The 69745-nt window shown below is 55.5% G+C and overlaps 2 protein-coding genes across 3 annotated transcripts; one reads left to right on the plus strand and one right to left on the minus strand.

The window, feature by feature from the left end:
* Positions 1 to 15801: 15801 nt before the first annotated feature.
* On the plus strand, positions 15802 to 24562 carry LOC140901961 (snake venom vascular endothelial growth factor toxin ICPP). The gene is made up of 7 exons (XM_073321467.2): positions 15802 to 16012; positions 19362 to 19392; positions 19790 to 19986; positions 21620 to 21699; positions 22668 to 22697; positions 23320 to 23385; positions 23861 to 24562. The coding sequence occupies exons 1-7, from the start codon at positions 15950 to 15952 to the stop codon at positions 23895 to 23897; spliced, it is 504 nt and encodes a 167-aa protein (XP_073177568.1). The 5' UTR covers positions 15802 to 15949; the 3' UTR covers positions 23898 to 24562.
* A 3079-nt stretch (positions 24563 to 27641) lies between these two features.
* On the minus strand, positions 27642 to 49189 carry LOC140902303 (uncharacterized). 2 transcript variants are annotated; one of them, XM_073322249.2, is made up of 5 exons: positions 49085 to 49189; positions 33328 to 34307; positions 31305 to 31431; positions 29104 to 29217; positions 27642 to 28491 (listed from the first exon to the last, which is right to left on the minus strand). In XM_073322249.2, exons 1-5 carry the CDS (start codon positions 49116 to 49118, stop codon positions 28181 to 28183), a joined length of 1566 nt encoding a protein of 521 aa, XP_073178350.1. In that variant the 5' UTR covers positions 49119 to 49189; the 3' UTR covers positions 27642 to 28180. The 2 variants fall into 2 exon arrangements, with proteins under 2 accessions (XP_073178350.1, XP_073178349.1); XM_073322248.2 differs by having other exon boundaries at positions 27642 to 28527; positions 49085 to 49185.
* Between the last annotated feature and the right edge of the window lie 20556 nt (positions 49190 to 69745).

Consider the following 69745-nt stretch of genomic DNA (forward strand, 5'->3'; position numbering starts at 1 on the left):
GCCCGCTCCTGGCATGGGAGAGACTGAAGTCCTGCTGTACCCTGAGCCCAGCACTCTCCTGCAAGCCCTGCTTCCCACCCAGGCCAGGCAAGGGATTGGCCCTGGACCTCCCTCCCACTGGGTGAATCACCCCAACCCCTGGGTCACATGGCACCATCCCCTCTTCCTCCTCCTCCAGCTGCATGGGGCAGGTTCAGACGTGCCCTGAGCCCACTCGGGCCCCCAGGTGAGGCCGGCAGGGCAACATCTAGGGGGTTGAAGCCCCCAGGGGTGCGTCAGGCTGCTAGAACTTACCCAGCCGAGCCTCTGTTCCCCCTCTGCAATTTAGGCACCGTGGGGACGTTAATGGTGGAAAGTTCGGGGCCAGGGGGACTCCTCCAGCGCTCAGCGGCACCCGAGCAGGGGTTCTGTGGGTGCCCAGCGGCGCTTCGGTGTTGGACGTAGGCTTCTAAAGTGTGAGCTGTGGCCACAAGGGAGCCCAGGGGAGGTAGGAGCCCTGCACGGAGACAGTGTGTGTCCATCCCGGCTGCACTGAACCGGCACCAATTCAGCCCCCAGGCAGGTGTCCCTCTGCCTCACCCTTCACCGTGGGCGTGATCTCACTGCCCCAGAACACACGAGCCGCGGGCCCTTCCCTGACCTGCCCAGCCTGCCTGAAAGGGGCTGCTGGTCCCCGCCGGCTCAGCCGCCTCCCCCCCCGAGGGTGTCTGCAGCTACCAGGTGCCCGGCTGCCCTTTGGGTTTGCCCCAGCACGCTCCAGGAGACGCAGGTGTCTGTGCCGGGAGCAGCGTGGGCGGGTTTAGAACAGGGAACAGTTGGGAAAACAGCCAGTGGCGGGCTGGATTCTCCGTCGCTGGCAGATTGCAAATGAGGACGGGATGTTTTTCTAACGCATCGGCCCAGGACACAAACCGACTTGGGGACGGCCCATCCCAGGGCGGCAGGGCTCCGGCTCTGGAGGCCAAGTGGCCGAGCAGGGATCCGGGGGCAGGGGGCCAGAGCGCAGCGGGACACTCACTAGGGCAGGGGTCCTCTACCTTTTTTCCTTCTGCAGCCCCCACAACACGCTATAAAAACTCCACGGCCCACCAGTGCTGCACCAACTGGTTTCTGCATAGAAAAGCCAGGGCCGGTGTTAGGGGGTAGCAAGATGGGCAACTGCCCTGGGTCCCACGCGACAGGGATCCCCACAAAGCGAAGTTGCTCAGGCTTCGGCTTCAGCCCCAGGTGGCAGGGCTGGGAGCCCTGGACTTCAGCCCCACACCGCGAGCCTTCAGCTTTCTGCCCTGGGCCCCAGCGAGTCTAACATTGGCCTTGCTTGGCGCCCCCCCGAAACCTGCTCGCGGCCCCCTAGGGGGCCCTGGACCCTTGGTTGAGAACCACTGCACTAGGGGACCCAGTTAAAGGACCCCTGATTCCTGCCCTACGCTGGTGGGGTCATTCATGGCCTGACCATGGGCTCCTAGAGGGGATCTTTCCAAAGGGCTGGGGCCTGTCCAGCCACTGTATGGCAGGTGAGAAATCCCAGCGGTTGTTTATAGCCGCCCAGCTGGCCTCACGCTGGTGACACACCGGGGCCAGGAGCATGAGTGCTGGCACCGGGGCTGGGGGGTGATTCCAGCCAGGCAGCGTGTCCTAGTGGATAGAGACCTGACCTGGGAGGCAGGAGAGCTGGGTGCTGTTCCTGGCTCTGCCGCTGGCCTGTGGGGTGACCTTCGACAAGGCAGGCCCCTGCTCTCTGCCTCAGTTTCCCCACTGTACAATGGAGATCATGATACTGGCCTACTTTGTAAAGTGCTTTGAGATCAACATCTGGAACGCGCTACCAAAGAGCTATTACTAAAGCTCTGTGAACAGCTTGGGTCACCCCCGGTTTAACACCAGAGCACGGCGGAGAAAGGGAGACGTGGTTAATACAGGTACAACGCCCTCTACCCCCAGCCCTGTCAGTGCATGTCCCTGGGGCCCCTGCCTGGCGTTCCTAAAGGAAACACACACAGAAATCCACCCCCAGGCCATGGTTTTCCCTCAGACAGATGCAAAAATAGCCCCGATCCCCATTCTGAAGGCCCTGGAGGAAGGGAGAAGACAGGCCGGCTCCGAGTGGGTGATCCCCAAGGTGCTGAGCCCCTGCAGCACCCGCTGCATCCCCAATGCCGAGTTTCCTCACCCAAGCAAAATACAGCCAGGGAGCTGAGGAGAGAGAGGATGGGCTGGAGGCAGGGCACCGGGCCGAGGCCCCGGACACCTGGGCCCTGCTGGTGGGCCCTGGCCAAGTCTCCGGTCCTCAATTCCTGGCTGTCCCAGAGGGAAGATCATAGAAATATCCGGCTGGAAGCATCCTCTAGAGGCCACCTTGTTCCTCTGCCCGCTGAGCTGCCTAGCCCAGCCCTGGCTGATGCCAGCCTGCCTGGGGTGCTGGGCAAGTCCCAGGCCTGACCGTCCTGGAGGCAGGGGCTGGGCTGGGGGCTGCACTTGGGACATTGGCCACTAGAGGGCGCTGCTGTCTCCTGTATGGCTTGAGTGTGTGGGGTGCGGGGGGGGGGCACGTTGGGGACAGAGCGATGGGGTGGGAGGACGGTGCTAGGGCTGGAAAGGGCCAGGGTGGGGCAGGGTTTGCTCCATTTCTGAGAGCAGAGGGCTAGAGCCAACACCAGACAGACCCCGACCCAAGACAGGGCGAGGGGCCCTGGCAGCTCAGGGCTGTGGGGTCCCCGCAGGAGGGGCCTTAGCTGGAGAGGGGACATCGCTTGTAAGAGACACGGGCTGGCTCCACCAGGCAGGACAGGATCGGGGGGGGGGGAAGAGATGCAGGATGATGACATGGCCCCATCTGTGCAACAACCCCCACCCCCACACAGGGGCAAACGTGGTGTGTGCCCCCCCGCAACACAGGCCCACAGGTGTATGTCCCCAGACACGGGGCATCAGGTGTTTCCCCCCCCGACACAGGCCGGCAGCTGTGCCCCCCCGGACACAGGCCCGCAGGTGTGCGCCCCCCCCCCCAGACACAAGCTTGCAGGTGTGTACCCCCAGACATAGACCCCGCAGGTGTGCACACACCCCCCCAGACAGAGGCCCACAACTGTGTGACCTCCCAGACCCAGCCCTTCTCCCCACCCCAGCTCACAGGGAGGCTGCAGCAGCCGGCACTGCTCCGCCCTGAACACTAGAGGGCAGCAGAGACCTGCAGGTCCCTGGGGAGGGGCAACCCCAAATCCCCGGCCCCCGCTGGGCCAAGACCGCCATGGTGCAGGGGCCCTGCTGGGCTGCTGCTGGGCCTGCCGGGATCCCAACCTGGGGGTGCTGGAGGGGGGCTCTGGGGATCCCGGTTTGGGGGGAGGAGGGGGTGCTGGAGGGGGGGTTCTGGGGATCCCAGCCTGCAGCGGTTCAAGGCAGTCTGGACAGACCCAGCTGGAGAAGCGCCCGACTGGCTGGGCGCTGGGCACAGGCCAGAGCTGATCCCACTCCCTGTGCCACCCTCCTCGTGCCGCCCCAGGGCTCTGCTCCGCAGGTCAGGAGCGCGGCACCCGAACTCGTCCCCCGCCCTGGGACCCGAATGAACCCTGGTGCATGGTCCTGCCGGAACCAGGCCACGCTAGGCCAGGGGGCCTGGCTGAGGGCGGTGCCAGGCTGGGAGCCTAGTTATGGGAGAGGCGGGGAGCAGCAGCCAGAGACCAGAGCAAAACAACAGGCTCCAGCCTCCACCCTGGCTCTGCCGGTGCCCCTCACTCCCAACCCGCAGCCCCCTCTCTGAGGCTTGGACTCCCCCATGCCCCGGCTCTGCCAGGGCCCCTCAGTCCTGACCTGCTGCCCCCCGCTAGCCCAGCCCCGGTGTCTCTCCTGAGCACAGTTGGACAAAATGCCAGTTTGTTCTGTGGTTTTGTGTTCTTTGCAAACAACCATCCATGACCGGAGTCTCACCCAGCTCTCCAGGGCAAAATGCTGCAGCACCCACCCGTTCTGCTCCCCCGGCCCCTCCCGCCTCCCACCCCCTGGGCCCCCATCGCCCTTCGGTCTGTGCCTGTGCTGGAGGGGAGCAGCCCAGGCTGTGGGTCCCTGGGGGGTTGCTAATGAAGGTCTCCCCCACACACACACACTGTTCTGCAGCTGGGGGGAGAGCAGCTGGGCTCCCCCCATTTCTGAGCCGCCTCAGCAAGGGGCGGGGGCAGACAAGGACAGAAAACAGCCCCCCCCCACTACTCCTGTGGCAGGAGCTGGCCTGCTGCTCCAGCCCATGCTGGGCTGGGCCAGTGCCAGGGCCCCACCGCTGCAGCTCGTGCCCAGTGAAGCCGACAGGAGGCTGTGGACAGGAGCCCTTGACATGCTCCCATTCACTGGCTCAGGGTGAAGAGCCCTTGGCTCCATGCTAGCACCCTTGCCAGAGCTCCTGCTGCCTTTGGTGGTGTCAGGCTCCCAGCACGTGCCCTGGCCCCGACAGGGGAAAGGGGCAGGGCTAGACTCAGTGTGTGGCCCCTTCACACAGTCACTGGCTCGCAGTGACACAGGGTCCGGATGAGAGGGTGGTACTTTACTCTAGCTCTGGCCACAGCTACAAGCCCCATCCTCAACACCTGGCCCTGGAGGAACACTGAGGACAGTCTGTCATTGTTAGGGTTCAGAGTGAACAACCCATAAGCACCCTCTGCTGCTGTGCCAGGTGCTCTCTGCAGGTGGCCTGGCCTTGGACCAGGAACTTTCAGTCCTGAGAAGCCGACTGCCGCTGGCTCCTGCTTCTCTGCCTGCCCCACTCCTGCCCTGCCCCCACTCCCTTTGCTCCTGTCATGCACCCAGCACATGCTAGCCAGGCCTGACACTAATGCCTGGTGCACGGGGAGGATAAGAGCCTACTACTGCTCCTGCTGGGTGGAGTCCCTCCTGCAGCTCCAGTGGCAGAGGCCTGGCTGGGGGCGAGGGGATCATTGTGAGTGGCATGGGGGGGGTGCGTGTGACATGAACGTGCTGGGTCCCCCCACCCACCCCTGTGCCAGGCCCAGCACCCAGCCTCTGAGGGGCACAGAGCCAGGCCTTCAGGAGCCCATGGGGGAGGGGCTGCGGGCTGGGATGGAACCTGGCAAGTGAAGGGTTAACACCCTTAGAGCTTAACTGGGCGAAAAGCACCTGAAACAGCCTTGGGTGAGCAGGGGGTCTGCTGGGTGGTGGTTCTGTTTCCCCACCTCCCAGTCGCAGGGCTTCTGTCCTGTCCCAGGGGGACCCAGGTGTCCGGGGTGTCCCCCGCCCCGTCCCAGTGTGCGAGGCCTGCTCCATGGGGACCCAGGTGTCCAGGGTGTTCCCCTGCAGTCCCAGCATGGGAAGCCTGTCCCAGGGGGACCCAGGTGTCCGGGGTGCCCCCCGACACACACACCCAGTCCCAGGCCTGCCTCAGGGGGCCTTGCAGGCTCCAGGCTGCCCTGGCTCCCAGCGGGTTGTTTACCCAGAAAGAAGCCAGGCTGGAGCCTGTGGTGTGGGCGCTTTCCTGTGTCCCAGGCAGCGGGCACAGTGCCCACAATGGGCAGGGAGACACAGACACAGCAGGGCTGTGGGGGCGGCTCAGGGCTCGGCTCCCCGGGAAGCAGGGGGTGCTGCCACCCCCAGCCCAGGAACCCATCTGGGGCTGTCAAAGCTGGCTGTCACGGGGGTGGGGTGTGGACTAGCAAAGCTGCCCACACCGAGCCATTGGCACGGAGCCGGGGTGCAGAGCTCCAGTCCCCAGGTGCCCGGGTATCACTATCAGGGGGCTTGGACTGCGCCGGGGGCCCCCTTCCCCACCCCAGATCCACACTAGCTCAGCGATTCCTAGGGCCCCACCCCATCCCCAAACTCCCGTCCCCATACACACCCCTCCATCCACCCATCCATCCCTGTATACACCCCTCTACCTATCCGTCCATCCATCCATCCCCACCCATGCCCCTCCCTCCCTCCCTCCATCCCTGTAGACATCCCTCTATCGATCCCTCCATCCCCATACACACCCCTCCATCCACCCATCCATCCCTGTACACACCCCTCCATCCATCCCTCCATCCCTGTACACACCCCTCCTTCCTTCCATACCCGTATCACTCCTCTATCCATTCATCCTTCCCCATACACACCCCTCCATCCATCCTGCCACACACCCCTCCATCCATCCCGCCACACACCCCTCCATCCATCCCTCCATCCATCTGTCCCTCCATCCATCCATCCATCCATCCCTGTACACATATATCTATCTATCTATCCCCATACACCTCCTTCTCCTCTCTCTCTCTCTCTCTCTCTCTCTCTCTTCCCCCCCTCTCCCCTGCCACTACCCTCTGCGTAGCCCTGGAGCAAACCGCAGCCTCCCTGGAGGGAACCACTTCCCCTGTAAACAGCTGGACTGAGGCCAGAGAGGAAGCGAGGGGGGCCCAGGTCTCTGGCTGCCCTTCCGCTCCCCGGGCAGGGGTGAGCCTGGTGTGGGGTCAGGCCAGGGGAAATGCCCCCCTCCCACCCCCCATGAGGAGGCCACTTTGAGGAGAGAAGCTGCTTCCCCTCTGGGCAAAGCAGCCAGTTGCCAGGGCGAGGGGCTGGGGGCGTGGGGGTGAAGGGCCAATCCCATCCCGCCCCATCCACTCCCCAGCCTGCCATTTAGATCAGCCCAGGGTTGGGTGTTGGCTCCCATCCGTTCACACAGGGGCAGGCCAGCTGCTCAGCCCAGCCCCAGCCGCCCCAGGGGGAGGCGCTGCTGAGGCCTGTGACATTGCGCTCCATATGATTCTATGAAAATATGCTAATGAGTTTGATTATAATGTAACTGGAATATGCTTCATGCAAAAGGTCCCTTGTAAGGTATCATTACAAAGCTTATAATCTACTGAGTGTGGTCATCCTGTTTGTATAAATGTATCACTCTTGTATCTGAAACTAGAAATATGAAATATACCTCTGAGGGCCTATTAAGAACAGGAGGACTTGCGGCACCTTAGAGACTAACCAATTTATTTGAGCATGAGCTTTCATGAGCTACAGCTCACTTCATCGGATGCATACTGTGGAAACTGCAGCAGACTTTATATACACACAGAGAATATGAAACAATACCCCCTCCCACCCCACTGTCCTGCTGGTAATAGCTTATCTAAAGTGATCATCAAGTTGGGCCATTTCCAGCAGGACAGTGGGGTGGGAGGGGGTATTGTTTCATATTCTCTGTGTGTATATAAAGTCTGCTGCAGTTTCCACGGTATGCATCCGATGAAGCGAGCTGTAGCTCACGAAAGCTCATGCTCAAATAAATTGGTTAGTCTCTAAGGTGCCACAAGTCCTCCTTTTCTTTTTACTAAGAAGATAGAGATATATACACGTACAGAGAAGGTGGAAGTTTCAATACAAACTGTAAGAGGCTAATTAGTTAAGATGAGCTATCAGCAGGAGCTATTGAATCTATTCACTAAGTTAAGTATCCTCACACCTTCTTGTCAATTGCCTAAATGGGCCATCTTGATTATCACTACAAAAGTTCTTTTCTCCTGCTGATAATAGCTCATCTTAACTAATTAGCCTCTTACAGTTTGTATGGAAACTTCCAACTTCTCTGTATGTATATATATATATATATATCTTCTTACTATATGTTCCATTCTATGCATCTGATGAAGTGGACTGTAGCCCACGAAAGCTTATGCTCTAATAAATGTGTTAATCTCTAAGGTGCTACAAGTCCTCCTGTTCTTTTTGCGGATACAGACTAACACGGCTGCTACTCTGAAACCTGAAGTCCTATTATAGGTATGCAAAGTGTGGGCCATTAATGGTGGTTTGGAATCCTGATGGCTCCCATCAACTAGGACAATTGGTTGTATATGGCTCTGTTTACTTTCAAGCCTTCTATGAGCCATGTCAGGAAGAATGGAGGGTTGGGGGTCTCCCAGGACATGTGACCATGTCACCTGGTACTGGAATCCATCTTAAACCTGGTGCTTTTCCATTTAGAAGGAGGGGTGGGGTCCCAGAGAAACAAAAGATTCCCGCCTTGTGTCAAAGCTATATAAGGGGATGGACCAGAAAAAAGGGGGCTGCAGTCATGAGAAATCTCCTAGCTACCACCTAAGCTGGAACAAGGGCTGTACCAGGGAAAGGATTGTGCCCAGACTAGGAAGGTGTCTAGTCTGTGAAAGAAGCTTATTGGAACATCTCTGAGGGTGAGATTTCATGTGTAATCAGTTTCTTAATGTATTAAGCTTAGACTTGCGTGTTTTTGTTTTATTTTGCTTGGCAACTTACTTTGTTCTGTCTGTTATTACTTGGAACCACTTAAATCCTACTTTTTATACTTAATAAAATCACTTTTGCTTATTAATTGACCCAGAGTAAATAATTAACACCTGGGGGAGCAAGCAGCTGTGCATATCTCTCTATCAGTGTTATAGATGTGGATAATTTATGAGTTTACCCTGTATAAGCTTTATACAGAGTAAAAGGGATTTATTTGGGGTTGGATCCCATTGGGAACTGGGTGCTGGAGACAGGAGTACCTGCTAAGTGGTTTTCAGTTAAGCCTGCAGCTTTGGGGGGTTTGGTTCAGACCTGGATCTGTGTTTGCAGCAGGAAAGCGTGTCTGGCTCAACCAGGCAGGGTTCTGGAGGCCCAAGCTGGCAGGGAAAACGGGCTCAGAGGTAGACTCAGCACATCAGGTGGCAGCTCCCAAGGGGGTTTCTGTGACCCAACCCGTCACAAGGCCGACTCTGCGTGACCCTGACCAAAGCTGGGGGACCCCCTGGCTCTGCACTTGCTGCATGGCCCGGCTGCTGGCCTCGTACTCGGGGCCCCTTGCCATCGTTGGCTCCTCGGTCCCAGCACGGCCCCCTGGGCTCCCTGGGGCCTGGACTGGGGGAGGGCTGGGCTGGACTCCCAGGCCCAGGGAGGGATCAGGACATCCAGGAATAACCCTGCGCCGTGTTTACACTGCGTGTGACCCCAACCCTTCGCATTAACGTCAGATCAGCCTTTGCCTCTGGCATTTCTCAGAGCCGTGCGGCCCCCCAGGGGAATAGCCCTGCTCTCCCCAGCCATTCCCACGCCGGCCCCGCTCCACAGGGGCCAGCCTGCAGGACGGGAGGGGAGCGGCCCTCTGTAAATGAGCCACAGCACCATCTCCTGCAAGGGGTGCCCCCCAGAGGCCAAGCTTGTGGGGCGGATTCACTCTGTGGAGGGTGTCCTCAAAGGATCCCAGGGGCCTCAGTCCATCCCTCCTTTCCCAGCAACCGAGCCTTCGACGCTCCCCCATCAGCTTCCCCCAGCGCATGGGTGATTCTCCCCCCAGCCCAACTGGGGGTATGCCACTCATCCCACCCCTCACCGTTGGGCTGGGCTGTGGGACAGATGCAGCTGGAGGCTGAGATCAGGGGCGGGGATGTCAGGCCTGGCACTGGACCCAGCTGGGCTGGATGAGTGGCCAGTGGCAGAGCAGAGGCTGCAGAAGCCCCAGGTTGTCCCTGCCGGGCATGTCCCCGTCTCCTGACCCGAGTTTGCTCCACCCGTGTGCCTCAGGGACAACAGGCCGTCCTGGAGCCAGCTGGGAAAGGAGCCGTTCCCTGGGGCGCTCTGCAGGCCCTGCGTAGCAGCGACATTGGGACCAGAGAGGGATGCAGGGCACATGCCCGGGGCTAGCAGATCCATGCAGCGAGGACCCGGGACTGATTGCCCTTGCCGCAGCACGTGTCCCGGCCAGCGAGGCCTGAGGCTGCAGGAGCGGATCCTCCGGCTGGCCAGCGACACAAGGCATCGCGCGTTGTGTGCAAAGGACACAGGGTGCTGCATTGCCCCAGCCGTCTCCCGCAGGGGCTGTGCCCAGCGCAGGCCAGGCCGGCTCCCAGCAGCACCCGCCCACCCACCTCTGCACACCTGGGTTCAGCTCCTGTCTCTGGCCGGACAAGGATGGTGTGAGCCTCAGGGACCCACCCCAGATCACCAGCCCCTGCGGGTGGGCGGCAGGGAATGGGCAGGTGGCACCAGAGAACCAGGACCAAGCCCTGGCAGGGCTGCTCACAATGGCAGGGGCAACCCCAGCCATCAGGTGGGGCTGGTGAGACCCCTCAATCCCTGCGCTGGGCACCACCCACATGGAGGCCAGCCCTGCAGAGTCCCTGGGGTCTGCAGACTCTGGGCCTGGCACCCACCAGACGCTCCCACAGGATGTCAGCGTGGCAGGGATCTCTCCGGGGTGTGTCCTCCAAGCAAGGCCGCTCTGAACTCAGCCCCAGGGGGTGCCCACTAGAGGCGCACAGGGGAACTGCTCCCCTGGAGCACCTCAGCCCTGGTGCCCCTCTGCCCTTCCCCCCCCGCCAGCCTCTGTGCCAGGGTGAATGCACGCTGGCCTCATGGCAGAGCTCAGTTCCATAGTCTGGGGTCTTTCGAGGGCGCCCCTGTGCTGCCCTGCTGTCGTGTCGTCCCGTGTCCCGCCCCCCCCCCCCCCCCCCCCGGCTGGGCTGCCTTTTGCTGCCAGCCCCAGCCTCCCTGTCCTGGGTGCATCCAGCCCTGAGCCCAGCCCCCCCTCTTCCCTGGTGTCTCAATCTCACAGAGCATGGACTGGCCTGGGATTCACCCAGAACAGCCTGCAGTCCCCTCCAGAGTATTGGGGAGGGGGGGAAGGGGGTACACTCGCCACTCCCCTACAGCTCTGCCAGCACCCTGCCATGTCTGCCCACCACAGCACACATTAAGCACTGTTATCTGAGCGCCTACAGCACCCCCCTCATGGGGAAACTGAGGCACCAAGACAGGAGGCCTACACCCACCATCCCTGGTCACACCCCAGGCCAATGGCTGTTGATTTCAGGTGCCTGTTCCTGGGGCCCAATGTGGGAGCTGCAGATGCTCGTGGCTCTGGCAGGCAGGTCTTGGGGTGGGGTGAGGTGAGGAGGGGGTCAATGGAGCTCCCCAAACCAGTGGCCATTTTGGTAAACCTTGGCCCATGGCAGTGCCAGAACCTTGAGAACCCAGGTGTCCTGGGTGGACCAGGGCTGCCTTGCCTAGTCCACAAACCCCTCCAGATCTCATCAAATGGGGCTGGGCCCTGAAGCCCTGGGAGCTCTGGCCGCACTGCCTGGTAACTAGCATCGCCCTTGGCCTGGGCAGTGACTGGCACAAGCACCTGGTGCCCGAGATTTTGGACTGTGTGGGGGGGATGTATCCCCTCAGTAACTGTCTCGCCTTCTTGCTCTGGCGATGCCAGTAGGCAGAGCAGGTGCAGTTCTGAAAGGCCAGGGCAGCGAATGGTGATGGACACAGGGGACTTGTGCCCTGCATGCCAGCTGTGATGGTATCAAGCAAGGGCATCCTGGGACGTGAGCCACGTGACTGGGTCGTGCCACCCTCCCAGCAAGAGCTAAGGGCCTCTCACTGCAAAGGGCCCCTACACAGAGTCAAACTGAGCCCAGTGGAAGGACAGCACTGAGCCCCTCAGGCCCTGGTCCTATTCCAGCATGGCACACTCCCCCGTCAACTCCCCACTGCATGTCATTTGGGTACAGGATTCCCCTTCCCTTCCTAGCCTGTTGTGCAATGCAATTGTGCAGCTGTTAAACATCCCTCTGCCCCACCCCAAAGGTGGCTGCATCTCAGCGCCGGGTGTGGGAATCCCTGTACAAACAGCTCCCACGTCTCACCCCAGAGGTGGCTGCCTCTCAGCGCTGGGTGAGAGATTCCTGTACAAACAGCTCCCACGTCTCACCCCAGAAGTGGCTGCATCTCAGCGCCAGGTGAGAGATCCCTTTATACGCAGCCCGTGCTTCCCACCCAAAGTTAGCTTGCTGGAACATGGGTCTCGTCAGACGAAGCTGATTTCAGTCTTTGAGGAGATGGTGTCTGGCTGATAAAGGTAACTGTAGGCGTGATAACAGACTTAGACTTTTGCCCAACGTTTGGCTTAGAGCCGCCCGGCAGCCTGATTGAACACTTCGCCCTCGCCAACACCAGCGCGGGGATTAAGGGCTGGGTAAGTGACCGTGGGGAATCGTCCCGGAACGGGCAGCTCTAGGACATGCTGCTGGGCTTGGTTCTGGGCGCGACGCCCTTCGACGTTCTCACCCATGATCTGGCAGTAAAGATGAAATCGCTGTGGCTACCATTTGATGGCCGGATTGTCCATCAGCGCGAGCTGGGGCGTGAGGGGAGCTGGGCCCGTCCAAACTGAGCAGGCCCCACCTCCAGCCAGGGAAGGACCCCAGAGAGCCGGGCTCTGGACAGGATCGAGGGGTCAGTGTGGACAAGCCACACCCGAGCTCCCAGGGTGACACTGGGTTCCGACAGGCTAACGGGATCCTGGGCTGGATAAACAGGGGAGCCGGGGGCTAGAGCTGGGAGAGGATTTTCCCCTCTGTCCCTGGCAGTGCTGAGGCCGATGCCGGATCCTGCACCCAGCTCTGGGGGGCCACGTGTTAAAAGGATGTTGAAAAATGGTCGAGGGGGCAGAAAAGAGCCGCAAAACTGATTCAAAGGCTGGAGAAATGGCTGCCAGGCTGGGGCAGGCCGAGCTCAGCCTGCAGGTTGGGGGTGACAATCCCAGTGTCTACCCCCCTTCCAGGGGAGAACATCCAGGTGATACCGGGCTCTTCAATCTCCCGGAGACAGGCAGGAAGCGAGCCCAGGGACGGGAGCTGTAGCTGGACACTTTCCAGCTGGGAATAAGGCCTAAACCTTCACCAGGGAGGGGGATTAACTGGTGGGACAAGGCTCCCTTTGGGGAAGAGGCTTCAGCCAAACACACTGACTGGGCTCTGACAGACAGAGGGGCCGGGTGAGCGGTGTTGCCCTGCATTATTACACAGGATGGCAGCCTATGATCTAATGGGCCCTTCTGGCCTTACACTCCAGGAATCTAAGGAGGCACCTGCATAGGGGGTGGGGATAGCTCAGTGGTTTGAGCGTTGTTAAACCCAGGGTTGTGAGTTCAATCCTTGAGGGGGCCATTTATAGATCTGGGGCAAAAGTTGGGGATTGGTCCTGCTTTGAGCAGGGGGTTGGACTGAGGTCCCTTCCAACCCTGGTATTCTATGATCTCAGCATTGGGCCAGGGGTCCATGTATGAGCAGCCCCTGCGCCCCACCCCAGAGGTGGCTGCATCTCAGCTCCAGGAGAGGGGGCTCTGCGTAGAACATGGCCTGTCCATTGGCCTGTGGTGCTTTGGGATCCCAGGAGCTGACATGCAGTTGATCTTCACGCTGGGGCTCTCTGCACTGCACACGGCAGGCGATGACCCAGGAGCTCGGCCGTTTCCTTGCCAAGCGTCACAGCAGCTGCATCCAGGAATTGAGCTTGCTGATGCAATCGTGCCCTTAACGGGGCAACGCTGCATGCCCGGCCACCTGCAGGCTGCCTGCGGCTCGGCTCTTCCTCCTGTTCGGTGGCCTCTGTCCTGGGGAGCAGCCGGGCAGGATCCGGCCCAGAAGCTGCAGCCTGGGCTGGGCGCTGAGTGAGCCAGAGACTGCAGGTCCCAGGTCCCAGCCCCCACAATGCCCCTCAGCCCCCCCGCTGGCCTCAGGGAACCATCCACTCCCAGCCCCATAGCCCGCCGCAGCCCCCACCCCAGCGCCCTACTGCCCCACCTCCTCCCCACCTCCTCAACTCCCCGTCTGGCAACCATTCACTGCCAGCCCCATATCCCACTGCAGCCCCCCTCCACACCCCACCCCACCTCCCCAGCCAGACTCTTCCTCCATCCCAACCCCTCAGTCGCTCTCCACCCCCCTCTCCCTGCCCCCAGGCAACCAGCCACTCTCCAGGCCCATAGTCCACCCCTGCAGGTGCAACCCCTCCCCTCCCCGTTTCCACCCCGAACACCCCAGCCTTCCCGTCCTTCCCAGACCTCCCCCAGCCCCAGGGCCAGGATTCATCACCCCGGGAACCAGCCACAGCTTCCAAGAGAGGCGAGGCAGGAAGCGTCTCACTACAGTCATGGGGGAAAGGGCAGTTCGGCGTTGGGGCTGGCTCTCCGGAGGTCTGGGTTCGATTCCCGACTCTGCCTTGCCCCGGAAAAGGGGGCGGCCGGTGAACTCCCAGCAGCGATCCGTAGAGTTTGTGAGTCCCCATGGGCTGCTGCCACTTTACATTCACCCCTTGATCGGGACTAGCTCTTGTGTGTAGACGGGCCCGAGTGAGGATATAAACTAATCGCCGTAGAGGCAGGCCCCACGCACACTTCTGCTGGAGCTCCGCCATGTTTATCAGCCGCAGCGGGGACGATCCCACCCGCGTCCATCCGACCAAGCCGTGAAAAGGAGCCCAGCAGCTGCTCAGCAAGAGCTGTTCGCTCCCAGGGGCTGGGCTGAGGGCGTTAGACATCCCGAAGGCCCCCAGGCAGACCCCAGGCAGGGCAGTAACGCAGTGGCGGGATAATAAAATAACCGCTGGGGTGTAGCTGGGAGCGCAGGGGCACTGTTTACACTTGCTGAGCTGGGGGGGGGGGGTGTTTTTTCACACCCCTGAGCCAGAAAGTTGCAGCACTGTACATTGCCAGTGTAGACCAGCCCTGAGTCACCACCGCAGAGCCAGGACACCGAAGCGCTGGGGAGCCAATCGTTTGCCACGGAAATGCAGCCACCTCTGAGGTGGAACACAATGGCTGTGACACCCCCCAGCCTGGCCACAGCGTGGGAAAGGAAGCAAAGGCCCGGCCCGTATCCAACTGAAACTCAGCCTGTCATCGGTTTGGCTGGAGGTGGGTCACCTCAGGGCCACTGGATCCGTACCGACCCGCAGGGGCTAGACCACAGCTGAATGGCAGCACCTCCCCTAGTGCCGTGCTGGGGCCTTGGGTCAGCCCTGACTGCCCCCTGCTGAGCCCCTGCCCCTCCCTGCTCCAGCGCCCCCCTATCCCTGCACAGGGGCATTGGTGTAAGCAGTGACTGCACCCTGCTGAGCCCCCCCACATGCTCCCTGCCTTGCCTCGCTGAAGCGTCCCCACCCCCTGTTAGCCCCTGACTGAGTCACGGACCCTCCAGCTCCCACCTGGGCGTGGCGAGGGGGAGGCAGAGGGCAAACCCTGCACCTCTCCCCACTCAACCCCCTGCCTCCACCTTGGGAGCAGATGCCACTTTAAGAGGTCGGGAGCGCCCCTGGCCTGCTGTCCCCAGCAGGGGACCCCCTGGCCCGGGCCATGGGCAGCCTGCGGGACCCACTTTCCAGCGCTCGCTCGCCACCAACTTTGCTCTTTCTCTCCCCCACCAGTTGCCCCTTTACGAGGTTCCCTGGGAATCAGGAGGTGGGGGGTCCGGGGCTGTGTGCGGGGGGCCCGGAGTGGCCTGCAGGCAGGAGGAGCATGGGGCGGGAGGGAGAGAGAGCTGGGGATCTACTCCAGGGGCTCCAGAAGGGGGCTTCCTAGTGAAGGGGGGGCTGGGGGTTATACATGGGGGCTGGGTGATGCAGGGGGCGGGGTGGTGCAGGCGGGGCTGGGGGTGTTGCAAGGAGGGGGGCGCTGGGAGTTGTACATGGGGGGGCTGGGTGATGCAGGGAGAGGGGGCGCTGGGGGTACATGGCGGGCTGGGGTGATGGAGGAGGAAGGGGCGCTGGGCGTTATACATGGGGGCTGGGTGATGCAGGGGGTGGGAGCGCTGGGGTGATGCATGGGGGATGGGGTGGTGCAAGGGGAGGGGGGCTGGGGGCGATGCATGGGGCGCTGGGGGGGAAATGAGGGGGTTATATTGGAAATAACCCCTCCCCGGTTCCCCCTTGCTGGCGGCGGGGGCGGGAGCGCAGGTCCGGTTCTGGGGCTGGATCCTCCCACTGGAACCTCCTTGGTTCCTGTCTCTGCCCATCGCTCTCCCCACCCCAGCCCGGAGCCCGCGGCTCAGCCCAGTCCCAGCGTCAGACGCTGCCGGGCTCCGGTCCGGGCTGCAGGCGGAGCTCGCGGCGCGCCCGGGGGCAGAAACTCCGGGCCGGGCCGGGCCACAGCGCTCTGCCCTGCTCCCCCGCAGCCGCCCCCGGGATGGGGCCGGGAAGCCGGTGGCTGCTGGCGGCCGCCCTGCTGTGTTGGGGAGCCCGCTGCCAGGTAAGGGCTGCGGGGTGGGCTCGGCCCGCCTGCTGCCCTGGGTGGACGGGGCGCCCGCCGGGAGCGGCGCAGCCCTGTGCCCAGCGCTCCGGGCCAGGCACCGCGCCCGGAGGGCTGGATAGCGGAGCTGGGGTGCAGCGCCCTGCCCCGGGCCGGTTTGTGCCCGGCTCGGCTCCCCCCTGCTTCCTGCCAGCGGCTGGGTCGGAGGGGAGCGGGCGGCCCCGGCCTTTCCCAGCCTGGCCAGCTGCGCTCTGCTCACCGGGCACCGGCTGCCCCGCGGCGGGGGGCGCGGCCGGTGCCCAGCCCCCGAGGTCCCGGCTCGGAGCCGGGCCGGGCTGAGCCCGCTGGAGACTGGGCGGACCTGGTTTGAAGTGGCCGCGGTTTCCCGGGTACATGGAGCCAAGGCCCCTCCGCTTGGGGTCGCCCCTGAGGCCATTATCCCGCCGCGCTGCTGAGCCAGGCCTTGCTCGGGGGTCGCGCCCAGCCCGGCTCCGTGGGACACGGTCCCGCAGGCAGAGGAGCCCTCCCCGCAGCCTGCTCCAGACCCCCCGCATCCAGCCCCCTCCCCACAGCCTGCACCAGACCCCCAGGATCCAGCCCCCTCCCCGCAGCCTGCTCCAGACCCCCCGCATCCAGCCCCCTCCCCACAGCCTGCACCAAACCCCCAGGATCCAGCCCCCTCCCCGCAGCCTGCTCCAGCCCCCTCCCAAAAGCCTGCTGCAGCCCCCCCGCCCCGATCCAGCCCCGTTCCCACAGCCTGCTCCAGCCGCCCCCATCCAGTCCCTCCCCGCAGCCTGCTCCAGACCCCCCGCATCCAGCCCCCCTCACCACAGCCAGCTCTAGAGCCCAGGATCCAGCACACCCCCCCCCCCCCAGCAGCCTGCTCCAGCCGCCCTGCTTGTGGCGCGTCCCTCCCCCGGGGCTTCCAGCTCCAGCTACACCGGCCCGGACGGCACCCCCGTGTCCCCCCTTCCCTGCGCTCCCGGCGCTGGCCCTGAGCCCCCACTCCCGGAGGTGCGGGACGTGTGTGGTACCCCGCCCCCCCCCCCAGAAGCCCGGTGCCCCGCGGGTTCAGTCGAGCGGCTCCCCCCTCCCCCATAAGTCCGAGCTCTGGGGCAGATGCTCAGATGCCCCCCTCCCCCCGACCGCAGCCCGTCTGCCCTTAGACCCGCGTCCCCTTCCCCCCGGCGAGCCACCGGGATGCTTCGGAGACTCAAAAGACCTCGCCCCCTCCAGCCACTGGTCTGGGTTATAGCGCGGCCAGTCGTGACCCCCCCAGGCGGGATGAGATTAGTACATTGAGATCATTAAAGCTCCCCTGGCCCTTGGAGCGAGGGAAGGTGTGTGGGGGCGGGGGGAATGGGTGGTGGGATGCGGGGTGTGTGAGGGGGAGAGATGAGTGGGGGTCGAGGGGTGGTATTGGGGAGGGGGAGTGGGTGGTGTGGCTGGGATGATGGGATGGGGAGTGGGGGATGATATGGGGGCAGGGGGAAGAGGTTGTATGTGTGGGAGGGCGGGTGGGGTGTTTGGGAGGGGGAGGGTGGTGTGGTGTTGGGGGGGGAATGGATTGTGTGTGTGGGAGGGTGGAGTGTTTGTGATAGGGAGGGTTGTGTGGTGTGAGGGGAGGGGGAGTGGATGGTGTGTGGGGGAGGGTGGGGTGTTTGTGAGGGGAGGGGGAGTGGGTGAGGTGCTTGTGATGGAGAGGGTGGGGTGTAGCCCCAGTCATCTGCCCCATTCCCACTCTGCTAATCTCCAAGCCCCAGATTCTTCCTCATTTCTTGTCCTAATCTGTTGCTGCCACCTCCTTCGCCTCCCCCCCCCCCAGAGACGGCTGCTCTTTGGCACAGCGGGATAGGCCTGGAAGCCCTGTTTTTAGGAATCAGGCCCTCTGGGAAGAGGCAACTGGGGCCGCCTGGTCTGGGGTTAGAACCCAGAGCCCCAAGTCAGGAGCTTCAGGGTCTGCCCGCTGCTCTTGGTGACCCCCAAGGCCGCAGGCTGGGCACCCACCTGCTCTCATGGAGCTGGGGCGCCCTCTGGTGGCTGACTGGGAACAGCAGACCCCCAAGTTTTCACCATGACCCCTCTGGGTGCTGCTCCCTTGGCCTGTCCCCTCTCCCAGGGCTTCTCTGTAGCTGCAGCTTGCTCTGCTAGTGACAGAGCCTGGGGCTGCAGCCGGGAGGGGTGGGGCAGAAGCCATACATGCCCCTTCCTCCCCACATCCCATGGCAGGAGCCAGGACACAGGGACCTAAGGGACCAGCAGCCTTAACTCTGGCCCCTGGGGCAACATCTAGTGATGGAGAGGGGCAGACCTCTGCTTGCCCCCCTCCAGAGCCGGAAGGTGGGATAACTAGGGGGTGAAGGTGGGGCAAGGGCAGGGGCCAGAGCAGTGGTTTCCAAACTGGGGTTCGCAAAATGTTACAGTGGGTTCTCGGGAAAAAATTCCCAAATAGCAGACAGAGCTGTCCCTAGGGACCCTGGGCAGCCTGGAGCCAGCAGCCCGGAGCCCCTGGACTTCCAGGAGCTAAGCAGATCATTTCTATCAGATCATATCTGTCTAAAGCAAGCATCTCTATCACTCGGAGCAGATTTAAACTTCAAGACTCCTTATAAGAAATGGAAAGGGAGGTGGATATTTTTTTGCTGTTTTAAAAATTATTATGAAGAACAAGTCTGAGCTTTGTTGTAATGTGCGTTGTTTGCCTGGACTGCTCAGGACCTGAATGCTTGTGTTGTGTTGCCTTTGAGTTGGCTTCTTAAATCCCTTCCTGCTGTTTCACATCTGATGCTCCCTGATGACACGTAGGAGTCTTGGCTTATAACAGGCTTACTCAAAGTGATACAAGCTACGAACGTGAGATCTTGGAAGAGTGTTGCCGTTTTCATAATGTAATAAACACACTGTCATGCTAAATAAGAATTAGTAATAAATAGTGTGTAATAAGCATGTCATAAAAACACATTTTATATTTCCAAGGTCACGGCTTTTATCATTTATAAATGATAAAGGAGAAGATCCCTGGAGATATGCATTTTTAGGAGGGGGTTCGTGAGACTTGACCTTTTAGTGAAAGGGGTTCACAGGTTGTTAAAGTTTGGGAGCCACTCGGCTAGAGCTGGGGGCTGTGGTAAGCGGTGAGCTAGGTGCAGGGACTGGGGGGCCCGAGCTGGGGGTGGCTGTGGTGAGGGGGAGCTAGGGACTGGGGGGAGGGAGGGGCAGGGACTGGGAGTCACTGTGGTGAGGCGGAGCTAGGGGCAGGGACTGGGGGCAGGAGCTGGGGGTGGCTGGGGGAGGGGCAGGAATAGGGCTGCTTTGGGGTGCTGGTTTCTAACCGGTCTCTGTGTTGCAGGTGGCGCCCTCACTGGGCCAGACGGCAGCAGGTGAGTGTCCCAGCCCCTCGGCTGCAGCTCTTGGCTCCCTGCCTGGTCCCAGCTCTGCTGCCCCCGCACTCAGAGTGCCCTGGGGGGGCAGCAAGGCTGGGGCAGCAGAGGGGATGGTGGAGAAAGAGCTGTGCAAGGCTTTTCGGAGCGGCAGGGGACTCAGGGTCGAGGGGGGGGGGCTGGAGGAGGACAGGTCAGTGCTGTGGGGTTTTGAGGAGGGGCTGGGGGAGGACAGGGCAGCGGTGGGGGGTTTTGAGGAGGGGCAGGGGAAGGACAGGGCAGTGGGGGAGGGTTGAGGAGGGGCTGAGGGCGAGTAGGAGGTGGGAGTGGGGTCCTGTGGCTCAGTGGGGGAAGGCCGAGTTGCAGCCCAGTGCTGGTAACTCCCCGCTCCCCGCAGTGGTCCCCTTCGAGGAGGTGTGGAGCCGCAGTTACTGCCGTGCCCTGGAGACCCTGGTGGACGTGCTGGGCGAGTTCCCGCAAGAGGCTGAGCACGTGTTCAAGCCATCCTGTGTCCCGCTGCGGCGCTGCGTGGGCTGCTGCGGCGACGAGGACCTGGAGTGCGTCGCTGTGGAGACCCGCCCCGTGGCCATGCAGGTGGGCCTGGGGGTGGGGGGCACTCGGACCCCTGGGCTCCGGCCCTGTCCTGTGTAGGGCTGCGGCTGGCAAATGGCCCCCTGTACTCCTGCCATGGCTCTCCCAGCCACAGGGGAAGTGCTGGCACCCAGTGCTGACAGGACAGAAGACCTTGGCTCTGCCAGGCCCATCTAGCCCGGTATCCGGCCTCCTGCAGTGACTAGTCCCAGCTGCCTTGGGGGAAGGTGCACAGAGCCCCCTGGTGGTTAACTCTGGAATAATATGGCCAGGGATGAAGGGCGGGGATGGGGGCGGCTCGCCCTCTGGCCCTGTGGAGTGTAACCGGCTGTTCCCTGGACCAGAGGCACGTCTGGCCAGCTCAGGCTCCTGCTCGGCTCTTGGCCTGGCTGAGACCTTGTGGCAGTAAGTTCTACAGGCTGCTGGTGCCCTAGCATGGGACAGTAACTCCTCGCTTAACGCTGTAGTTATCCTCCTGAAAAATGCTACTTTAAGCAAAATGATGTTAAGCAAATCCAATTTCCCCATAAGGATTAATGTAAATGGGGGGGGTTAGGTACCAGGGAAATTTTTTTGCTAGAAAAAAAGACACTTTCTCTCTATATATATATACACACACATATACACAGTATAAGTTTTAAATAAACAATTTAATCCTGTACACAGCAAGGATGACTGTGAAGCTTGGGTGCAGTGCTGAAGTCAGAGGGTGGGATAGTTCCCAGGAATGCCTTCCTGCTAAATAAAAACAATGAGGCGTCCTTGAGGCACCTTCGAGACTAACACACATTTATTTGGGCATTTAGCTTACCACTAACTGTTAGCTTACCACTAACTCGGCTGAGCCCTCCAGGGTTAACACATTGTTGTTAATGGAGCCTCATATGCTACAAGGGGGCACAAATGGAGGGGCGGGAGACGGCATGGCAGAGAGAGACAGATACCCTGCGTGAGAGAGAGAGATGGCATTGCCCCTTTAAGGAGGCTGGCCGCACTCTAAGTACATTGCCCTTTTAAGTAGACCAGCAAGTTGAGACAGCCGCTGCTGCCGGCAAGCTCCCTCCCTCCTGAGCCCTGTCGTGACTATGTCCCCCCCGTTCCCCCCTCCGCTGCTCTATGGAGATGGATACAGGAGGGGGGGACCCTGACATTAGTACCCCTCTTCCCCCCACCTCTGCACAGCAAGCCGGAGGCTCCCGGAGCGGCTCCCAGGCAGTGGGGGGAGGGACAGCTGAACTGCCCAGCAATTGCGCACAGGGAACTTAGGGGAGCGGGGAGCTGATGGGGGGGCTGCCGGCCCACCCTGGTTCCAAGCCCCCACCAGCTCGCTCCAAGGGGCTGCTCTTTCTGCAAGCAGTGGCCAAAGCAGGCGGCTGCCAAGTGACCATTGCACAACTGTAAAGGAGCCTGTTCCCTAACTGATCAGTAAGGAAACAACATTAACCTGGAGGACTTTAAGTGTGGAGTTACTGTATGTATTCTCTGTATGATGGTAGGGCCTAGGGGCCGCGGGCAGACTCCTTGGGGCACTGCCCCCCCCCAGCTCCCTGTCCCTGGTAGCCCCCCAGCCTGGCCAGTACTTGGGCCCGGGGCAGGCTGGGCGACAGGGTACCAGTGAGCTGCATCCTCCTGCCAGGTCGTCCGCCTCAGCCCGATCCAGGGGAAGAGTCAGCAGGAGGAGATGAGGTTCACAGAGCACAGCCGCTGCGCATGCAGGTGAGGGGGGCACGGCCGGCGCGTGCAGGTGGGGGGGGCGCGGCGGGTGCATGCAGGTGGGGGGGTATGGCCGGCGCGTGCAGGTGAGGGGGGCGCGGCCGGCGCGTGCAGGTGAGGGGGGGGTGCGCGGCCGGCGCGTGCAGGTGGGGGGGGGTGCGCGGCCGGCGCATGGAGGTGAGGGGGGCACGGCCGGCGCGTGCAGGTGGGGGGGGGGCGCGGCGGGTGCATGCAGGTGGGGGGGTATGGCCGGCGCGTGCAGGTGAGGGGGGGTGCGCGGCCGGCGCGTGCAGGTGGGGGGGGGTGCGCGGCCGGCGCATGGAGGTGAGGGAGGGCGCGGCCGGCGCGTGCAGGTGGGGGGGGCGCGGCCGGCGCATGGAGGTGAGGGAGGGTGCAGCCGGCGCGTGCAGGGGGGGGGCGCGGCCGGCGCGTGCAGGTCGGGGGGGCGCATGGCCGGCGTGTGCAGGTGAGGGGGGCCCTGTGGCCGGGTACAAGCACAGGTGAAACACAGATTGATGGTGGGGGGGGGTGCAGCTTGTGGGGGGGTAGAGGCACGTGGCTGGTGCCTGCTTTGAACAGGGGGTTGGACTAGGTGACCTCCTGAGGCCCCTTCCAATCCAGATCTTCTATGATTCTCTGTCGGGGGGGGGGGGATAGTGTGGCCAGTGGGGGCCAGTGCCTGTGTGAGGGAGAGGGGGCCGATGCATGTGCTGGGGGTGGGTTGTGGCCAGTGGGGGGGAAGGTGGCCTGTGGGTGTAGAGGGCAGCTGCCCTGTTCATTCAGCGCCCCCTCAGGGACTCGCTGTTGGTTCCCAGACTGGGCCTGAGCCCCACCAGAGATCAGTCGGGGTCCCAGCCCCAGGACCCTGGGGGTGGGGGTTCCATACCCTGCACACCATCCCCCACAGGGAGACATGTCCCTGGCTGGACTCAACCCCCGCACCCCCCTTATCAGCGTGTCTCTGCTTTCAGGCCTCGGAGGAAACGATTGAAAAGTGAGAGGTAGGTGCTGGCTTGGGGTGGAAGAGCCCGGGGGGGGGGTGTCCCTGGGGTGCTGGGGGTTCCTTGGGAGGGTTGGGAAGGGAAATGGGGGGCTCCCTGTGGTGCACGGGGTTCATTGGGGGGCTGAGTAGGGAAGCAGGGGGGGTTCAGCAGGTTCCTTGGGGGGCTGGGGAGGGAAGCAGGGGGGACTGGGCTCTCTGGTGATGGGGAGAGTCCCTAGAAAATTTGATGAATTGGGGGAGAGACCCCCAGCTGCAGTGGGGGGAGGGGAGAGATGGACAGACACGGTGAGGGGGGGTGGTGAGCACAAGTCAGGAAATAGCGGGGAGGGGGATCCCCCTCCCCCCACCCTCTGCTTTAGCATGGCTGGGGTCTCTGGTGCAGGGCTGGGGCCATGTCTGGGACCTCAGGGCTCTGGCTGGTGCCCAGTGGGTGCAGTGATCTGTAGGTTTGGGGTGCAGGGTGCCATCCCCCCTCTGGGCCCTAAGTTCCCTGGGCTGGTGCCCCAAATCTGGGGGAGGGGGGGCATGGCAGAGCTGCAGGATGTGGGGTGAGGGAAGGGAGCCCTCAGAGCGGGGCAGGGGGCCTGGCATGCAAAGTAACTCCCCCCCACCTCTTCCAGAGACAGCAAGAGAGGGCCCAGGAGGAGACCTCGGGAGCCGGGCCCTATGCCCCTCCCCACCCCTCTGTATGTACACACCAGGGCATGGGGGGCAGAGGGGCTGGTGTGGGGGGCGATGGTGTGGGCAGGTGGGGGCACCTTGGAATGCAGAGGCTGCTGGGAGTTGGGGGGAGGGGAAGAGACTGCTGTGGTCTCAGGGGGGTTGGGCTCCAGCCCCCATGGCCCTGGCCCACTCTCCCTCCCTCCCACGGAGTCTGGCCAGCGTGGGCGGACACCAGCCACGGCGCCCAGATTCTCTCCCCAGGCCCTGCACTCTGGGGCTCTCAGCTTCTCCAGGTGAGTCCCAGCCGGCTCGGGAATTGGGGTGAGCGGATCAGGAGAGAGGGGGGCCGTTTCTCCAGTGGGGGGTGGGCACAGGGCAGGGGCAGGTGGTGGGGGTGATGGACCCCAGGGAGGCCTTGTCCTAGTCACGCTCCACCCTCCCCTCTTCCCACTGGTCCGGGTCTGCTGTATGAGGCCATTGTGTGTGTTTCCCCCACAGGTGGCAGCCCCCACTGCAGAGGGAGCCAAGGAGCTGAGGCCGAGGCCCGGGGTGAAGGAACCGGTCCTGCGCCCAGGTGGGGGTACAGGGTGCAGCCCTCAATGCAGACTGGAGCTGGGACCACCTCCAGCACCCAGTGAACGAGCCCACATGCAGCGCCCAGGCTGGGAGGCTGGTGACCCCCACATGAGAGGGCCAAGGGGTGATGCCTCTAGGGCAGTGGCGGGAGGGGACTCGCTCTCAAGAGGCTGCTGTTTCAGGGAGTTCTGCCCAGGGTGGCCAGGGGCTCCCAGGTTGACGTTGGGGGGTAGGCAGGATGGGGAATTGAGGACCTGAACTTCTGGCAAAGGGAGCTTCAGGCCAGGTGCCCCAGGGCCAGGAGCGGATGGTGGGTAGATGGGGGTTTGGTCCCCCTTTCCAGCAATGGGAGCCCAGGAGCCAGCCCCCTTCCCCCACCCCAGCTTCAGGAGCCTCCCCCAGATAGGAGCCAGGTCCCCCCACATGGGCACAGGAGCCGCCCGTAGCGAGATGCTCTGGGCAGCGCGTTCCTGGGCCACGTCTGCTCAGCTCCTGAGCTGGTGAAATCTGGGGGACTGCGACGCCCGGCCTGGCCTCCCCCGTTCTTAGGCTGCAGAGAGCTCGTGTATAACCCGTGCACAGATACTGAACCCACAATAAACCCCATCTCCTCCCTGCCCTGTCGTGAGTGTCTCCTCGCCTGATTGATGCCCCAGCCCCACCAGTGCATGATGGGCTGGGGGGGTAGCCCAGAGACCCCCAGAACGAGCACACCTGTGACACGATGCCAGGGGCCCTGTGGGTGGGTGGTGTGACCCACGGCCCCTGGCAGCAGGCTGGGCGAGGGGAGGAAGAGGTAGTTGCTCTGTCATGGGGGGGAAGGTGGAGGCTGTTGGGGACTCCGGGTTGGGCTGCTAGGCTGTGTTGGCACAGACGTGGGTTCCCTGGTTTCATACCCCAAGGGCATTTATTAAACGCCCCTCATGGCACGGGACCGCCCTGCCCCCATCTGTACAGTCATCCGTGTCACCTTCCCGTAGCGTGATGGGCTCAGTGCTGGTGGGGGGCCCTGCAGGGTGCACAGCATGGCCTCAGCTTTGGGGTTCAATCCCTTCCTGGTCTCCCCCAACCCAGCTCCTGTGCCCTGAGAACCAGCAGGCTCAGCCTGCCAGCCTCTGAGCCTGGCCCACGCAGACAGACGGGGCAGCGCAGACAGCTGATCTGGTCCCAGCACCGGCCCATTGCACCCACTCTGGGGGGAAGGGGGGAGGATGCAGGGGGTGGGGGAAGGATCCTGTCCCCCCTCTGCCTGCTTTGTTCCAGGTGGAGCTGCTGGGGTTGCGCCGTGCTGTGCCAAAGCAAGCTGCAGAACGTTCCCCCCCCGAGCAGTGGCGGGGGCGGATCGTGGCCCTGCCCCACCACACTGGCCTCCGGGGGCAGGGGGATGACTGGGGCATTTTGACCCAGCTGAAAGGGTGCCCGGGGCGGTGCAGGCTGGAGTGCGCGGCTCGTTCGGGCGGCACCTGGGACGGTGCAGCCGAGGCCTGGACGGCCGGAGGGACAGACATGCACACCACGCTGCGGCTGCCTGCACAGCACCGCAGCCAGGCTGCCGCGGTAGCATTGAAGTGCCGACCCTGACGGAAGGGGTTTGTGCGTCGCTAGAAGACTCCTTTCCTGTGCTTAGCCACGGCTACACGGGAGGTTCATCGCCCTAATGATGGTGCTCAGGGCACGACGTTTTTCACAGGCCAGAGTGATTTAGGTCAGTCTCATTTTTCAGTGTAGACCAGGCCACAGGGAGGGGGACAGATGGAGCGGGACGCCCAAGTGGATACACACAGAGAGAGACACACACAGAGATAAATACATGCAGAGGGACACGGAGGAGGAACGGACGTGGACAGGGAGGGACACGCTCACGTGATCCGCACAAAGGGACGCAGATGGAGGGACATGCATATGCGCACCCCCCCAAATGTACCGACCATTACTGGCTCAGCACACGCTACTTGTGTTGTCGAAGGACAGGACAGGACTTGGCCGGCGGAGGCAGGTGTGGTCCACGCAGTACAGGCCGTGGCGTGGGCTCTGGCTTGACCCCAGCACAGGCCTGGTGCTACGGTGTGATGCCATCTTGCTGCCCCCTCAGGGCCGGGCAGTTTGTCCTCAGAGCCATTTGCAGCCACTCAGCCTGAGAGTCTAGGGAAAGCTCTCCCCCCGTCACGTGCTGGAGCAGAATGTCCCCTGTGTTACCAGCTTTGGGGTATGCTCATTTATTAGGGTAACTCTTCGGAGCGGGGGGCGGGGTTCTGTACTTCTATCAATGTCCTGCTTGTATCACTTGTTCTCATACAGAGCTCTACTTCTCCCTGCTGCAAGTTCCCTCCCAGTGGAGCTATCCGGCAGGACGCAGGTTCCCCGGGGCTGGGTTCCTCCAGCCCCAGAATCAGACGAACACGCACACACTAATAGAGCGCATCTGAGAGCACCGGGTTAATCAGCACTCCCCAGCTGACACTTTATATGTCCCTGGACTCAGCAGAGTGGGTCAAACAGCACCTCCAAGCTGTCACCCTCATATGTCTCTGGTTCAGCACGTCTCTACCCCCACTTTCACGTTACAATTGTTCTGGTAGTGACCCACTTGATGAGCAAACCCCTTAGGATTTTTGGGTGCTGCAGGGATCTTTTAGCTTAGGTACGAGGAGCGCTGCTGCAGAGCAAATGAGGAAACCAAAAAACACCCACGAGGTAGGGGGAGAGAGACCACACTGAGTTCTCACCACTCCATGAAGCGTGAATCGATCCGGGGTCCCAGGTGGTGGTGGGTAGGTGAGGGTCTGTAGTGCTGGGGACAGGCAGAGCCCACAGCATGATCAGTCAGGAGAACATAAAGTCCCAATGGAACGGATGCAGATTTTGGATCCAGGCATCAGAACACTTCCTTGAGCATGAGCAGGATTTTTTTGTAGAGAAACAACAATGGTTCAAGGGAGAAGACTAGATTTGTTTATGTGTAAACAAGGGACACTACCAAAGTTGTTTTGTTCAGGCTAGACAGGGGAGCTGATCATTCCTGGCTATGGGCGGTGTTCCTTGGTGGGAGCTCACAATGCACTTAGAGAGCTTCACTATTTTGGATCCCAATAAAGGATTTATTAATAGAATTGGTCTGATAACTACTGAGCTCGGTGTGTGCGGGCATGGGTTCATTAACATCTGGAGCAGAGATCCCCCATCATTCAGTGCTTCCCTGGTCCCAGAGTTCTGTGCAGTTCTTGCCTTGAAATCTCTGTTCTCCATTCTGTATGCTAATAGAGATGCCTCCTTGTCCCATCGTCCATGCAAATAAGGCTCGGGGAGCTTCCTGAATCCTGTCATCCTTGTCCAGAGAGGTTTAGGTGCGTCTCACACTGCCTTTTCATTGCTTTTTGTAAGTCTTTCTTCTGATGCAGATTTGGTTTAAGCAGAGGCAGAACAAGAAGCAGTTGTCTCAAGTTGCAGTGGGGGAGGTCTAGGTTGGATATTAGGAAACACTATTTCACTAGGAGGGTGGTGAAGCACTGGAATGGGTTACCTAGGGAGGAGGTGGGGGAATCTCCATTCTTAGAGGTTTTTAAGGCCCGGCTTGACAAAGCCCTGGCTGGGATAATCTCCTTGTGTCCTTTCGCTTCCCTTAGCAATTTTCTACATTTTCCCCCAGATGTTACATATTGTATTTTTTTATAGCTGCTTTCACGTCTCTAAGCCAGGTTGTTGGTTTTTTTCCACATGAATAGCCTTTATTTCTTTCTTGGGGAATTTGGGTTTTTTAGGCATCTAGTACAATGTTCTTATACAACTCCAAAACAGCATTCACAATTTTCTGATTAAATGCTTTCTCCCAGCTCATTTGACTCGTCACTTTTTTCAGCTTTGTGAAACTGGCCCTTTTAAAGTACAAGTGTAGATATAATTATACTGGTTTGGACATTGTTCTGTTTGCACATGACAAAAGTAATCAAGTCATGATCACTGGCACCTAAGCAATGATCAATAAGCCCAAGATGCTCCTTAATAATAAAATAAAATAAAATAAAATAATAAAACCCAGCTCTTGTCTAGTGTTTTTTTTTCACTAGACGCCAAAGTGTTTGACAAAGGTCAGTAACATTATCCCCATTTTACTGATAGGGAAACGGAGGCAGAGAGCAGGGCAGTGACTTGCCCAAGGTCACCCAGCAGGCCAGTGATACAGCCAGGAATCCTTTCCCTCTGGTTTCTACCCCAATGCCCCCCCATTATGTGATTCCCAAGCAATTAATCACCCCAGGAATATGCTCCCTTCCCCTGAGACCACAACTCACGACTGACCCCACAAGCCTCGAATGGTGTGTGATGCAGAATGTGTCTGGTGGGACGGGGCCCCCTGGGCCCAGGGGACGCAGCCCTGCTGGTTTCTATCCGGCGGGGTGTCTCTGATGCAACACGAGCTGTGACACCCCCCACAGTCAGTGCATGGAGCGGGTTTGTCTCTGTGCAGCTCCAAAGGGTGCCCACTGCTTCGCTCGCTCCCCAGTCGGGATTCCCAGGTGAGGACTCTCGAGTCGGAGACACAATCCTGTCATTATCTGGGATAAAGAGGCCATCTGGGTATGAGCCGTCCCCTGAGGGTGGGAGACAGGGAACCTTGTGAATAGGAACCGCACCCAGGTGTGTCACCGATAACCACTACTCCCAGGGCAGGAACCCCAGAGCTGAATGCACAACATCCATCTGCCGAGGGGAGGAGATGCACGAGGACAGCTAGGAAAGGGAATAGTGAAGGGAAGGCGACAGAGCAGGGGGGCTGCAGGGGTCTCTCTCTTTGGATCCCTAGGATCCTTTCTGGCTCAGTCACTCGCAAGGGGCTGGCTGCAGGATTCTCCAAGGGAGGTTCTCTGGCCTGGGTGATTGAGGACACCAGACTGGATGGGGCTAATGGTCCCTTCTGGCCTCAGGACTCTATGTTTACATTTTGTAGTACGGCTCCAGAACTCTCTGGTACTCGGGGGGCAAATCCGCCCAGGCAGAAAGAGGCTGCTCAGAGCCACAACAAACACTGCACATCTCCGCCCAAGACCTGCCTCCGCAGAGCTCACCGGAGGAGGCAGAGCTGGGGGGCGCTCACGCCGCTTTGCCAGGGTCCCAACATTTCATTTCACTCGTCCATGGGTTCGGAGGTGCTTTATCCCATCCCTCACCTGCGTAGATGCCTCTCAGGATCTCTGGTTCCTCAAGGCCCTGGGCAGCTGGGACAAAGGGCTCCTCCCCCCGCTCCAGGCAGGAGATGATGTCAGGCTTGTGAACGGGAATCCCTGCTCATGGGCAAATCCAAACGTAAGGTCCCAGCAAGCCAAACGTCTCAGCATTTATTGTTCCATTATTTTAACCCCAGCCAGCCTTCCCATGCTCACAAGGAGGCGGGATCCGCACAGCTGGGGAAACATCACAGAAGCCTTCTGCGGAGGCGAAGTGTCTGCGAGGGGAGTTGATGTGCCCCTGTTAAGACACCAGCGCCTCTGCTAAATGCCAATGGACCCTCTATCTCAAACTCAGAGAGCTAAATCCAATCCCTCCCCCTCTCGGGGCAAGCTATGACTGAGGGGGCACAAGCTAAAGGGGAGGACATGTGACCAACACACGTGTCTCCCCTGTCGAGTGACAAGCCCCTGGCAGAGTCTGGGGCTGCCACGTTCTCCCTGCCCCATGTTACCTGCGGTGAGGGGATCCCTCTGCACCACAGCCAAGCCCAGGCAGGGAGTGGGCCGCCCTACCTCCCAGCCAGGCTGTCTCAGGAAGATGTGGCTCTGTCCTGCTCCCTGCCCGGCTGCCAGGGAGCGCAGCCAATTCAGCCAAAGGTACAGGGGGAAAAGATCAGGGAGTGAAGGTAGAGCCCCTCTCCCTCCTCGCTCATGGCAGACCAACCTGGGGGGGCACTTGACCTCCCCATGTCCTCTCCCCACGCATCATCTCTGGGAGGCCCTTGGAATCGAGAGCCAACCTGGCTGCATGGCAACCAAACACAACGGGGTTAACCCAAAGCGATTAGCACTGCAGTGTGTATACTGCCTCCCTGTAGCAGGGAGACTCATTCAGTCAGTTTAAAGAGACACAGGCCAGGAGTTCAGGGTCGCCCCATCGCTAGACTGGAGGCTGAAACCAGAGGCAAGTGAGACCGGAGAAAAGAGGATCTCAGAGTTAAACAGGCCCCAGGTGCTAAGGGCCGTTTTCTGCAGGAATTAACCAGAATTCCCCTATCCAACCATCCATCCATCCATCCATCCATCCATCCAACCCAGAGTGAGCGCTTCCCCTCCAACTCACAGCTTTACACTGCAACCCGAAACATTCTCCTTGGGTTTCCATGGCAGCCACTGCCCACCGGGATGTTGAGAAATCCTGGTCCCAGGCTACAAGGCACTTTTCTTTGTGACTGGCCCCTGTTTGAGGGCCAGGGTATCCCCACTCTACCCCGAGAGGCTTTATGATTCTGGCACAGAGCAAGTGTTTATCCCCTAGCTCCCCACCCCACCCGAAAACACAGCTAGAGACTTTCTCAATACGGGCAGTAGGCAAGACACCCAGAAGCCTCCTCTTCCAAGCACAGTGCTGTGCTCTGGGGACACGTACTGGAGATCCTAATGACTATAATCCACCCTCAAGATGCGTGGCTTCAGACAGGCACCTGAAGGGGTCAGGAAGGATTTTCCCCCCACTGATGTTCAACTGTAATCTAGGGAATTTTTCCATCTTTCTCTGAAGCATCAGCGTTCTGGCCATAGCTAGAGACAGGATCTTGGTTGGGGTGGGCTGGTTTGACATGGTGCAGAGAATCCTCTCTCTAGATGCCCGGCTGGTCCCTCACTCACATGTCTGGGGTCATACTGATGCTGGATTTGGGGTTGGGAAGGAATCTTCCCCTTGGTCAGATTGGCAGGGACCACAGGGGGTTTTCACCTTTCACTGCAGCATAGGACGAGGGTCGCCTGCTCGGATCACCACTAACCAATTCCCTGCCATTGCAGGGGCCTCAGGTGCTAGTGATGCCTGGATCTCTCCTGCTCTCTGCCTGTGATTCACAATGGTGGAGTGTCTCAAGGACTTTAGTTTAACTGAAGTCACAGGGTTCAAAATAGGGGTATTGGGGTGACATGTCAAGGCCTGTGACATGCAGAAAGTCAGACTGGATGATCTAATGAACCCATCTGTGCTTAAACGCTATGAACCTAGGAAAGTTGGTCTGTCCCATCTCCTGCTGGTGTGGCTCTGGGAGTGGAGGATGACAGCTTCTCACCCAGATTCTGGGAACTACAGAAGCTGAGCCCTAGGAATGCTAAGGGATGACGAGAAACCCTGAGCCAAGGCCTGGACTCTAATACATGTGGAGAAGCAAATCCCTTACCCAGAGAGGCCACGTTCCCATAGTTCTCCATCATCGTGTCTCGGTAGAGCTCCCGCTGCCTCTCACCCAGAAGGGCCCACTCTGCCGCTGTGAAATGCACAGCTACATCCGCAAACGTCAGTGGTACCTGGAACAACAAACGCCTCCTCCTCAGTGCCTGCCTCTCCCGGGCCTGTCCCACTGCTCATCCACGCACGGAGCAGCAGGGGCTTGCACTGCGTGTTCTGTGCAGCTTTGCTTTCTGTTGAGAGGAAAAAGGCAAGAGGCAGTGATGCCTGTGTGGCTCTGGCCTTGGATTCAAGGCACCTGGGGCTCCTTCTAGCCTGGTGCCTGGTATCCAGTCTCTGATGACAGCCTGGAAGAAGGTGCCCCAAACCCTGCAGAAGGCAGATATGGGAGCCCTGCCCCCAGGGAAATTTCTCCTCTCCCCCAATAGTTAGCGGGTAGTTCATGCCCTGACACAGGATGATTCTGGCCCTGTCCAAACCCAGGTTTCGTTTTAAATATTTATTACAGTAAGTGGACAAGACAGGCAGAGAAACCGTTCTATTACAAGAGAGAAAGCTGCCTTTCTAAGGGCTTAGACTATTCCGGCTCTTATTCCAGAATAAGCATGCCTTATTCCAAATTAGTTTAATTCACTTTTGGATTAAGCTAATTTGGAATAAAGCACATTTATCCCAGAATAAGCGTATCCACACGTCAAGTTAATCTGAGATAGTTAATCCATTTACATTCACACCCTACTGTATTATGGATTAACATTTATGTGTAGACAAGCCCTAAGGCCCAGGAACAGGTTGTACCACTTGGGGGAGGACAGCGTGTGACAGTCCGTACCACTACGTTCACCCCTTTTACAGGGCTATGATAAATTTTGTACAAAGTATGCCTTGTGAGATATCATTTGAAAACTCATAATTTGCTGATAATTATTGTCCTAGTAAAATGTGTGTGCATATAAAGTTATAAGATGTTACTAAGACATGTTTGAAGTCTGCGGAGCAGTCACAAACCAGTTCCCCAGAGAGAAAAGGCTAGCCAACGCTTCAGCCAGGTGTCAAAAAAATCATATAGACCATCACCTGGTAAAGTCACCATTCTTTGGCACGAAAGAGGGTGTGGGGGGAAAATCTACCTCTTGATAAAGAAACAGCTAGGGGTTCCATCCACACAGACTTTCTGTTCTGAACCTCAGCTGGAGATGATTCTCAAAGAAGAAAAAGAAACTATAAGAAGGGAGAGTGGATGTCCCAAATTATTCCTCCCTTTCTCTCTACCCATGGCATCCACAACATCTGAAGAACAAAGGAAACAGCTTTGGACTGGAGGACGGACCCTGACGGGAAGAAATTCAGTGAGTAAGACCGCTGTAACGTGGTGAGAGAGACTGCTTTAAATTCACTTGTTTAATTAGGCATTAGTTGTGTTTTACTTTTATTTTCTTAAAAGAAAAGGAGTACTTGTGGCACCTTAGAGACTAACAAATGTATTTGAGCATAAGCTTTTATTTTCTTGTAACCAATTCTGACCTTCATGCCTCATGACTTATATTCACTTAAAATCTTTTTGCAGTTAATAAACTTGTTCATTGTTTTATCTAAAACAGTGTGTTTGAACTGAGGTGCTGGGGAAACTCCATTTGGGATAACAGGATTTGTGCCTATCATTTTCTATTAATAAAATGAGGGCTTTGTATGAGCTTGTATTGTGCAGGAGTGGGCTGGGGAGTCCAAAGCATACATTTCTGGGGACGGTCCAGGTCTGGGAGTTTGCTGGTGTTGCTCTGCAGTGTAAATCAAAAGTGGCTAGCTGCAGCACTCAGACACTATAAGTGGGAGTAACTTACATGCTGCAGGCTCTGTGTGAGCGGACCAGGAGTGCTAGCTGTCAAAGAGTGTAAAAGGCTCCCCAGGTTGGAGCACTGAAATGACACAGCTGTTCATCAGTCCAGATTGTACCCTGGGTAACGTCACAGCGTGTCCCTGTATCCCGCCCCTGCCCTGGCAGCTTGGGGACTCACCTTCCTGCAGTGTCGAATGAGGTCTGTGCCGTGGCTGAACCTTTTCCCACATCCAGGGCAGCGGAAGGGGCTCTCTCCTACGTGGACCCTCCGGTGCGCGATCAGGTGTGAGTTCTGCCGGAATCGCCTCCCGCACTCAGTGCATTGATGGGGTTTCTCTCCAGTGTGCACTCTGCGATGGGCATGGAGGGAGGAGCTGTGCCGGAACCTCTTCCCACACTCGGCGCACGCGTGGGACTTCTCTCCAGTGTGGATCCACTGGTGGGTGGCAAACGCGGAGTGGCCAGCAAAGGTTTTCCCACATTCAGCGCACTGGTAGGGTCTCTCTCCAGTGTGGACCCGCTGGTGGGTGATCAGGTGCGAGCTCTGCCGGAATCGCCTCCCGCACTCAGCACACTGATGGGGTTTCTCTCCCATGTGCACTCTCCGGTGCGTGTTAAGGGAAGAGCTGTGTCGGAATCTCCTTCCACACTCAGCACATTGATGGGGCTTCTCTCCTGTGTGGACTCTCCGGTGCGTGATCAGGTGGGAGCTGTGCCGGAAGCTCTTCCCACACTCAAGACAATGGTGGGGCCGCTCTCCTGTGTGCACTCTCTGGTGTGTATTGAGGGAGGATCGGTGCTTGAACCTCTTCCCGCATTCAGCACATTGATGGGGCGTCTCTCCTGTATGGACTCTCCAGTGGGTAATAAGGTGTGAACTGTGTCCAAATCTTTTCCCACACTGAGGACACTGATGGGGCTTCTCTCTTGGTTGGCTCTTTGGCTGGCCCCAGTCAGATTTACTCTGTCTCTTCCCTACAGTGTCCCCCTGCTGCTGCCACTGTGTCCCGCTCGGACTCCCAGAGGAATCCTCTTTGCCAGGACCCTGGGAATCACACTCTCTGAACCTTTCTGTTAATGCCATGAGAGAATCCACTGTCTTAGGAGCGTTCTGAGCTATCCCGGCCTCCTCATTGTCAGCCCCCATCCCATTCTTATCTGCAAGAAAAACAGAATCCAGACACAAGTCATTCCCTGGGCTTTGGAGACACACACATTTGGGAAAGGTTTGTAACCAATAAATCACTAATCATAAGAGTTTAAACCAAAGCAGTGAATCTCTCAATCCTTCCTTGGATGAAAGAGAGTACAGGGAGGGGATAGTACAAAGACAGAAAACAACACTAGGAAGAGGCCTGGATAGAGGCTCCTACTCTCTGCGTCCTCATTTGAACGCTTTAAAAAAATATATTCTCTAATGGCCCCCTCCATGCAAAGGACCATTCCTTACCTTACCGTAACTGCGGATCTTTGAGATGCTGTTGTCAATGTGGGTTCTACTGCAGGTGTGCAGGAGAAAAGACTTGAACAGCCGTGTCCATCAGGGCCATCCATGCACCATGCACTTCCTTGCACTCCATAAAGCATGGAAAGGCAGCAACCATCCCTTAGTTCCCTAATTCAGAATCCTGTAGGTGGAGGGCTCCAAACAAGCAGGGATGGAGAGTAGATCATGTGATCCACACTGATAACATCCCAGAGAACCAGTTACCATAGGGTAAGTGACCGTTCTCACTGCTTCAAATACACATCAGTGTGGATCCTGCTGTAAGAGGCTGGCAAGCAATGTTCCATCTGGAAGGCAGCTGATCTAGCTGAACTGAAATTGTAGCATTGTTCTCCAGTCCTTGGCATCTGACCTGCAGCTAGGTCAAGAGCACAGTGCTTTGAAGATTTCAGATACAAGCAGATGATGTGGATTGTGCTGCAGCAGAGTGGGCCTCAATGGCCTGAGGGAGAGGCCCATCAGCCATCTGGCAATACATCAAGATGCACTGCATGATCTATGCGGCTAGCCTCTGGGGCAAAAGAGCCTGCCCTCTCAAAGCACCAGAGATGGCTATGAAGAGACAAGGAGATGGACGGTTTTGTTCTGTCAGCATAGTGCTATAAGTCCCCTGAAGTATCCAGAGAGTAGGCTCGGGAGAGGACACACATAAGCCAACAGGCTAGTTCAGATGAAATTTTGAGACTACATTGGGGATAAACTTCAGATGAGGCCTCGGCTTCACCGGCTCCTTGTGACAGGCTGCATGAGGAGGGTAAGCCATGAGGTTCACTGATGCTTCTAGCCAATGTAAAGGTGTGACAGAACGTACCCCTGTATTCATACCCTACATACTATTGTAATAAACTTGGTACAAAGTATGCCTGGTAGGGTATCATTTGAAAACTTGTAATTTGCTGGTCAGTATCACCTTGATAAAAAGTGTATGGCAATATTTGTATGTGAAGTTACTAGATTCCACTGTGTGGTGTTAACAACACATGTTCCAAACCCACAGCCCTGCCCAAACTGAGGTTGTGAAACAGGTCTGTCTCAAACACAGGAACATGTGCTCTGCTTAATTTGCATTTAAGCAGTAAATAGAGCCATCAAGCAGGAAGGGAAACAAAGAAAGCTCAAATAGGAGAAAAAATGCAGCAGGGAACATCCTTCCACATAGATTCTTTCGCTCCTGGTCAATATTCCCTCTATTTTTTTCCATCCATGTGCAGAATTAATTTGGTTATGTGCACCAATGGTAATGTGCGGATGTGTGCCACCAGTAGAAACAGAAAACCTAGATATAATATATATTTTCAAAAAAGTTACTAATAGGGAAAATTACTGCAGCCAAGACAAGGTAGGCATTTTAGAATTCACTACTCAAAAGAATTAAATTTAAGCATTAGAGAGAAATAAAATTATGACCAATTGAAAAACTAAAACATCAGCACCTTGAAAGAATAAAATTACACAGAATATATGTGCATTGAAGGAAGTACCAAGAAGTAACAACAACACAAGTATGTGTTGGGAGGTGAGTGTGAAAGAGACAGAGTGTGTGTGTGTATGCGTGAGAGTGTGTGACAGTGTCTGTGTGTGTGTGAGAGACAGACTGTGTGAGTGTGAGACAGAGACAGTGTGTGTGTGAGAGAGAGAGAGACATAGACACAGAGACTGTGTGTGTGTGACAGAGACAGTGTGAGTGTGTGCTGGCTGCTGGGGAAGTATATGAGAGACCGTGCGCTGTCTTTAAGCACAGAGGCACTCACCAGAAGCCTCGTTCAGACCACAGCAGCTCCGTCCTGCTCCTGAGCCCTGTCCCTCCTCCCCCGCTGTGCAGAGATGGGGTACACAGGCAGAGGGAAGTGAGGGGAGGGGAAAACCCTGACGTCAGCGCCTCCCTCCCCCCCGCTCTGCACAGCCAGCAGCAGGGTCCTGGAATCAGCTGGTGGATCAGATGGCTCCAAGGCAGAGGGCAGGAGCAGCGCAGCTGCAGAGCAGCGGGGGGAGGGGCATCTGAACACACGTGCCGGATGTGCGCGGCTCTGCTAATCAGTGTGCGGCACTTGATTGATTCTTGGGCGGCTGCGCAGCTTTGAGGGAACACTGCTCCTGGTGCCCAGCTAGAAATGACTGCAACTATAAAAGGGAGGGACAAATACCCCAAGGCACCCCCCTTTCTCTCTCCCTTCCCATCACATTCAATGCACCTGTAACAACAAAGGAAGCCTTTGTTGGAATCTGGGGGAGGGGTTCTAACCTGCAGAATTTGGTCAGTAAGCTTGCTGACAGCCTATGGTGAGAAACTGCTTGAATTTGATAGTTCATTAAATTAGATATTAGTAAACGTTTTATCTTATTTTTCTTATAACCATTTCTGACTTTTATGCCTCATTATTTATATTCTTTGTAGTTAATAAACTTGCTTTATCATTGTATCTAATCCAGTGTGTTTAAATTGAAGTGTCTGGGAGCCTGCATTTGGGGTGGCAAGTTATGCGCATATTATTTCTATTAAAGAAATAGCAGACTTAATATAATTTGTATTGTCCAGGAGAAGGCAGGGCAGTACAAGACATATATTTCTGGGGGGAAATTTAAGACTGGGGGTGTGTTGGGGTCACCCTACAGTATAACCAAAGCTGGTGAGAACCAGGGATGTGGCTTGCAAGCTGGAAGGCTGTTTGAGAGCGGCCCAGGTAGGGGCTACTTCAGCAAAGCATTGTAAGACACACAACGTTACAGGGCCGGAGTGACACATCTGTTTATTAGTCAGGACTGTTCGCTCGTACGGCACAGAAGACAAGAGCTGGCTCAACATTTGTCAGTTTTTTGCCAGAAAAAGTTATTTCAACAATTTTATTTATGCTAAAGCATGTCAATTTCAACTCAACGTCCCAAGGGAAAGAATTTCAATACAATTTTTTTTTCGTTTCTGAAAATTTGTTTGGGGAAATTTCATTTTTTTTTAATGTTTACATTATTTCCCCTACAGAAGTAGTGCATAATCAACATGTCTCCTCTTTGTGTTGTAATTCAATAGTTTTACTCTTTGACACAAACCCATCGTCATGCTGCCTGGCATGGGACACAGCTAAGAGTGCCTATCTCAGGTCAGACTGCTGGAATCCAGGGCACAGACCCCAGACTGGTGGATACTCTATTGTAAGATGTCACCAAGGCAGTAACAAATGTGTGCTTCCAAATACTGTACTAGTTATTATGGAGCCACAGACAGTCCCCTTCAGGCCCTCTAGCCCTCATGCACTACCAGATAGACCAGACTTCTGTGATAAATGATGATTAAAACCAGAAATCACATGTATTAGATTCTTCCAGTTCCAAAAAACCAGACACTCACCCCCGGTCACAATATATTTCAGATCTTACCCAAAAACCACGCTGATAGCCAATCCTTTAGTAAATTAAAAACTAAACATTTATTCATATAATAAAAGAAGAGAGTTATTAAAAGATTCAAATGCATCATATACATTACAGTTGATTTCAGAGTTTGTAGATCAGGATAACAGCAGTGATGTTAAATCTGCTAGCTTACAGTAAGTCTCTCTAGATCACCCAAAAGACTGGGGGTTCTCAGCCCATTGTTCAAAGCTGCCCTTTGTTAGAAACCATAGTCCAGAGACGTGGAGCAGGAAAAAGTCTCCATTTATACCTTCAGCACATGCGCATGGAAAGTTACTCTCTCCAACATGGAGTCATGGATCACACGTCCTATGTGCCCTGCTGAGACACTGGGCCTCCATTGTCTATGTCCTCTCTGAGACATCTTCAGGAGGAGCCCATTGGAAGAATTGATTCTCCTTGATGGCCCATGAACCATGGCTGGCTGGTCTTGATGTAAATCTGCCTTGCGGGTTACCCAAGAACACAACATGTTTGAGACACAAACACACAGCAAAGATTCATAACTTCATATACAATGATAATACACTCATATAAGCAGGGTAATAATATTTAGCAGACTATAACATTCCCATTGATACCTTACAAGGCATACTTTGTAGAAGATCTATTGCAATTGTGTTGGATTTGTGTCTAAGTATAAAACTATTTCATTATAACACAAACAGGAAGCCTTTTGATTTAAAAAAGATACAACATTTCAGGCAGTAATAAGTAGGAGTTGCCCGTAACAATTGAAAAAAATAAAATTAAAATAAACAAGACTATTTCAATTATATTATGTGATAATATGACAGCAACATAACTAATCTATGTTGATCTCATATTGAGCAGTAAAAACCACTGAGTCCCTGGAACAAAAGTACGAGAGAACTAGCAGGGAATGAGTATTTGCTAATGGGCTCTTCAATCTAGCAGAGAAAGAAAGGGGACAACTTTCTCATTCAGAAAGTTGAGGAAACAACTAGGGAGTCATCCATTTTGGATCTGGTTTTGAACAACATTGATGAATTAGTTGTGGACACGAAGGTGGTTGGGAACTTGGGAGGAAGTGACCATGATCTGATAGAATTCAAGATCCTAAGGAAAGGAAGACATGAAAACAGCAAAACAAGGATACTGGACTTCAGAAAGGCAGATTTCAACTAACTGAGAGAAATAGGAAAGATCAATTAGGAAGAAAAGGAGTCAAACGGGGGTTGGCAGTTCCTAAAAGATGTAATACTGAAGGCTCAACAGCAAGCTATTCCAATGCAAAGGAAAGATAAGAAGAGCCACAGGAGACAAATGTGGCTGCACAAGGAGATTTTTAGCGATCTAAAATCCAAAATGGATGCTTACAGGAAAGGGAGGGGCATGTTACCAAGGAAGCATATATGGGAATAGCATGAGCATATAAGGACAAAATCAGGAAAGCCAAGGCAAAGAATGAGTTACAGCTGGCAAGGAATATTAGAGACAACAAGAAGGGATTCTACAAATATGTCAGACAAAAAGAAAGATCAGGGATGGTGTGGGCCCACTCCTCAATGGAGAAGGTGAGCTGGTAATGGAAGATGATAGGAAGGGATAGGATGATAGGATAATGTGAACGGATGACTAGTGAAGTTATCACAGACAATAAAGGGAAAGGGATGCAGATTGGGATAAGAACACGGCAGAGATCTTCTGACTCATCTGAATGAACTCAAGGCAGCAGGGCCTGAGGCTATTCACCTGAGGGTGCTGAAGAAAAGAGCTGAAGAAATCTCGGAGCCACTGGCAATAATATTTGTAAACTCATGGATGACAGCAGAGGTCCTGAAAACAGGAGAAGGGCTAAAGTGGTGCCCATCTTTAAAAAGGGGGGAAAGGAGGAGCCAGGGAACTACAGACCAGTCAGCCTGACCACAATATCTGGGATCTACTAGAGCAATGTTAAAACATTCCAATGGCAAATACCTGGAGGATGAAGGGGTGATGACTAGCAGCCAGCATGGATTTACTAAGAACAAATCATGCCAAACCAGCTTAATTTCCTTCTTTGACAGTGTAACTGGTTTGGAGGACAGGGGGAATGCAGTGGATATATTATTAATGGACTTTAGCAACGCTTTTGACACAATCCCACATGACATTCTGATAAGTAAACTGGAGAAATGCGGGCTCGGTGGAACTACCATTAAGTGGATACATAATTGGTTAAACAATCACAAACAAAGAGTAACTATAAAGGAGTGATATCAGACTGGAAGGAGGTCTCAAGCGGGGTTCCACAGGAATCTGTTCTGGGTCTGATGTTGTTTAACATGTTTATTAATGACCTGGATGTAGAGCTAAAGAGCAAACTCATCAAATCTGCAGATGACACAAAGCTAAGGGGAGCTGCGAACACTTTGGAGGATAGAGCTAAAATTCAAAGGGATCCTGATAAATTGGCAAACTGGGCTATAGACAACACAGTGAAATTCAACAAAGAGAATTGTAAGGTGCTACGCTCAGGGAAGAAAAACCAAATGCACAAATACAGAATAGGGGATAACTGGCTTGGCAGCAGCACTGCTGAGAAGAATCTAGGAGTTGTGGTGGAGCTGTGCTGTTGCAAAAAAAGCAAATGCAATTTTGGGTTGCATTAACAGAGGCATAGCATGCAAGTCACGGGAGGTGATATAATCTTTCTACTAGGTGCTGGTTAGGCCTCAGCTGAAGTACTGTATCCAGTTTTGGTCACCAATGCATAGAAAGGATGCAGAGAAACTGGAAAGGCTCCAAAAGCGAGCGACAAAGATGATCAAAGGGATGGAATTCAAGGCATATGAGCAAAGGCTGAAGGAACTGGGTATGTTTAGTCTGGAAAAGAGGAGATTAAGAGGGGACATGATAGCAGCCTTCAAGTATCTGAAAGGCTGCAATAAAAAAGATGCAGAAAAATTATTCTCTCTTGCTAGAGGGCAGGACAAGTCAATGGGTTCAAACTACAGCACAGCAGTTTAAGACTTAGACTGGGTCTACACTATGGAGTTAGGCTGACGTAAGGCAGTTTACATTGACCTAATTATATCAGTGCCCACACTACAGCCTGCTCCTGCTGATGTAAGTGCCCTACTCCACTGACTTCATAACTTCACTTCCACGAGAGCCGTAGGGCTTCTATCAGCGTAGTTAGGGCGATGCAGTGTCGGTGTAGACACTGCGTTACTTACATGGGTTGTTGGCTGTCATTCTTGTCAATTTCACGGCTCCAGCTCTAACTGTAGGAACAGTAGGACAACAGAACTGACTGCCTCGGAAAGTCGTGGAAGTTCCTTCACTGGAGGTTTTCAAAAAGAGGCTGGATAGGATGGTTTAGACATCAGAAATTAACTTTAAGTAATTGCTTTTGATGTTTTATACTAGTCCAAACCAAACACTAGAAATAGCAAGGACCTCACCATAAGCGTGCCCTAAGTGCATCCTTACTCCTTGGAGAACTACTTAAAGTGTGATAAACATATTAGAGATACTAAAGAACTGATTGCTGATAAATAAATGTAATAAGAAATCTTAGTGATTTGTGTTGTTCTCTACTATAACTGCATGGCCTCAATGCTGTTTATATAAAATATTTGCAGGAGAGTCTGTTTTATTCAGTACATGCCTAGAACCTCTGATATCTGAACTTAATCTATAAAACTACTGATTGCATATCTATGTGGTTGTTGATGAATTAATGAACTTGTTGATTGGTTAAGAATAACTAAGTGTCCTGACTTGAAAAGTACTGTACAAGGTAAATACAGACCTGAGAAAAATCCAATGTTAAAATTAGTAAACCCCAGACTCAATGAAAAGGGGTTATCATTATTAGATTCCATTAAAATATTGGCTATAATATTTATCAAATTGGCAAATCTAATTTGTTAGGTTTCAGCTTTAACATCTACCTGCCACTTCGGCAAAGCCATACAATTGGCCCCTTTCACATGTAATGACTGGGCTCCCTAGGTACTTCCTGTGATCCAGGTGGATGGTAGCATAAGAACATAAGAAAGGCCAGACTGGGTCAGACCAAAGGTCCATGCAGCCCAGTATCCTATCTATGGACAGTGGCCAATGCCAGGTGCCCCAGAGGGAGTGAACCTAACAGGTAATGATCAAGTGATCTCTCTCCTGCCATCCATCTGCACCCTCTGACAAACAGAGGCTAGAGACACCATTCCTTACCCATCCTGGCTAATAGCCATTAATGGACTTAGCCTCCATGAATTTATCCAGTTCTCTTTTAAACCCTGCTATAGTCCTAGCCTTCATAACCTCCTCAGGCAAGGAGTTCCACAGGTTGACTGTGCACTGAGTGAAGAAGAACTTCCTTTTATTTGTTTTAAACCTGCTACCCATTAATTTCATTTGGTGGCCCCTAGTTCTTATATTATGGGAACAAGTAAATAACTTTTCCTTATTCACTTTCTCTCCACCACTCATGATTTTATAGACCTCTATCATATTCCCCCTTAGTCTCCTCTTTGCCAAGCCGAAAAGTCCTAGCCTCTTTAATCTCTCCTCATATGGGACCCCTAATCATTTTAGTTGTCTTTTTCTGAACCTTTTCTAATGCCAGTATATCTTTTTTGAGATGAGGAGACCACACCTGCATGCAGTATTCAAGATGTGGGCGCACCATGGATTTATATAAGGGCAATAAGATATTCTCTGTCTTATTCTCTATCCCTTTTTTAATGATTCCTAACATCCCCTTTGCTTTTTTGACTACTGCTGCACACTGCGTGCACGTCTTCAAAGAACTATTCACCATGACTCCAAGATCTTTCTCCTGATTAGTTGTAGCTAAATTAGCCCCCATCATATTGTATATATAGTTGGGGTTATTTTTTCCATTGTGCATTACTTTACATTTATCCACATTAAATTTCATTTGCCATTTTGTTGCCCAATCACTTAGTTTTGGGAGATCTTTTTGAAGTTCTTCACAGTCTGCTTTGGTCTTAACTATCTTGAGCAGTTTAGTATCATCTGCAAACTTTGCCACCTCACTGTTTACCCCTTTCTCCAGATCATTTATGAATAAGTTGAATAGGATTGGTCCTAGGCCTGAACCTTGGGGAACACCACTAGTTACCCCTCCCCATTCTGAAAATTTACCATTTATTCCTACCCTTTGTTCCCTGTCTTTTAACAAGTTCTCAATCCATGAAAGGATCTTCCCTCTTATCCCATGACAACTTAATTTACATAAGAGCCTTTGGTGAGGGACCTTGTCAAAGGTGTTCTGGAAATCTAAGTACACTGTGTCCACTGGATCCCCCTTGTCCACATTTGTTGACCCCCACAAAGAACTTTAATAAACTAGTAAGACACGATCTCCCTTTACAGAAACCATGTTGACTTTTGCACAACAATTTATGTTCTTCTATGTGTCTGACAATTTTATTCTTTACTATTGTCTCAACTGATTTGCCCAGTACTGACGTTAGACTGACCGGTCACTAATTGCCAGGATCACCTCTCGAGCCCTTCTTAAATATTGGCGTTACATTAGCTATCTTCCAGTCACTGGGTACAGTAGCTGATTTAAAGGACAGGTTACAAACCATAGTTAATAGTTCTGCAATTTCACATTTGAGTTCTTTCAGAACTCTTGGGTGAATGCCATCTGGTCCCGGTGACTTGTTACTGTTAAGTTTCTCAGTTAATTCCAAAACCTCCTCTACTGACATGTCAATCTGTGACAATTCCTCAGGTTTGTCACCTACAAAAGACGGCTCAGGTTTGGGAATCTCCCTAACATCCTCAGCCATGAAGACTGAAACAAAGAATTCATTTAGTTTCTTTGCTATGACTTTATCGTCTAAGTGCTCCTTTTGTATCTCCATCGTCCAGGGGCCCCACTGGTTGTTTAGCAGGCTTCCTGCTTCTGATGTACTTAAAAAACATTTTGTTATTACCTTTTGAGTTTTTGGCTAGCTGTTCTTCAAACTCCTTTTTGGCTTTTCTTATTACATTTTTTACATTTAATTTGGCAGTGTTTATGCTCCTTTCTATTTACCTCACTAGGATTTGACTTCCATTTTTTAAAAAATGCCTTTTTATCTCTCACTGCTTCTTTTACATGGTTGTTAAGCCATGGTGGCTCTTTTTTAGTTCTTTTACTGTGTTTTTTTAATTTTAGGCATACATTTAAGTTGAGCCTCTATTATGGTGTCTTTGTAAGTATTATTATAATTTGTTTTATGGTAGCATCTAGATGCCCTAGTCATGGACCAAGACCACACTGTAATAGAGCCACAAACCAATCTTGAGCCTGAAGGGATGGGCCAAGGAAGGCAAGTGTTACCATCCCCAATCTTCTCTGGTCTAGGATAGGACACAGACCTCCCCTTTCTTCTTCAGGATAAGAAAATACAAGGAATAGCAGCTTCTTCCCCTGTACTCCCGAGGTACTTCATCTATGGCTTCTAGACAAAGCAGGAGGCAACGTTGGGTTCCCCCCTCACCCCCAGTATCCTTATGAGACGGGTCCCTGAAGGACAGGGAAAGGGGCAGAGGTTGGAATTGGACAGAGTGGCCACAGGCAACTATGTCTGGCATCCATCTGTCTGTTGCTATGACAGCCCATATTCAATGGAATGGGGAAAAGTGACATCCAAAGGAAGGGTCAACTCTCCACTGGTGTGAATGTGGCATTCAACTCTCGTTTCAAACCTGTTGCCTGGTACCAAGTGTGGAGTGGCAGTTTGAAATATGAAGTTGGAGTGAGGCAGAGCTATGCTCCTTCCTCCCAAAAAGGTCCAGCTGTTTTGGATCCTCATCTTGGGGGCTACTTTTTGTTTGTTTTGATTTTTCACAAACAGCAGATACTACCAATGAGCCTAGTGCTGGATGTAATAATCCTGGTGCAGTTTTGGTGCACCTGCTGCAGTTTTGACCAACAGGGCAATGTTAGGGCCTGCATATGTCACGAAGCAGCATAGAGTGCTGTCCTAGGGGGAAGAGACAGTCGACAAGAGGGCTGCTCAAGCTGGAGAAGGGGCTTGGAATCTGCCGCAGAATTGGCAATGGGAAGGCAGTTCAAGAAGAAGGAGGTAAAAAGAAACTGCACTGAGGCAAACAGGGGATTTGCTGAGGAAGCTGGGGAGAGGAAGTTGGACCATGAAAGGCAGTGTACAAGTAGCCTGGCCACAAGGGGCACAGAGCGTATGGCCAGTGAGGTAACCATTGAGACGCTGACAGAGGAATACAGTTTGGGTGCCTGGGAAGCTGTATGGCCCTCCAGCTGAGGAGCTGTTGTTCGCGGGTGCATCTGTTGGAAAGAGCTGCTGTCATTGTAGCACTGAAGTAATGGAGCATCAAAAGCCAGAGAGAGGAAAAGTAGGGACAGCTGGGGTGAAGCTGGACTTTGCAGCCAGGGAGAGGAGTCGTCAATTCCCTCTTGGGGTGACACAGCATGTTGTAAAAAAAACTTATTGTGATGGTAATTTAAAGTTTATTATTTTCCTGAGCAAGTATTTGATGCTACTTTACATTATTTATATTATATTCTATTATTTATATTCTATTACTGTTCCTGCCAAATTTCTGGGATTTTTCAGTTGGACAGTTTAAAATTTAAGGTAACCCTCCCAGTGTGTTGGTTTGCCTCTGCTCACCTCACAGTAGGCACAGACTAGCTGAGGCCTGGGTCACTGCACTGGGTGCATAAAGTACTGTTCAAAACCCTCTTGTGGCACCACACAGTGCCTTTCTGCTTGTTTGGCTGTGGGCGGGGTACGGTGGTAGGCGTTTGCTGCAGTGACTTTGTGACTATTAGGATACTCTTGTTAATCGGAAGGGTGACTCTGCTTGGTATAGCTGAGCACAGGTTGTCAAACCTCTAAAGAGGTTTCTATATCCAGGGTCTCTGCAATTCTGGAAAGCAGCTCCTGGAAAGCCCTGAAGCTGTACAGAGCTGATGTTGGCAGAGATGACAGCTACATCTGGACACGAAGAGAGGGTGCCCCCATTCAGATGCACTCACCTCAACTCCCTGCTTCTGTTCTCCCAAGAAAGATGATAGCAACCTGACTATGGGTGCACAGGCGGACCTTAATCTCCTCTTTCTAGGTTGGGAAGAACCGCTCCCGGAGGCATGGCATGGGAGTCCCCAGCATGTCCATGGTGGTATGTTATATCGATATGGTTAGCTTGCTTGTGGTTGGCCAGTCTAGTGCCACCCATAGAGGGGTTGGAGGGACAAGCCTCTAGACCATTCTATAGAGCCTTCCCTGGTTTTCAGAGGGAAGGGTTCTCTATGAGATCAGCAAGCATGAGTGCCCTGGAGATAGGGATGATGAAGAAATGTCCTCAATGATTGGTGCCAACTTGTACAGCGATTTCAGTGCCATGATGGGAGCATGCATTGGTGCCAACTGAGGCAGTGGTACCTGGGACATCGTCAGTACTGGTTCCTCTAATAAGGAGTCCGCAGGTTCCATTCACAACTGTGTTGCTGATGTCAGTACCAGTCCTATGGATGGTGTTAAGATCGGTACTGGGACATGTTTCTCCAGAGCCAAGCTTATGACTGAGAGACGTTCACTAGCCTTTGCAATTGTAGAGAGCTTAGTAGTCATGACCCTGGAGGGCTGATCCTTGTCTCCACCTCTCCTTATGGAAGGACACTGAGTGGTTCCTGGATCCATGTCTGCCTCTGTGCTCCGACTTCCTTCGTCTCTTGGTGCTGGATTTGAAACCAGGGTTACAAACGCAGACGTCACTAGTGCGGAGTCTCTCTCTGGTATCAATTTCTTGTCCACAGTGGTTATAGGAGTGGTGCGCCAGCAAGTATGGGCACTATCAGAGGATGACTTCATGGGAGCCTGGTCCAATCTAGAGGAAGATCCTCTCTCTTCTGGAACGGAGATGATCCACATGGATTTCTCCAGCAGGTAAAACTTGAGGCAGGTATCATGGGATTTTTGTGTTCACACTGAGCACCGGCCAGGTACATATATTTCCCTGAGGCAAAAAAGACCAGCTGTGGCTGATAGCTAACAGGATGAATCCATCACAGGATGGACAGGCCTTGTAGCCCAAAGCCTGCAAGTCTGCCATTACATGTGGACAGGGCACAAAACAAAAATGGATTTTTTGTTTTGTTTTTAAAATTATCAGAAATTCAAAATTGTTAACATAAGACAAAATACAGGATAGGTCTTGATCCAAAGAGAGCTCAGAGAAAAACGGTTACAGGGTAGCAGGCGAACTCAACAGCTTTCTCGCTGCCACAGATGGGAAGAGGAAACTGAGGAACGATTGTAGCCACTTTACCCTTTATGATCTCACAAGTGCACAGTGCATGTGCAACCCCTACAGATGCTGCTGTCCAAGAGATTCTGAGCTTGCATTGGGGGGGCTCCACACTCAGACCGGTGCTGAGCTGGTGTTCCAAGGGGAGCAGACTCTGCCCAGGGAGCAGCACCATCCCTGGGGTCCTTGGCAGGGAGCCCTGTGCCGCCCCTCGGTCACTGCACAGCCACCACAGAGACCGCCAGTGTCCCCCTGGGCCCTGCCCGCCTACCCCTCGGCCGGGCCCTTTCCAGCCCCTATCCCTTCTGCCTCTGCCCCTGCCTGGCCCTATCCCCACCTGCTCCTACCCTGGAGCCCCTGCCAACCCCTATCCCCACGTGCACCTACCTGCCCCAACCCCACCCCCTGCCTGCCACTATCCCCACCTGTCCCTATTCCTGGGCCCTGCCTGCCCCTATCCCCACCTGCTCCTACCCTATAGTCCCTACCAGCCCCTACACCCTAACCCCACATGCCCCTACCTTTCCCTAATCCCACCCCCCTGCCCCAACTCTCTGCCAGTCCCTATCTGCACCTGCTCCTACCCTTGAGCCCCTACTAACCCCTATCCCCACATGCCACCATCTGCCCCAACCCCATCTCCTGCCTGCCCCTACCCACCCCTATTGCTCCTACCCCGAGCCCCTGCCAGCCTTAATTCCTACATGTCCCTACCCCTAACCCCATCTCCTGCCTGCTCCTATCCCCGAGCCCCTGCCAGCCCCTATACCCTATCCCCACATGCCCCTACCAGCCCCTACCCCAACCCCTGCCTGCCACTATCCCCACCTGTCCCTATTCCTGGGCCCTGCCTGCCCCTATCCCCACCTACTCCTACCCCATAGCCCCTACCAGCCCCTGTACCCTATCCCCACATGCCCCTGCCCCCTGCCAGTCCCTATCCCCACATGCCACCACCTGCCCCTATCCATACCTGCTCCTACCCCAGAGCCCCTGCCAGCCTTTATCTCCACATGTCCCTACCCCAACCCCATCTCCTGCCTGCCCCTATCCCCACCTGCTCCTACTCCTGGGCCCCTGCCAGCGCCTATACCCTATCCCCACATGCCCCTGCCTGCCCCAACCCCACCTGTCCCTGCCCCCGCTCCCTGCCAGCCCCTATCCCCACCTGCCCCCGCCAGCCCCTATCCCCCCCTGCACCTGGGCCGACCCCCTGCCAGCCCCTATCGCCACCTGCCCCTACTCCCTGCCAGGCCCTAACCCCTGCCCCTGCCCCTATCCCCACCTGCCCCTGCTCCCTGCCAGCGCCTATCCCCCCCTGGCCCTGGCCCTGCCCCCGCCCCTGCCAGCCCCTATCCCCACCTGCCCCTGCTCCCTGCCCCCTGCCAGCCCCTATCCCCCCCCGGCCCTGGCCCTGGCCCTGCCCCTGCCAGCCCCTATCCCCACCTGCCCCTGCTCCCTGCCCCCTGCCAGCCCCTATCCCCACCTGCCCCTGCTCCCTGCTCCCCGCCAGCCCCTACTCCCCGCCAGCCCCTATCCCCACCTGCCCCTGCTCCCTGCCCCCTGCCAGCCCCTATCCCCCCCCCCGGCCCTGGCCCTGGCCCTGCTCCCCGCCAGCCCCTATCCCCACCTGCCCCTGGGCCGCTACCTGTCTCTACCCTCCCTGCCCCTCTCCCTGGGCCTGCCCCTGCCCACGTCACTCCATCGCTGGGCGCGACGTCACGCTGCCGCGCGCCGCAGCCCCCGGCCGCTCTCTCACCTGCGCGAGGGCCCGCGCGGGCGGCCGGCTCCATACTGGGGGGCGGGGGGGGGGCCTCGGCCCCAACGGCCACGCGTTGCTCGGCTCCCAGCTCCCGATTGGAGCGACCCGCTGCCCGTCAGGCTCAGCCGGGGCGGGGCTTAGCCCGGCCTCTGCGCCGGCTCGTAAAGGGGCCGACGCCCTCCCGGCAGTGGAGTGGGTCTGTCAGGCTCTGGGGGTTTCGGTGGGACCATGAACCCCCTGCCCCTCCCCCGAGCATCCGAGACCTCCGCCAAGTCCCTCCTCCTCCATTGCCCCTCCCCCACAGCACCCCAGAGACCCCAACACCCCTCCAGCACATTGCCCCTCCCCCACAGCACCCAGAGACCCCCAACACCCATCCCCCACATTGCCCCTCCCCCATACACCCCGGAGACCCCAACACCCATCCCCCACATTGCCCCTCCCCCATACACCCCGGAGACCCCAACACCCGTCCCCCACATTGCCCCTCCCCCATACACCCCGGAGACCCCAACACCCGTCCCCCACATTGCCCCTCCCCCATACACCCCGGAGACCCCAACACCCGTCCCCCACATTGCCCCTCCCCCATACACCCCGGAGACCCCAACACCTGTCCCCCACATTGCCCTTCTCCCACAGCACCCCAGAGACCCCCAGCACCCCTCCTCCCCAGCATCCCAAAAAGACCCTTCCCCCAACAGCCCCAAGACCACACACACCCTCCCCTCTACACCTCTGCCAGTTCCACTACCCTGCACCCACCCCCAACTCTCCTATACACCCCAACTTCCCCCCATGCACCCAACTCTCCTACCCCCGTCCCAGACCCTGTGCTCCACGAAGCTGCAGGCCAGCCCCCAGTAGGCAGCGCAGGCCAGGACTCTTCCCAGGGCCTCTGTTGGCGTGGCCCTACAACCACGGGCCGTCCCCCTTGTCCCAATGTGGGGTGTGCTGTTGCTTGGTGGATCCCCTATTCCCATGCACAGGGCATGCAGCAGAGGCCGGGAAAGAGGTTTTGGCCTCTGTGACCAGTTCAGGCCTTGTGGTTCATCCACACAGGGGAAGCAGGTCCTGCAGGGCTCCAACTCCTGTTCCCAAAGTGCCGTGATTTAAGTAAAGAGACACCGCCTTTCGATTTGTTCAATAATGTTCTTTATTCAGCTGCACCCTTGCAGCAGCAGCAGCTCCAGCCAGACCCTTATTTCTGACCATTATGAGGCAGGACGTTTGTATCTCAGGGCAGCAGAAACCCCAACAGCACATGGGAGCGGACATTGCCTTGGCCCAAGAGCTACAAGGTCCAACAGGGAGCAGCTGGCAGATTCGATCGGGAATCATTTCAAGAGATAGAATTACATTGATATGGGGGAGCAAAGCTATGCCCCAGGGGACACTGGGCCACGTTCACCTCTGGTGATTCACAGCCGTTATACCAGAGAGGATTTGATGCAGTAACCCTTGTCCTTTCAAATGGGGGGAGGGAGAATGGAAAAAGACAGGGAGGTTGGAAGAGTTAGACCAAACCTGGATCCTTTAATTAATGGGTTTAGAGGAGATAAAGCCACTGTCCAAACATATGGGGATGGGTTTATCCTTGGCTGATGCAATGGGCCGTATCTCCCTTTCAAATGCAGCCTCTGGCTCCCAGGGGAACGGGCCCATGGTAGGAAGGGCAGATATTTTCTACAGGAAGGGATTATCTCCAGGAAGGCGTTTCAGTGCTGGCTGCGAGTGTTGCTGGAGCGCAGCAAGCTCTCTGCCACGTTGGGAGCCACAACAGCTACAGGCAGCCTTTGGAGAGGGGCGGGGATGAGCTTTTGGGTTCTGCACGCTGCCTCTCACTCAAACCTGTCAGTGGCCCCAGCTGTGTCGGAGCCCTCAACTACAACAGGGATGCTGTCATGTGCAAGGCATGCATTGCACGCTCCAGGACTGGTCATGCCCACAGGACGATTCTGTCCGGCCCCTCAATGCACGAACAAAATGGCATTGGGCTCACTGCTATTGGCTAGTGAGTTTCAACTAGCCTGACCAGTTCAGTGTACCCCAACTTAATGTCATAACCTGATCTAAAAGGTATCACGTAAGAAAATCAATAGAAAACTTGGAAGGATAAGGCCTTTTCCTGTAGCCATATTGTAAGGCCTTTGTCTGCAGCCAGTTTACAAGAGCAGCAGCCATTAGCTGAGAAGCAGGAAGTCACACCCTCACATTCCATCTAAATTGCATTAAAACAATGTAATATCAGGCTGTTAAGAAGGAGACCCCGTCCTAATGGCCCCCACTATCACCAGGTAAAGAAACAGATCTTAAGATGGTTAAAGAAAACTTAGTTTGACAGCATCCTGTCTGGCAAGCAATCACTTATAGTTGTGATTGTGAAATTCTCATTTCTTTATTGTTTTGTGTTTATGGTCCACACTTCCCTATTGTTTGACTGTATGGTCTCTGTCTGGTTCTTTGATTGTTTCTGTCTGTTACACAATTAATTGTGCTAGGTGTAAATGAATTAAGGTGGTGGGGTAGGATTGGTTAGAGAATTTTGTTACACTATGTTAGGATCGGTTAGTATAACGATTGGTTAAGGTAGAGCTAAGCAGGACCCAAGTTTCACTATAGAAACTGGGGTCCAAAAGGAAGTTCTTGGGGAACCAACTCCAGGACACAGCCCCAAGAACAGAGCTGCCAGACCTCAACACTGCCAATGACACCGTGCAGAAACTGGAGTCCCCCAGATGGACCTGATCCTGACTGGCCATGAAGAAAAGTTCATCTGCCTTATTGGGAGTGGTGAGCACTGTATGTGTAGCATGTGCATTCTGTTTTGGTGATTGTTAATAAATAGAGGTTAAGACGGATATTACTGTGTAAGGCTCTTTCACTGGTAAAAGACCCCGTAAATCTGCAAAAGATTAAGCCCGGAGCCTGGAGGGAATGGGTGTTTGCCCGGAGGGAATGGGTGCCTAAATTGACAGGGTTACGTCTGAGCCCTAGCAACGGGGTAAGGGTGGGTGCCCTAGAGTGTAAGGTTATGCCTGAGCCCACAGAAGGGGGAGGGTGGGTGCCTAAATTTAGAGGGTTACACCTTGAGCCCTAGGAACTGGGTAAAGGTAGGTACCCCTAGAGTGTGTGAGTGACAGAGAATTTTGTGCGGGTAACAAGCTAATATCACACTGATCATTACTATTCTTGTGTGGTGTGTGCACCACAATTCAAAATTACAAACATAGTGGAAATTATGTTCTTAAAGTGAGTCTACTAGGCAGGGCTGAAGTTACCCCACCCTAGACAAAGAATTTTTGGTTCTGCTTCTGCCCCTTTGAAGGTACCTTTTAAGATACAGTAAGAGGCAATGGGAATGCATTTACATAAAAGGCAAACAAAACCATCAAGCTAACAAGGGGAGGAGATCACCAGTCAATTTCATGGCAGCAGTGGGAGACTACAGGAACATTTTGCATTTTAGCAAACAACAGCGAGAAAGAAACCAGTCTGGAACTTCCTTCACCCGGAGACTATGTCTCCTTCCTCACAGCTTCAATTAACTTTACTCTTGTGTAGAGGTAACCTTCCGAAGAATCCACTCCAAAGCTTCCCTGGACCCTAAAAGAGAGGGGCAAACCCCCACAAGTTATCTTTCACCTCAGATGACAAAGGAACTGAGCACTTTGTGGGGGTGATCAGCCATCTTGCTGGAGGTGTGGTAAGAATCTTACCTTGAACCAGGACTGTGGTTTTGTTATGTCTTAGTCTCTAGAAAGTGTTTTTTTACTTTTATGGTGCTCCTGACCATTTCTAACTCTGTCCTTCATACCTGAACTCGCTTCACACCCTGTCTTATTTTTAATCTAAAGCAGCCCAGTGCTGGGTTTGAACTGAATGATGGCGAACTCCAGTTCCAGTGCTAAGCTGTGCACCTTTGTCTCTTTAGAGGAGCAAACAAAATGAATTATTCCTCTGATTAGTCCAGGAGAGGGCTGGGCATTGTAGATGTCATAAATATAAAGGGAAGGGTAAACCCCTTTGAAATCCCTCCTGGCAGGGGAAAGCTCCTCTCACCTGTAAAGGGTTAAGAAGCTAAAGGTAAACTCGCTGGCACCTGACCAAAATGACCAATGAGGAGACAAGATACTTTCAAAAGCTGGGAGGAGGGAGAGAAACAAAGGGTCTGTGTGTCTGTCTATATGCTGGTCTTTACCGGGGATAGACCAGGAATGGAGTCTTAGAACTTTTAGTAAGTAATCTAGCTAGGTACGTGTTAGATTATGATTTCTTTAAATGGCTGAGAAAAGAATTGTGCTGAATAGAATAACTATTTCTGTCTGTGTATCTTTTTTGTAACTTAAGGTTTTGCCTAGAGGGGTTCTCTATGTTTTTGAATCTAATTACCCTGTAAGATATCTACCATCCTGATTTTACAGGGGGGATTTCTTCATTTCTATTTACTTCTATTTTTATTAAAAGTCTTCTTGTAAGAAACTGAATGCTTTTTCATTGTTCTCAGATCTAAGGGTTTGGGTCTGTGGTCACCTATGCAAATTGGTGAGGCTTTTTACCAAACCTTGTCCAGGAAGTGGGGTGCAAGGTTTTGGGAAGTATTTTGGGGGGAAAGACGCGTCCAAACAGCTCTTCCCCAGTAACCAGTATTAGTTAGGTGGTGGTAGCGGCCAGTCCAAGGACAAAGGGTGGAATATTTTGTACCTTGGGGAAGTTTTGACCTAAGCTGGTAAAGATAAGCTGAGGAGGTTTTTCATGCAGGTCCCCACATTTGTACCCTAGAGTTCAGAGTGGGGGAGGAACCTTGACAGTAGAGCACAGGGTTTGGGGAACATTCGGGACTAGGCGGTGCTGGGGTCACCTTGCCAGGTATAACCAAAAAGCTGGTGGATACCAGAGTGTGGCTGGGGTGCAGCAAGCAGGCTGCTGGTATCAGAGTTGCCGGGCCCAGTTTACTTATCACCCAGACCACTCGGTGCATGCTTGTCTGCTGACTGGGAGCATCCGGACAGGGCGCTGCACCATTAGAGCAATTTAAGGCACCCAGGGTTGCTGGGCAGGCAGTGACACAGTCCTCGCTGCGCTGGATTGCACCCCTTTGGGACATCTCTGCATGGGGAATGTGAGGTCATGGTGTGCGGAGGACGCTATTTTGCATGCAAAATGTACAGTTGCATGCCTGTGAATATGTCCCGGCAGGCCATTGGAGGGTTGCCTGGCACTGCATCCAGCTGGAGGCTCCAGGCTCCCCGTCGTAAATGGAATCAGAGAATTTGTTACGGGTTTCGCCCCGGTTCCTGCCAGCAAACAGCCGCAGTAGCAGCTCCAGGATCAGCAACTCTGGGCTTGTTCTGCTGGTCTCACCCTGCAGAGGTTGTCCTGGTCCGATCTGTTCCTCCATGTAGCTCCTGATAATGGTTAGCACAGAGAACGGAAAAGTTACAGCAAAGTCCATCTGGTGGGTCCAGAGTCCAGATGTACTCAGACCCCTCTTTTTTCCCCCAGTCCAGAAGTGTGTCTCCAGCAGCCCATAGCACATACGTCGCCACCCCCTGGCTCTTGCTCAGCCTTTACTTCCTCTTCCTGGGCAAACAGGGTCACCTGGTTGCCTCCTGACTTGCTTTTTGTTCTCTAGCTGCTCAAACTGGTTGGCTTCTCGCAGAGTTTCAAAGTAACAAATCCCCAGGCCCTACTGGACCTCTGGTTTCTTCTGCAAAGAAAACACCTCCCTCCTACACCCCTAGTTAATCATGCAACACATGAGGCACACACAATATTCATACAAAATATTCTGAAAATATCCCACTTTCTCGCAGCTCTCCCCCCTTTGAGACTGAACTGAGCAGGGTCACTTTAGCCAGTGACCTGAAGAAGTTCAAACCCACCAATGTTACCCATAGATGCCACAGCATCTTTCCCATTCCCTTGGCAATTGTTATATCAGGCCCTTTCAAGATTTCCTCAGCACCTTTGCAGTTACAATTCCAGTTTACCATACACAGTTCAGAGCAGCTGCACATCCTCCCTTAGGTCTGGTCCACCAGTGATGACACTCGCAGGGGGCACATGGGGAGCTTTTATGAGGCCCCATGCCCTATTGCCACCTCCAAAACCTTTGGTTTTCAAACTGGGATAGGGTCCTGCCACAGCCTCCTCTCTCTTGTCTGCCAGCGAGTGGGTAGGGCAGTGAGCCCACATCCCTCCCTGTGTTAATGGTCCTGCCGCAGCCTGGGGTATCCTCACCCCAGGTTAGAATAGGGGGTGATTCCCTTCCGCGTATGATCTTAACCAGGCCATATCTCTGGGGCTCTGGTGTGTCAGGTGTCTTGAGTTTCAGCTTAGCAGCTCTTCCTTTAGGTACCAGCCTGGGGGAAAATTGTCCCCTTCTCGCCAGCCTGACACTACCTGGTATCGTCAGCCTCAGCTCCCTGGATTCAAATCCTTGGCTGTTACAGACGCAGGGGCTGGATCCTGTCTCAAAGAGACATCAAAGCTGATATCCTAGAGAACGCCAGCTCCAGCCACCCCGACCCCTCCTGTGTCAGCCATAGGCAGAGCGAATGGCTCCATATTCGGGACCTTCGCCCAAGATACACAGCTGGCCTGTGTGTGGCATTCTCAGTCTGGTCCATCCCAGGCACCCAGTCAACCCATCCCAAACAGTGGATTCCACTGGGCGTGACCCAGGGCCGCCAAGCATCCAGCAGCCCCAAGTGCATGTGCTTGGCAGTACTGTCAGATCCCCCAGGCCAGCCAAGAGCTCAAGCATCCAGCAGGGCCATGGGAATGCCAACAATTACTTCCGATGAAGTGAGCTGTAACTCACGAAACCTTATGCTCAAATAAATTGGTTAGTCTCTAAGGTGCCACAAGTCCTCCTTTTCTTTTTAAGAACATAAGAGTGGCCAGACTGGGTCAGACCAATGGTCCAGCTAGCCCAGTGTCCGGTCTTCTGACAGTAGCCAGTGCCAGATACTTCAGAGGGAATGAACAAAACAGGGCAATTAGTGAGTGATCCATCCCCTGTTGTCCAGTCCCAGTGTCTGGCAGTCAGAGGTTTGGGGACACCCAGAGCATGGGGTTGCATCCATGAGCATCTTGGCGAATAGCCATCGATGGACCTGTCCTTAGGAACTTATCTTGTGCCTTTTTGAACCCAGTTATACTTTTGACCATCCTCTGGCATCAAGTTTCACAGGTTGACTGTGCTTTGGGTGGAGACGTACTTCCTTCTCTTTGTTTTAAACCCGCTGCCTAATAATTTCCCGGTTCTCGTGGTATGTGAAGGAGGACATGACACTTCCCTAGTCACATTCTTCACCCCAGGCATGATTTTATAGACCTCCGTCATATCCCCTCTTAGTCATCTCTTTTCCAAACTGAACAGCCCCAGTCTTTCTAATCTCTCCTCACGCGTGTAACCCTTCTGCAGGGTGGAACCAGCAGCAGCCAGGGCCAGGTTCAGTATCTAGGGGTTCCTTTCCATTGATTCAACACAGAACTGGCTCGAGCCCGCACCCAGTAACCTGGGAAATGCCCCCTTCCCCCTCGGAGCTCTCTGCTGCTGGCAGGGAGAGGGCTGGGGGGAGTCCTCCTCTCTGGTCCCCCACCCCAGCCCCAGAGCAGCCTGCCTACTGCACCCCAAACTCCTTATCCATGGCCCAGCCCCATGCTCTGCACACCCCCCTGCACTCCCCAACCCTCTGTCCCAGCCCAGAGCCCGCACCCAGCACCCAAACCCCCTCCCAGAGCCCGCACCCAGTACCCAAACTCCCTCCCGCACCCAGCATCCCAAATCCCCTCCTGCACCCCAACCCCCTGTCCCTGTCTAGAGCCCGCACCCAGCACCCAAATTCCCTCCTAGAGCCCACACCCAAACTCCTTCCCAGAGCCTTAGGCAGATATGGCGGAGGAAGGACTTGGATCCGTTCTGGGCACCCCCAGAAATTATACAAACCTGCCACCCCGGCATTATGATATTTACTGTCTTAGCTGCCCCTTTCCGCCTGGTTCCTTCCCAGCATTCTGTTAGCTAGGGGGGCCGCTGGTCCCGGCTCCCACCTCACTGGTTCCCTGGCCATGATGGTCAGAGCAGGCAGCAGCAAGGGGAGAGACCAGTTCTACCCTGCCCCCCACCACCCAGCTTGGGGCCAGATTGTATTGACCAGAAGCTGCGGTTTATGTCTCTATGCAAATACACCTATCACATAATTGACACAGACCATCCCACAGAGAGGCCATTGCGGCAGGGCCAGGGGAAATCTCTGGGGCACGCTAGGCCAACTCCTACCGGCGAGACGGTCTCCTTTGGATACAGGCTTTGCCCTTCCCCACCAGGACGGACAGACAGACTCCCCTAATAGGGGAGGAAGGGGCCCACTCTGCGCTTATAAAGGAGAGTGAAGAGGTGGAGCTGGAAGGAAAGGGGGGGCGGGTCTGGGTGGGGGAGCTCAGAGGCTGCAGTTGCGTGAGCAGAGGGTCCGTGTGTGTCCCTGAGGGGGCAGGGACGTTCCTGGCACAGTTCGGGCTGGGCTGGTGAGGTAACCACTGTGACAGCGGCCCTCCGGCAGGGATGGGGCACGTAGCCTGGGGCCGGCTCTGCCCTGCGCGGTGCCCTGCCTCCCATGCTCAGACGCTCCAGCATCTCTGCTTCCAGTGACAAGCAAAGGGGCTCCTCGCTCTCGGGGGCTGCGGAGAGACCTTCGCGCACGGGGCTCGAGTGCGAGTGACGTGATGAGTCCGCAGGGCCTGACGCTGGGCTTCCCCCCACTGCTGCCTCTGGGCTCCAAGCTTCCCCCTAGCCAGGTCCCATCATGAGCCTGTTGTAGCTCTGCCCCCTCAGGTGACTCCTTCCCTTTCCTCCCAACTCCACCTCCTAACGCTGCTATATAAGGCCCCTCCCCGGCTGTGGGGGGATCAGGCCTTCCCTGCTGGGTTGACTCCAGAGGACAGGAGCTGGCTGGCTGGACACAACTTTTGTTGGAGCAATCCCAGGTAAATCCTGATTATAGCCCCAGCAGAGGCCTCCGCCGATGCCACAGGCCTGACTCGGCTCCCAGGCTGAGCCCTTGGCCGGGGGGCGGGCAGTTGTGACATTGGCGTTAATGGGACGTGTGCAAATAACCACTGTTACAAACCCGACTGGGTGATACTGGCCCTTGTCCAGGAGAGGCCTGTCCCCGCAGAGCCACGGCAGCAGCAGCTCTGGTGTTAAGGTAGCGCATCCAGGCCTCCTCATGAACCGTCACTGCCTCAAAACGCAGAACTCAAAGCTGGGGGGCTGGGGCTGAGACCAGTCGGACAGGGCCTGGCCGACCCAGAGGTCTCCCATGGCCCCTCAGTCCTTTGCAGCCAAAGAACAGTAGTAACCCCTGGCTGCTACCCCCCTACCCAGTGCTGGTGCCTGGCTTCACAACTCTCTTGGAGCAATCTGCCTCTGGGGCAAGGGGCTAGTCCCAGCCCTGCCCATGACCGCTGGGGGTGTCACACTGCCACCCCCTGTGGTCCTGTGAGTCTCGCAACAGCTGATTTTCATAGTATTTTTCGTAGATTCGAACACCGGAAGGGAGTATATGGCCATCTAATCTGACCTACTGCAGGGCAGTCTGTAGGATTTCACCTTTATTCCTGCACCAAGTCTTTAACTTCGGATTGAAATGGAGCCCAACCCTGACTTTAACCTTACAAGTGATGGAGAATTACACCCCTTGGGAAGTTGTTCTGTAATTACCCTCGCTTTAAAAAAGGCCTTTATTCCTAATCTGAATTGTTTTGCTTTTGCTTCCAGCCATTGGATCTCATTATATCTTTGTCTTGCAGATTAAAGAGTCTTCGACTGTCAGAATTTTTCTCCCCACGTGCTTAAGTCACCTCTTAACCTTCTCATTAAAACATGCTATTAAGGATGGAGTTGAAACCATATTTGTTCTATAATTATCATGCAGCGCTGTTCAAGGTTCTGGTGATGCTGTGGACCTATAAAAAGCCAACCTAGAAGGCAGGGTTTTATTTATAATATTTAATTCCCACACAGATGGTGCAACAGGTGTCTCCTGCCAATAAACTTCTAAAATCAGAACTGCACTTTGAAGTTTTGTACCAAGATATTGACGAAGCAAACAGCTTTGTAATTATGTGGTACCTGCAGCGCACGCAGGCTTGGGATTCTTGGCTCTTGTTTAGTAAAACGAAGTGAGTTTTTAGCCCAGGTGGCTGCAACCCCTGGACTGAGCCACTCAGGGGGAGGGGAGCAGGGAGTGGTGAGTGAGATGGTGAGACCGGGGAGTGAGGTGGGGAATACTGAGGGAACCTGGTAGAAATATCAATAATAATGCGGAAAAGGCAGACCCCATGTTCAATCAATGTTTCTGTTCTGTATTGGGGGGGAACAGATGATACAGTCTCATCATTCCACTCGTATCTCTGGAGGGTGTTAAACAGCAGCTACTCGAACTAGGCATTTTTAAATCAAAAGGTCCAGATAACTTACATTCAAGAGGTTTAAAAGAACTGGCTGAGGAGCTCCCTGGACCAGTAATGTGGATTTGCAGTGAGTCTTGGAGCACTGGGAAGTTCCAGGAGATTGGAAGAAAGTGGATCTTGTGCCAATATTTAGAAAGGGAAGATGGGGTGACCTGCGTAGTTATAGGCCTGTCAGCCTGTCATAAACATATAGCTACGGGTAGCATAAAATCCCTCCTTCACTTGTAAGGGGTTAAGAAGTTCAAATAACCTGTCTGGCATCTGACCAAAAGGACCAATAAGGGAAGAAGATCCTTTCAAATCTGTGGGGGGAGACTTTGTTTGTGTGGTCTTTTGTTGCTCTCTCAGGGACAAAAAGAGAGCAGGGCAGGAAAAACACATCTCCTAAAATCCTACCTGAAATAAGCATCTAAGATTACAAATTGTAAGTAATAACATGGAAAGGCCTTAGATTATCTTTTGTTTCAGCGTGTGAATTTTTCCTATGCTAAGAGGGAGATTTATTCCTGTTTTTTGTAACTTTAAAGTTTTGCCTAGAGGGGAGTCCTCTGTGTTTTAAATCTGATTACCCTGTAAAATTATTTTCCATCCTGATTTTACAGAGGTGCTTCTTTTACTTTTTCTTTATAATAAAGTTCTGTTTTTAAGAATCTGATTAGTTTTTAGTATCCTAAAAACCCAAGGGTCTGGTCGGTGCTCACCTTGTTTACCTATTTGGTTGGTATATTATTCTCAAGCCTCCCCAGGAAAGGGGGTGAAGGAGCTTGGGAGGATATTTTGGGGAAACAGGAATTCCAAGTGGTCCTTTTCCTGAATTTTTGTCTAACTCACTTGGTGGTGACAGCGATACCATCCAAGGACAAGGAAGAATTTGTGCCTTGGGGAAGTTTTTAACCTAAGCTGATAGAATTAAGCTTAGGGGGTCTTTCATGCGGGTCCCCACATCTGTACCCCAGAGTTCAGAATGGGGAGGGAACCCTGACACAGCCTGGCATTGATCCCGAGCAAGATAATGGAGCAGCTGATGCAGGACTTGGTTAATCAAGAACTAAAGGAGGGTGATATAATCAATGCCAATCAGCAGGGGTTTATGGTAAATAGAGCCTGTCAAACTAACTTGATATCATTTAGGCCTGCTATGGGTGGGGGTCAGCTCCCTTCCTCCCCATCCCCCAGCTGGGCCTGGTATGGGTGGGGGGTCAGCTCCCCTCACGCCCCTGCACTGGGCAGAGTAAGGGAGACATCTCCCCTCTTTCTCCCCCTCTGCCACACCCTCCTTGCTCTCCTCCTCCTCGGGGGCAGGGCATCTGCTGGGCCGTCCCCCCACGACCGCTTCAACCCAGTGGCTGGCATGTGGCCATGGACCCATGTCTGGGGGATAACATGAATTAAAAGCTCCCCTGGGGGGAGCAGCAGGTGCATAGAGTTGTGGGGGCCTGAGCCCTGGGGCCACCCCACCCTGCAGCAATCCCCTCCTCAGGGCCCCCAATCCCTTTCACTGAGGGCTCTGAGGAAAGGGGGTGACCATGCTCCCCGCTTCTCTCTGCCGTGTCTGTCCAGGCTGTATGGTGCAGGGACATCTCTTGTGATGGTCGGGCAGTGCCTGGTGAGCTCAGTGGGGGGTCGGGGGGGGACCCTGTAGCTTTAAGAGCTACCCAGGCAGCGTGAGGCTGGGGGCTCCATTGGGGGCAGTTGGAACCTGCCTGCGACGGGCAGTTACGTCCCCTCCTGCACTAGAGGGAGGCGGTGCAGAGGCCCAGCAGAGACAGGCGACTGCAGGGGCTGGGTGAGGGCTGGGGTCAGGGGGTGTGTCAGGCCTAGCACCCGTCACCCCCATTCCTGACGCAGGGGCCCAGACAGGGTGCAGGGTCACCAGCTTTGGGAATGTCCCTGCCGCAGGATGGGGGAGGAGCGTCGGAAAGCGAATTCAGCCCGGGCTCCCAACGCCCTCGTGCCAGCGAGCAGGGATGGCGCAAGCGTGGGTGCAAAGGGAACAGGCGGCGGGTGCCCGGCAAATTCACCCCAACCTCCAGAATCAATCACTCGATTGGCCCCCAGGGGCGATGTGGGCACAGACGCCAGTGCCCCAGGGCCAAACCCAGAGCGCCTGACTCTGCTCGGCCACCTGAGTGAGGGAGCGGGGTCTGGACGGCTACTGGGCGACAGTGCTGTGTAGCCGGGGATTGACCTGAGCAAGGCCCAGGCCCAGGCCGGTTGCTCTGCAGTTGACGTCCGGTCCTGAATCAAAGGAGCTGCCCGTTATGCTGCAGGATCCCTGGGGAGAGGCGGGGGCTGAGCCCCTGGGCGGGCGCGGGGAGCATGTTGATGGGACCGAGGAAGGAGGGGAGAGATTGAGGGCACCTGCTGCCATGTTCCCCTGCCCTCAGGGGGGAGTCAAAGGAGCTGTCTGTCCTGGGGCCAGGCAGGGTGACTGGACTCTCCTGTAGGATTGGCCCCAATTCGGAGGGTCCCCCTGAGGCTGATCTCGTTCCTGGAAACTCTGAAGCCTGGTTCCGTGGCTGGGATCCTGGATTCCCGATGGCTGGGCCCGAGGCTGACCCCAGAGCGACACCTGTGTCCCTGGGGAGCTGCATGCGGCAGGGTAGGTCGGCTGCTGTCCAGGGCGATGGGAATGGGGATGGGTCCCTGCTCTGGAGCATTGCAGGAGCACCCCGTGGGCTCCTTCGTAGGAGGGGAGAGGCTGGAGCTGCAACCAGCGCCCCGGGAGCTGCTGGGAGGGAAAAGGCATTTCCAGGGGTTGTTTCTCCTCTGGAACTGGTGCCGGAGCTGGGCTGGTGGCCCGGGAGTCTGGAGGGCTCTGTGGAGAGGACCAGCATGAGCCACGTGACCCTCTCCTGGCCTGGCCTCCCAAACTCATCATACACATAGCCCTTTGGACGGAAACAACCACCACTGGCTCCTCTGGGGTGGTGACAGCACCATCCATCCCTCTCCCTGAGACAAAGCCCACCCCATTCGTCTCCCTGCTTCCTGCCCCCCAGGTCTAACAGGAGCCTGGGCTCTGTCTCCCCATCCCTGCAGGTTTCCAGGAGCTGTACCAGGCCCAGCAGCTCTGCGACGTTGCCTTGGTGGCTGCAGGACAGCGCTTCCCCTCTCACAGATAGGTTTCTGCTCTGCGCTCCCCCTTGCTAGAAGGACCAGACACCCCATGTCAGCTGTGGGGCTGCAGGGACTCTTTGCCTGGGAAGGTGACACTGCCTGGCCTGGTGCAGAGAGCCCAGAGCAGCACGGGAGGGCCCAAGGGTTCTGCAGGGATTGTTTCACCTGGAGCTGAAATGCAGCCACCTCTGGGGTGGAGGGCAGCAGCTGATGGGTGCCAAGCACTCAGCGCTGCCACAGCAGATTGACTCTGTCTTTGGCAAAATGTTCCTTCTGACCCCTGGGATCTGTGATGTCTGTGCAAGGCAGACAAGGGGCTTTAGCTTTTAAAGCAAAATTTTGCTTCTGAAAAGTACTTGCCGTGCTGGCCCTGTGGGGCCCCAGGAATTCTGGCTCTCTGCTGGTGAGATCTGCCCCATTTACAAGGGAAAACATGGAGCATTTCCCCCCATCTGCCCGTGCCACAAACTGCACTGGGGTCAGAGAGCGAAGCTGGTTCCTGCTGGCTGGAGCCTGTGGAGCCCACAACCAGTCAGGGCTTTGGACGTCTCCCCAGAGAACCTGGTTCCTTGCAGTACAGCGCTGGGCAGTGACGGCGAGGGGAGAGCCGCCCCGCTCTCCACAGCCCCCGGGCTTTCCTTTGACCGTCTCCCATCCAACAGTGACTTTAGCTGAGACTGGTCCCGACCGCTGTATGGGATGCCACTCCCAGAATGACTCCATAGGGCCCTCCCGGTGCTGCCTGGGCCAGGAGTGCATCGGGATCACGGCACTGATCAAGGCGCTGCGACTGGGGAGATAAGGGGACGTTGGTGTATTTTTGTGAGATGATTTGAACCCGTCCCACTACGCACTAGCTGGCCCTTTATCCCTGTCCCGCAGCCACACCCCGGCTGCCCCAGTGGGATTGCAGGCTCTCCGGGGGACACCATGCATGCCGGCATGTGCGGTGACCAGCACACGGAGGCTCTGGATGGTGCCATGCCAGGAACTGGTGGAGTAGCCCTTGCCTCTCTCCCTGCAGGCTGGTGTTGGGCTCAGTCAGCCCTTACTTACGGGACCGGATGGCTTCCATGGAGTCCCGGGGTGGGGAGGTTCAGCTGCAGGATGTGTCGCCCTCCGTCCTCCAGAGCATCCTGCGCTATCTGTACACGGAGGAGCTGGTGCTGACGGCCGAGCGAGCCCAGGAGCTGTTCGTCACAGCCAGCAGGCTCCAGATCCCCCCACTCCTAGAGACGGTTGGCAGGTGACACAGGACCTACGGTGACAGAGGGTGGGGTCGGGGGAATCTATGGCGAGGGGCTGGATGTATTCCTTGGCTACTATGAAACACACCAGAGCCAGGCCGCAATCAGTTCCATGAACTTGCCACATTAGCACAAAGGGTCTCTGCAGCCACACAGCTGGGGGCCTTGGGGAGCTGGAAACGGGACCAACGGGACCATGGGCCAAGACTCCCCAAAGATTCTGGGGCCCCACTTGACACACCTCGAAGGGGCCTGGCTCGGAACACACCCTCTGAGAATCAGGCCCTTCGCGGGTTCCAGACTGGGACCCAGTCACCTGGGAAACCCCAGCCACCAACTTCTAGCTCCCCTGGCGGAGCCCTCTCATCAGCAGCGCTTTGCTGGCCTCTGGGGAAAGGGGTGGGGGACATTCCACAATCTTCCCCCATGGAGACTCATCCTGCTCTTACAGCTAGGAGTGGGCTCAGGCAGTCAGGGCGGGGGAGGTATCCTGCAGTGCCGGGGCAGATGCAGCAGGTTTAAAACAAACACAAGGAAGTAATTCTGCAACCAACGCTCGGTCATCCTGTGGAACTCACTGCCAGGGGATGTTGTGAGGGCCAAAAGCATAACTGGGCTCAAAAAAGCATGAGATAAGTTCAAGACAGATAGGGCCATTGATGGCTATTAGCCAAGATGGCCAAGGGCACAACCCCATGCTCTGGGTGTCCCTAAACCTCTGACTGACAGAATCTGGGACTGGACGACAGGGGATGGATCACTCGATAATTGCCGTGGTCTGTTCATTTCCTCTGGGGCACCTGGCACTGGCCACTGTCAGAGACAGGACACTGAGCTAGATGGACCATTGGTCTGACCCAGTCTGGCCGCTCTTGTGGTCTGTGGATAAAAAGGGAATGTCAAAATGAACGAGTGCCCCTGTGTCTAGCACAGACTCGCAGCACAGGGTCTTGTCCAAACAGCCCCAGAGTGCCCTGGTTCTACAGGCAGAGATGAGAGCACCCCCTGGAGCTTTGGTCCCCCAACCCTTTCCATTATAAGCCCCTAGTTTTCAGCTGTTTATAACTTTACCGGGCTTTAACCCTTTGGGCTGAGATGTCCCAGGCCAGCCATCTGCCTTGGGATGAGATATGTTTAAAGCTCTCAAACCATTCCACAAGGAAGCTCTAATGCCTGCCTGGAGCGGGGACTTGCAGTTTTACAGGGAGCTCGCCTGGGCTCAGGGCTGAGCCTTGGGAAAATCTGCCCACATTTGGGCACCTTCTAAGACTGCAAATTTCAGTTTGCACCTGCGCCGGGGAGCGATTAGTGACTCTCCTGACGTTCAGGCGCAAGGAGGTGGAATTGAGGTTTCACAGGCCACCCGAATTCTGGCATTTCCTAACTTGGGAGTGCTTGACTTTGCACCCGGAGCATTCTGTTTCTGGCGTAGGGAGAGATGGACCCCGGGGCGGGTTTCTGAGAGCCCGGGCCGACGGAAGGGCCCTCGCTGCATTGCAGCTCTGCTGAGCGGCCTGGCCAGGTTAAGGAAAATACTAACTCAAGCGAGAGCTGGGCTCTGCCCGGGGTTCCCCATGACAGGTGGCCCCTTGCCCAGACACCGACTTTCTTCTAGCAGGGTGGTGCTCCACCCCCGCTCCATCCCGAAGCCCCGTCCCCACTCCTCCCCTTCCCCAAGGGCCCTCTCTCGCCCTGCTTCTTCCTGCCCCTGCTCTGCCCCCTCCTCCTGCCCTCTGCCAAACATCTGCTCGGCAGGTGGCCGGTGAGTGCTGAGCACCCACTAGGTTTTCCCCTGGGTGGTCCAGCCCCTGGCCGCCCATGGAGTCAGCGCCTATGTCCCCTTGGCTCTCCCGGCCAGGTTCCTCGCGGAGACCATTTCCCTGGAGACCTGCCTCCGGCTGTACGCACTGGCTCACGCCCACCAGCACCCGGCTCTGCTTCGCGCAGCCGGGCGCTACGTCAGCCTGCACTTCCGGTCCCTCTGCGAGCACGACGCCTTCCTTCGCCTGGACCCCGGCACCTTGATCGGCATCATCGCCTCAGACGGCCTCGCGGTGGCTTCCGAACTGGCCGTCTACAGGGCTGTAGGGCGCTGGGTGAGGGCTGAGCCTGCCGAGCGCCTGCCACTGCTCCCGGAGCTGCTGGGGCACGTCCGCCTGGCCCTGCTGACCCCCAAGGAGCTGGCCGAGGTGCAGGCGGACGTCGCGGAGCTCTCTGGGGCTGCTGGGCTGGGGCTGAAGGAACTGACTGGGGAAGGGAGGCTGCGGGAGAGTGGGGGCCTCCGGCGGGGCATGTACAAGGAGGTGATCGTGTGCGTGGGGCGGCGGGTGCGGAGGGACCGTGCCGCGGGCGAGGACTTGGATTCTCCCCTGGACTGTTTTGACCCCCGTACGGAAAGGTGGGGGGCGCCGTTGGGCTCGGTTCCGGTGCAGTTCCCCGGTTTCGCCGCCCTGGGCCACAAGCTCTATGTGGCCGGGGGCTGCGGCCCGGACGGCTGCTTTTCAACCAGCCTGCACGAATACGACGCCTGCTCTGGGCAGTGGGCACAGCTCCCCTCCATGTCCTGGCCCCTGGACCCCCACGGCTTCCTGGTCTGCAGCCGGCGGCTCTACGCCGTGGGGGGCTGCGCCGAGGCAGCAGGCAAGCTGGATTCGGCAGAGACCTTTGACCCGGAGCAGAAGCAATGGGCTCCCGCCTCCCGCCTGCCCTTTCCTCTCAGCTACTTCGCCTCAGCCGCACTCCGCAACAAGCTCTACCTGATAGGTGGGAAGAAGCACGTGGCGGGGGCCCTGGCCACCCACCGGGGGCTGCTCGTCTACCACGTCCGCTCGGACAGCTGGGCTCAGGTGCCGCTGGGTGTGGGGCTGTGCCACGCGGGCGCTGCCGCCATGGCTGGCGGGATCTGTGTCGTGGGGGGCTGCAGAGACGAAGCCCCCGGGGAGGAGCGAGAGGGGGCTTCCTGCCTGGGAAACTTCCAGCCCTCCCGGGCGTGCTTCCTCCTGGGTGAGGATGGCAAAGTGAGGCAGGAGGTGGCCATCCCGGCGCTCCCCCGAGCCATCGAGTCTGCTGGGGCCGTCTGCTGGCGGGGAAGGGTCTACGTGGTGGGCGGTGAGGACTCAGCCCGTTGGCTGAACACCGTGTACTACTGGGAGCCCAGCGCCGCTGCCTGGACCCCATGCCGGGAAGGCCCTGCCGCCGGGGAGGGCGCGGGCTGGTTTGGCTGCGTGGCACTGCAGGTGCCCCGCAGACGCCTCCGGGCTCTTTTCCAGGGGCAGCCCACAGCCCCGGCAGCAGGTGGGGCAATGGGCCGAAAGCAGCTCACCTGCAGAACCTCTGCAATGGCTCCACCTCCCGTCATGTGCCCCAGCACAGCACCGGGTTCAGACCAGGGGAGCCCCCTGGCCTGACAGCCACTGACACCCATCAAAGGGAGATCACAGGGCACCTGGACCAAGCACATCCCAGCGGAGCGACACCGGGGAGAGTCTGGTCTGGGGGCTCTCCAGGGGACCGGACCAGCTCCCCAGAGCTCGGACGGGGATGCTGGTTTGAGGAGGCTCTCGACTGCAGTTTGGTCCCCACTCATCCCCATCGCTCAGCCCACGAGGCAGCACCTGCTCCCGTCGCCCATGGGGACGTCCTGCCCCGAGACGTTATCCAGCCCTTTCCTCGGGATGGTCAGGCCGTGTTTCCTGCCGGCTGCTTTTCTGCTCTGCGATGCAGGTGAAGACTAAGAAGGTTTAAACCAAACTTAGTTTTATTTATTAAATCTGAATCCTTCCCCCGCAGTCAGACTCTCTTAGGGCAAGAACAGGGCTCCACCGTCCCTTGCTAGCCTGGGCTGTTCTTTGCACATCCTCTGCGCTAGTCCTGTACGTTTTCCCTCTACAGCTCCAGAGAGGGATTCTCTCGCTCGGCCCCTGGGCATGCCCCTGCCGTGGCAGATGCTCTGGCTTCCTTCTTCACACGCAGTCCCTCCTCTTTTCTGGATAACTTCCAAGAGTCCGGGGGGGTTGAACTCTCTGCCGAATCTCAGCATCTGTTAGAAAGGGAGCTGAGCGACACATTGACTAGGCAATGAGCCAAGTAAAAAATCCAGGGAAAATGCCTCAAGTCAACCGGAAACAGAAATGTTTGTTTGGTTTTTTCCAGGTTGTGGTTTTTATACCTTTTTTAAAAGGGGCATTGAAAAAAAATAAATCCAGCTAAATGGCTGAACGAAACATCGTTTCAAAACATTGTTTCAAAATTAGCTCCATGTTCTGACTCTTTATTTTAATTTCTCTTTCAGCTGAAACTAGTCACCAAATTCAACCCGAATTTACAAACACTTTCGTTGACCCCACACTGCATTTTTTGGTGAAAATGATCTCTCAGAAATGTTGCCCAGCTCTAGTTATAAATTCATTCTATTAAATAAAGATGTTTGCTTTCAAAGGCGGTTGGGGGTGATTAAGCGCTGCATTAATTTCCCAAGGATTGATGACCAGTGATTCTCATGGACCTGTAAATAGAACTCTTTCCCCCTCCTCTCACCCCACCTACGCCCCATTCACTGCTCCTCACGGGGGCACTGTAGATGTCAGATTGGAAAAATCCCCTTTGTAGCAGGAACCCCCCACTGTTTGCAATAACCGTCCCGCCATGTCTGCTGCCTCGTCCCATATTAGATTAGACACTGAGGTTTAAAGACATGTTCTGTTTTTTCCCTCCTGATGCCATTCCAGGGCAGACTTAAGAGGGTTTGAAAGCCTTAACTGTGTATGTCCATCTTTGTATTTCTTTTCCATTTAAAATTGTAACGGAGTTCCCTGGGTTTGGGGCGCTTGGTTTCTGGGATAATTCCAACATCCAAGGATGAGATAGACGAGGCTTTCTTCAGACAACTAACTGAAGTTTCCAGATCACAGGCCCTGGTTCTAATGGGGGACTTCAATCACTCTGACATCTACTGGGAGAGCAATACAGCACTGTACAGACAATCCAGGAAGTTTTTGGAGAGTGTTGGGGATAACTTCCTGGTACAAGTGCTGGAGGAACCAACTAGGGGCCATGCTCCTCTTGGCCTACTGCTTACAATCAGGGAAGAATTGGTAGGGGAAGTAAAGTCACCTAGGCAGCAGTGACCATGAGATGGTTGAGTTCAGGATCCTCACAAAAGTAAGAAAGAAGAGTAACAAAATACGGACCCTGGACTTCAGAAAAGCAGACTTAGACTCCCTTAGGGAACTGATTGGCTGGATCCTCTGGGAAGCTAATATGATGGGGAAAGGAGTCCAGGAGAGCCGGCTGTATTTTAAAGAAGCCTTCTTGAGGGTGCAGGAACAAACCATTCCGCAGTGCAGAAAGAATAGCAAATATGGCAGGCGACCAGCTTGGCTTAACAGTGAAATCTTCAGTGAGCTTAAACACAAAATGGGAGCTTACAAGAAGTGAAAATTTGGACAGATGACTAGGGAGGAGTATAAAAATATTGCTAGAACATGCAAGGGTGTAATCAGGAAGGCCAAAGCACAGTTGGAGTTGCAGCTAGCAAGGGATGTGAAGGGTAACAAGAAGGGTTTCTACAGGTATGTTCGCAACAAGAAGGTGGTCAGGGAAAGTGTGGGACCCTAACTGAATGGGGGAGGCAACCTAGTGACACATGATGTGGAAAAAGCTGAAGTACTCAATGCTGTTTTTTGCCTCGGTCGTCACAGTCAAGGTCAGCTCCCAGGCTGCTGCACTGGGCAACACAGTATGGGAGGAGGTGAGCAGCCCTCAGTTATGAAAGAACAGGTTAAGGACTAGAAAAGCTGGATGTGCACAA

The sequence above is a fragment of the Lepidochelys kempii genome, chromosome 23 (assembly GCF_965140285.1).
Source record: "Lepidochelys kempii isolate rLepKem1 chromosome 23, rLepKem1.hap1, whole genome shotgun sequence".
Lineage (NCBI taxonomy): Eukaryota > Metazoa > Chordata > Testudines > Cheloniidae > Lepidochelys > Lepidochelys kempii.

Bases quoted from the DNA above. Each gene is read 5' to 3' on its own strand.
- LOC140901961 (XM_073321467.2), top strand. From the start codon at position 15,950: ATGGGGCCGGGAAGCCGGTGGCTGCTGGCGGCCGCCCTGCTGTGTTGG. The intron at 19,393-19,789 runs GTGAGTGTCCCA...CGCTCCCCGCAG, and splicing joins ACTGGGCCAGACGGCAGCAG to TGGTCCCCTTCGAGGAGGTG. The intron at 19,987-21,619 runs GTGGGCCTGGGG...TCCTCCTGCCAG, and splicing joins CCCGCCCCGTGGCCATGCAG to GTCGTCCGCCTCAGCCCGAT.
- LOC140902303 (XM_073322248.2), bottom strand. From the start codon at position 49,118: ATGGAGCCGGCCGCCCGCGCGGGCCCTCGCGCAG. The intron at 34,308-49,084 runs GTGAGAGAGCGG...TTTTTCTTGCAG, and splicing joins CCGCGCGGGCCCTCGCGCAG to ATAAGAATGGGATGGGGGCT. The intron at 31,432-33,327 runs GTGAGTCCCCAA...TTGTTGTTCCAG, and splicing joins TCATTCGACACTGCAGGAAG to GTACCACTGACGTTTGCGGA.